Here is a 72089-nt window from a genome sequence, read left to right on the forward strand (position 1 = left end):
CAGTCTACCCAAACCAGGTTAATGAAGGCCATCCACTTCTGCTCTGTTAAGGCCGTCTCAACATTGGCTTCTGGTAAAACTCAACACCAGAACTCCTTCAAAGCTGGGCAGTGGGATGGAAAACACATAATAGCATTCAAACTCTGTTTAGATCCTGCGGTGTTGCTTTGCCACGACATGGCTTTCTCCCTCACGCAGTCTCCTGAACTCTGTGAACCCCAGAAAGGTATGAGTAGAAGGAACAATATGGCATACATTATATATGATTTTTGTTGTTGTTGATGGCTTTTGAATTAAGTTAAATGACTGGATGAATACATCAGTCATAAAGCATGTCCTAAAACACGTCCTAGTGTGATTTAGATTTGGATTATGGTTAAAAAGTTTGGGTCTGTAAGAAATTAAATTAATAAGATAATTTACAATGCTAAAAAAAAAGACTGTAAAGACAATTTAATTTAATTTGTTCAACTGGACATTCTGTTTATCTAAGAATCCTAAAAGAGTTTGGATTCCACAAAAATATCAAAAACAAAGGAATGTTTCTTGAGCATCACATTAGAATGATTTCTGAAAGATCAATGCGACACTATGCGAAATTTCAGCTTTGCCATCACAGAAATAAATGACATTTTAAAATATATTCAATAGAAAACTGCTTTTATAATCTTGAAAAACGAATAAAGAGACTAAGAATACATAAAAAAAAAAAACTTATGATCCCAGTCTTTTACACATTACTTTATGTATTGTATTTTTTTTTCACTCACTTAAATAGCATTTATGGTAACACTTTTTTAAGCACCAATTCTCAAACTTAAGTAGTTGCTTATTAATGTTTATTTGGCTGTTAATTAGTACTTATTTGGCACATATTAATGCCTTATTATGCATTACCATATTTAATATCACTTAACCCTACCTTACCATACCTAAACTCACCAACTACCTTACTAACTATCAATAAGCAGCAAACTTGACGTAGAATAGAAGAATCTAGAAGACCCAGTATCTCAATTCTGCATCTGTTTGCTTGGGGGCAATCATTTTCTTTATTCAGGCTCAAAGAAAGAGGTTTTCACATTTTATGGCAAGTGTGTTACTTCAAAACTATCAACACTACAGTCTGAATCTAACTTTCCGTGAGAGTAACAAAGGGAATCTGCTTTTATTGCAATTCATTACATACTGTATTTACGCCGTTGTTAAAAATATACCAATAGAAAACCAAGTGTATGTTGCTGGTGACAATGTTTCTCAAATATATGAGATGAAAATTTCTAACACATCCATGGCACGGCTTCTGGAGCCAGAAAGGTCATTATTCTTTTTTAGTAAAGGGATTATTGCAAATGCTTCGGACTTCAGCAGGACACTACACCATGCTGCCATTCATTTTGGTCCACTCAAAAATGTCCTGCTCACACACAATGTCCGAATTGATGAGCAGGTAACGATCGCCAACGCAGAAGTGTTTCTGACAGGCAGCGCATTTGAAGCATTCGAGGTGATAGACTTTGTCACGGACACGCATGGTCATTTCAAAGGCCCGGATTCTCTTTTCACAGGAAGCGCAGAGCCCGTCCTGACCAAACAGTCTGCAGAGAAGGAAACATAAATATCAATGCACTTTAAAGAAAAACATGCTTACAATTCATATACTTATTAGACATAAATTAGGATTTGCCGATAATAAACTTGAACCCTATGAAGCTTATTTTACCATATCTGACAAGCACATTTCTAAGACCTCTAAATCATTATCAAAACTTGGTAGAAAAACCAGTTCTACACAATCTAAAGACTACATGACGCCTCTGACTGATTTATCATATCATCCCCAACCCCCAGGTTTTTGTAGGGTACATGTCTCATTTTGCGGTGACATCTTTCCAGGTTTTTAATAAAATAAACATAAGAATAGTGTTATATTGTTTTAATATTTAAGGTTGAAAGCTTACCGGACTAAAGCAACTTAGGTTAAGTTGATTATCCATTCATCATTCTTAAGAGAAATAAATATGATTAATCAGGCTTCTGAGGAATGTTTATTTGTACATCTCTCCATTATTATATTAAATTATATTTGCCCACCAAAATAAAAGCTCTAGAGCTTTGATCATAACACTAATATTATTGAGAGATATAGAGTGACAGCTGATATTTATATGCATGTAAATGTAAGCAGGCTGCTATACTATTACAAAGATCTCGATTTACATGGCAAGCTATAAAGAATTTCATCTTTTTGGACTTAAGAATATTAGCATCTGCACCAAATAGCAGTTTGGGTTTTTTTTTTTTTTTTTTTTTTATAAAAGCCTGATGTACAGGTGCATCTCAATAAATTAGAATGTCATGGAAAAGTCCATTTATTTCAGTAATTCAACTCAAATTGTTAAACTAATGTTTATTTACAATTAAAAGAACCAAAGGCTTTAACTACTTCAGTCTGTGTGTATTGAATTTATTTAATACACAAGTTTCACAATTTGAGTTGAATTACTGAAATGAACTTTTCCACGACATTTTAATGTATTGAGATGCATCTGTATTCAATATGAAGAGAGGGAGAGGGGAAAAAAAAACAAATAAACAAACGCATGCTAACTTTGACTTTGTGTAAAGGCTTAATAGAATTTCTAATAAAATTCTAACTATTAGAACAAATGTTAGGCTTTACAGGGTTAATAAAGAATTAAAAGTTCATTTCAGGCCTGCCACTCGTACCTGAGGTAGTCTCTCCTGCACAGCTTCCTGCCAAGTTTGTAGTAAAGCCTGCGGCCCACCTCGCCTAAGCGGCAGCCGCAGAGGTCACAGCTCAGGCAGTCCTCGTGCCAGTACTGCTCGATGGCCTTGAGGAAGAAGCGGTCCCCGATACTCTGCTGACATCCGCCACAGGTCAGCAGCGACGGCGGCATCTGAAGCACCTCGTCCACGGGTTCCCTGTGGAACACATTCAAATATGCGATGCACCATTATGAACACCAGATGGCGCTAGTATGTATTTTATTGAAACCGCATAAAACTATATCAACAGTTAAACTGACAAACAGATGAGATACTATTTTTTCTAGATGTACCTACATTTTATTTATAAATAAATGTTTGCTTAAGCTGTAACTACTGTCACGTGATCCCAAGGGAGAAAAGTGTTAAGTGCTGTAGGCAAATGAGGCGCTTTGGGTCACTGCACACAGACTTAAATTAGCCCATCTATTCCCACTGGTTAACATTTGTGACCAAATTTTACTTTTGAGTTGGAGATGAATAAAATATTTCCTAACGCATTTTATACAGAATCGTTTTAACTCTAGACTGTTTTGAGGTCATGTAAAAATTCACATTTACATAGTCACATGACCAGAGCTGTTTAATCCCCTCTGAATAATGTCTGTGCCAAAGCTTCGTTGAAGGAAGGGTGTAAAACATATCACAATGCATATATAGCCATATTTGGTTGCTACATATTATATTTGAAGGGTCTATTATGAATGTAGCCTACAGAGCATAAGTCATTAGTCACAATATGTGAATGTTAGTTAACCCATTCTATTAAGACTCATTCATTCACATTATTAAATCTTAGTATTGTTACATTAAATTAAACTACGTAAAGTTTTTCTTGGAATATCATTCGTATACCCCTAATAAAAAATAGTTAACAATAGAAAATTATGTTACTTTATTGCAACTTTGTTTACGATCTTACCAACTGTTCATTTATATGGCCTACTATATATTTTAGGAAATGCAGCGTTTTGGATAATAGAGAATATAAATTAGTTTAACTGGTGAAAACGCGATTAAATGAGTTAAGGAGACTTTAAATAAGTCCAAATGTGATTATTATAAATGTATTATCGTCTGATCACTAATATTGGCAAAATAAAATAATAATAATAATAAAAAAATAAACAAATGGAAACCCAAACGACCCTATACATTAACATCTTACTTACTCGTTCGTTTCCAGTGTTTTCCGTTCAATTGTAGATGCCATATTAAAGACTGTTTAAGAATAATTGACTATTACATTTGAAATGCGCACTTTCTGCCAAATATGTCCCACACTCGCCGTCTGCGGCGCTGAAAGACCATCAACGTCCTGCTAAATGAACTCCCTTCAGAGAAAAAAGCTTCAGAGATCTGGAGCACCTGCTTTGCTGCCTCTCAGTGCACTGAAGATCAACAACCTATAGCACACATTATGTCCCAAGTGCATCAGCGTAGCTTCTTTGCATTAGAGTCTGTCTCCACGCATTCAACCCTCATCCTATCCTATGTTGTTTCGGAAATAGTAGGCTACGCGGTGACAGGCAGATGTCCCCCACCGCGCTGTTTAATTACTCCAGTGCAACGGCGTGATCGAGCTTGGTTTCTCCTCTGTGCTGCAAGTCTCCACAGCACTGTCCCGTAGGGCTGCTCTCTGTGGTCCCGTTATTATAGGGTAGCAGGTATTTTTAAATGGCCCTGCCCCCTCAGTTTCTGCTTTCTTTTCCGACTTCCTGCTCACGACCGCTCGACAATGAGAGGAAATAGCGCTCTTCATGCGCCAGACGGGTGACTACCAGTCAATTATAAACCCGCCGGCTCGTGACTGTAGGGCTCACGAGCTCTAACAGACAGGCTCCCTATCACATACCTGTGATCCAAACATCAAAGAGGTTTAGGAAAAAGATGCAGACACATAGGCTATAATTAACAATGCGTTAATGTTTATGAAAACACGCGGGAAATCCAAGGACACAGTAGTAATATAATATAAGGGGGACCTGGGCACGTTGTTACAAGGGTTGTTGCCCATCATTAGTTACGTAAATCAGATATAAACTAGTATTATACTGCTAGTTTACATCTATTCAAATTTTAATAATAAATTCTTTAATTTATAAAATTTGTATTATTAAAATTGTTGTATAATTGTATGATAATTTGTATAATTTATTTTATTTATTTGATTAACTTTAATTTAGCTGTAAAGCTTATAATCTGTTTTTTTTTTTTTTTTGTCCATGGCAATAATGTAGACATTCAAAAGATGTCTTTAAAAATACCCTAATAAAGGGGTTTCAAACTGGGAACACAAGAGGGGGTCTGTGGAAATGTTTAGCGCAAAACAGTGTTAAAAACATATAATGAAATGAAATAAATAATAAGAACATAGAGAATGCATGAATGAATCGTAAAACGAAATAAAATTACATTAAAACGAAGAAATTAATATATATAACAGTACAATGAGTAGAAAATAATTTGTAATGTAACCTAAATTTTTTTCCAAATAATATTTAACACATTTTCATAATATTTACTTTTTCTAGTATAAATTGGGCCTTCATACATGAAAACGTATAGCTGTCTTTTATATTGTGATTTTTATATTATTATGGAAGTCTTTTGCATGGGGTTACTCATCTATGAGGTCTGCTGTGGCATAGAAGATAGAAAACCTGTGCCCTAATTCACAATGTTCATGTACTGTTAAAGGCTTAATCATATGAAAACACATTATTCTGTAATTGCAATGCAACTAACAGACAAGTAAATGGCTCTTTTGAACCGTTTTCTCCTGATCTATCTCTTCACACTCATCTCTGCTTTATGTCGTTGGGGAAAACTCTTCTTATCTCCTGCCAGAGCAGTTCGGGTAGTGTCAGCAGCATACTGGGCCAGGAGATAAAACACCCCGCACAACACTGTTGGGACAAACATCATCAGTGCTCAGGGGTCTTCAGTGGTTGCATCTCAGCCAAATGTTGGCTGTGCCAATCTGGCCCTAACCCTGTGGGGTCAGTGATTGCCATTCAGCTATAATTTGATTGTTTTATTATATTCTGACTCGAAAAACTACATTTTATTCTAACAAATGTAAAGTTTTGTTGAAAGTGGGCACAATTTTTCTTTGAGTGCCAAAATACTTTCCTTTTTTTCATTCACTTTTATTTAATATACATTTAATTAGCAAAATATAAAATACCATATATTTTGTGAAAACCTTGATATAGTACTATTCAAGTGTTTGTAAAAAATTGCTGAAATAAATGCTCTTCATTGAGCATTCTATTCATTAAACAACCACCCCCCCCCCCACAAAAAAAAAAAAAAACATAACAAAACATAAAAAAATAAATGGAAGCAACAAAAACTGTTGATAATATTAAGAACCATTATTAATAACTGAACACCAATAATAATTGATAACCGAGCACCAAAATAGAAATTAGAATGATTTCTTGAGGATGTGACATTGAAGACTGGAGGATGCTGAAAATTCAGCTTTGCAATCACTGAAATAAATTACATTTTAAATTGTAATAATATTTCACAACATCACAGAAGCAACACACAGTATTTTTGAACAAATAAATGCAGCCTTTGTGAGAAAACATTCAAGAATGTGTGTGTGTTCTTATATGTACAACATTTAGAGAAACAGATTTCTGAATAATGCAGATGATAACATAAGTACAGCGTTTACTTGTTTGCTTCGACAGTTTGTTTTTTAATAGCTGTTAAACTGTGTGCATAAGGCGTCCACCATTTCCTGTGGATTGGACACAGCAAACCCAGAGGATGTACAGGAAATGAGCACAGATGAACCTCGGCAGGGGGTGGTATGAGCTGGCTGACTTCCTACTCGTTTCACTTGATCACCCTGCTGGACTCTGATTGGTTGGATAACTCCAGATGGCCCCCCCTTGCTAGAAGAAGGGCTTTTGAGACAGCGCTTCGGAAACCACTGAATGTCAACTCATCTACTTGGCAGGAAAAGATTTCTTAACTTCTGGGTAGGTTTCCTTCATAAATGGTTAGGGATGTAGTAAACATATCATGGCTTATGATGTCTCTATGTTATTAGCTTTTTTCTAAAAATGCGATGTGTTATACATTTAAAGAAAATCTGAGAGCCACTGTGAAGTCACATGACTTTCAGCCAAGCATGGTGACCCATACTCCAAATTCGTGTTATGCATTTAACCCATCCAAAATGTACACACACAGAAGTGAACACACACCTGGAGCAGTGGGCAGCCATTTATGCTGCAGTTGGTGGTTTGGTGCCTTGCTCAAGGGCACCTCAGTCATGGTGTTGCTGGCAAGGGACTCAAACCCACAACCCTAGGGTTAGGAGTCAAACGCTCTAACCACTAGGCCATGACTTCCCCAAGCAAGACAACATATTGTGCAAAGTGCAAAATATTCTTTGTCTCAGGAATTTCAGGAAAACTGAACTCTTTTGTAGTTTCGTAGGAACAGAAACTGGAATAATCACAGAACAGAAATAAATTTAACACAAGCTTAATTGATGAAACCAAATTCCCAAAACAATTAACATAAAACAATAATTTTAGATTTTAAATTGATTTTATTTTTTACATATCTGTTTTTAGGAATATGTTATGATTTGCTCCAAATTATACAATTTATAGCATAAAATTATATATCAAAATAGCATAAAAGCATAAAATAGCAAATGTGATATGGATTTTTTTTATTTTTTTTTTTTACAGAATATTTAGTTTATTTATTTTATTTTAAAAGAAGGGAATAGCTAATAAAAAAATTGTTTGTTTGTTTGTTTGTTTTACTGTACACCTGTACATGTTTATTCTTGGGTGATTGTTTCAGGGATAAACTGTTATTCCTTTAAAGCTTTTATTAGACATTTTGACCTTTGACCCTTATCCCTAATATTTAACCCATCATTAATGCCGTACAGCTTTACAGAAAAAAATAAAAAATAAATGTTGAGTAAATAAATTACCAGTTGTTGTGACAATATTGAAATAATCTTGAATATAAATGAATGACTGATAATACTTTGCAAAGCTTTAACCACATATTCAGGATTTGGATCTGTATATTAGGTGAAAATTTGCCCCCATGGTGGCCATTCATTGTCTATAGTAATTATACAGTCATGGTATTTTAATATTATTATTATTTTGGTATTTAGCTTTTACATATGTACAAACTTACATTTTCATAGGGAAATGTTGTTTATAGCATATAATATAATGATCTACATTTTTACTAACATTATATATATGATTTATATATATATATATATATATATATATATATATATATATATATATATATATATATATATATATATATATAATTCCATACCTACTGTGACAGTGCTGAAATAATGTAGCAGTTTACAATTAGGCTTAGTGTTATTAATAAATCACTTTTGATATGGATTTTTAATTAGCACGTTAAGGGTTTTTTAGAAATCAGCAGAGGTGGGTAGAGTACCCAAAAACTTTACTCAAGTAAAAGTAAAAGTAATTCTAGAGATATTTACTCAAGTAAAAGTAAAAGTACTAGTCTTGAATAGTTACTTGAGTAAGAGTAAAAGAGTATCGGATAAAAAATCTACTCAAGTAGTTAGTTACTAGTTACTTTGGGTCATATATACGGAGCCTTTTTTTTATTTAGATATATAGATAAAATGTATGTAATGTATGTGTGTGTGTATACATGTATATATTTCATCAGCCTTTACTCCAATTTATTATAAAACCCTGTCTGTTTATGGTTTCATGCCATAACATATTTTTAATACGACTGACTTTATATTAAATGTGAATTTAACATTGAAATTTAATGTGATATAAATATTGCTACTAATCTTTTATTGTTCAGAAAGAGAGCAAATAACATTTAAATTATTAAAGATGATTTTCACTGACAGTGTAGATTTCAATCACTCTCAGAAACTCCCATTAAAATCACTGAAACTGTTAACACTGTGAAATCAATATCTTAATTATAGATTCGTGCACACATCTGCACTTTGTTGTTTCTGACGAGAGAATTCGCCAGAAAGAGGTATTCAGTCAGTGAGCGAGTGAAGGAAGCACCGACATTTCAGCGATGACTCGTCGGAACACCTCTGATTGGGCATTGCATTCAAAAGAATCGTGTGTGATTGGTTATAATGCGCAGCGCTGTAAAAACGCGTCTGTCTCTGGCTCAGCGCCAGCAAGCGATCACAGATCTGAATTTAACAGCTGATGATATGACTTGCTGAACGTACTCACACCGGTGTGATTGTATTAAAATTAATAAAATTTTAATCGGCTATTTTTTGTCTTTTGGAAGCTGCATTCAACTTGACTCCCCTCTGTTATAAGCCACACACGTACAACAAACTAATGTCACAGTGGTATCGTGTACTGTAATCGAATGTAGCCCAAGTTATTAGCCTACCTGTTAAACAGTAGACAGCACACGCGGTGCTCATCTAATAAGGATCTCCATCACAAGCAAACAATAGCCTTTGCAGATTTGCTTTCAATTCAGTGCAGTTCCATATCCACGTTTTCAACGCTGCAGATGATCTTAAACGTTACGACTCTAAGTGAACCGCTTCAGACGCTAAGCGCGTGCAGCATGGAACTGAACGACTCATTCAAACTGATTCATGAACCAATTCACTCGTTTGCCAATTGGTTTGATCAAGCCTTTGAACAGAATTGACTCAAAAGAATGAATCATAAGCGAATGGGCATCGCTCATTGCCCAGAGAAAAGTAGATGGCGCGTTTGGAATAAACTGAAGCATTTATAACATTTATTGCATTAAAATAAAGTAACGAGAGGAGCGTCGCCCACAGTAACGAAGTAAAAGTACAGATTTTTCCCAAAAAATTTACTCAAGTAAGAGTATAAAGTACCCATCTTTAAATATACTCCGAAAAGTATTAGTTACCCAGAAAAATTACTCAAGTAAATGTAACGAAGTAAATGTAACTCGTTACTACCCACCTCTGGAAATCAGCCACTGAAACATAACACCAATTAACCAGAAATCTGAATAGATCTGTTCCTTGAAGTCTAGGTCCTCAGGCTCTGCAAGAGTATGCTATGAATTGAAAGTCCAGCCCTAATAGGAGATGGCATTAGAGTGACTGATCATTTGCCACGGAACATGCCTTGACTCAGTAACAAAAAAATGAAATACATCCTCTTATTGGATATGTCTGATATGTTCTGTTTTAATTAGGACCTATAGGCTGCCTTTAGCATACTGGAGAAGAGATCCATCACAGGCTGAGTAATCACAGTAAGGCGTATTTCCTGTAAGGAGAGAGCCTGGATGTGTTGTTGACTCTCTGATAGCATATACTCTGAAACAGCAATAGCCAGGCTACTGCTTCCTGCCTAATCTCAGTGTAAACTATTGTTGGCTCATTTTGAGAAGCTTGTGCGAACACCTTTATTTGGACTTAAGAAAAACATTGCTGTGATTACAAGTTTGCAGTTTGTTCATTGTAACCATCAGATGATCAATGATCAAAAAAGCCTTTTATTGACACTGATATATATATATATATATTAATGGACTGTTTAAGTTGAGGACTGTTGCTGCTGTTACTAAACAAAACAGAGAGCAGAAGTGAGTCACTAGTTGAAAGAAAGCTTCACTCTCCCAAGAGATCTTCCTCTAATCAGTATTATTCCTGAAAGAAAACACCCTTTCAATAGAACATTGCTATCAAAGAGCAGAGCAACCATGTTAACTGCTTCCTGTATATGCCAAACAAAACCTCATGCAACTGCATTCACATTGTTTTTGAATATATATATCTAGCTATATGAATTATTTTTGCAATATCAATGCTTCTATAAGGAATAAAAATGCTTCATAAGCTTGGAAAGATACACATAGGAGAATATAATTTATTTTGCATTAATAAAAAGCCTTAAAATGCTAAACCTAAAAACCTAAATTTGAAAATGTGAATGATTAAATATTAATTAGTCATTCTTGTAATCATTTATTGCATTTACTTATTCATGTACATATTTTACTTTTCAGGAAATTTCGAGTTGACGGCATTGACTTCAATCTGTTTGGTGCCATCTGCTGGACCACAGTTTGATTTACATAAATAAATAAATAAATAAATAAATAAATAAAACTATATTAAATAATGGTGTAGCGACTTGTTTGGTCGTTTAAAAAAGCCGAAAACTAAAACGATAATAATAAGAAATTGAAGGGGGAAAAAAGGTTATCAACGAAATAAAATAAAACACAGTCCCACAATAAAATACTAAAGCTCACATTTATTATACTCTATTTTCCTCTATCTCCATGTTTATATAAAGTCAGCCAGTTCACATGCATTCAGTGACAAATCTAAATGAGGAAGTCATTGTATGCCTGCTTTGCAACTGAATCAAATATTAGTATCTTCTGCCATCTTCGTGACTCTTTCTTTTGCGTTTCATAAGTTATCTTTGTTTTTAGTTGTATATTAATTGGACAAGAAGTAAACGTAATAATAACCTGCATATAAATGTCAGTAGGACACAGGCAAAATCCTGGTCGACTCTAAACGGGGGCCTTACTCATTAAAAACCTTTTCCTCGCCTTTCAGTCTCTCTCAGTTGTCGGTGAGGCCGGCGGGGTGCATCCCATAATACACTGGAATAGAAAATAAAAGCAACACAATCAGCGCTTCAGCTTATTTACCTCCAGACGATTACATTTCTCCCTTGTGGATATATTACGTATAAAAGTGAGTAAATACATGGATCCAAATCACAGACGTGAACGTTATACAGTAGATCCTGTGATGATTCGGACAGTTTCAGTTTAAAATGCAGAAAAAGGGTTGCTATGACAGTGTTTTGGTAGTTCGCAGTCTACTTCTAGCAGTGGTGATATATGTTTATAATTTTGAGTTATTAAAACGTATATATCTGTGTATCGTACTTCATTGTCATGTTCAGCTGAAAATGTGCTAACGTTACTATCAGACAAAATATCTTCTGTATAATTTCGTTGTATAATGGAGTTATACGATTACTTTATTACTTGAACATGTATGAATAACATCTAGCACTTGGTATCATAACTGAATATTTGGTCGATCTGATTGAAAGAGTAAATAACTATTAAACCTGATCAAAAATGAAACCATCATCGGTCAGCACTTCCATCATGTTCCGCCCCAAATGATGATCACCTCACTGCCATTCAGCCGGATGCTTTCAGCATTTTAGTGTTTTATTCCTTCATTTTATTTTATTTTATTTGTTTATATTCTGCTATTAAAACTTTTCCTTTATCTTTGATCAGATGCCTTCGGCAACAAATGACACCAGGACTGTGAAGTCTGCCAGCCCAGACTTGGGATCAGTGAACCAAATCACAGCCAGCACCCAGCTGACTGGAACTCAATCAGAGGCCATGAAGCAAGTGCTGGTGGTCCTTGAAAAGAAAGTGCGCAATATGGAGAAGAGAAAGGTACTGGTTTCTCTTTGTAACATGTCAACTTCAGCATAATATTAGCACAGAAATGTATTGATAAACTACGTGTATGTTGTCCCACATCCTCAGAGTTCACTCCACTAACATCACTCGTGCCTTCTGTACTCAACAAATTCTGATCGATCAGAGTTGTCATGCATTTCTTATAAATATTTAAGTTAAACATACATCATCCTTGGATTTCAATGGTGTGATCTGTTGATAAATGGGTTTAATGTGTCAGATTTTAATGTCAAAAACGTACCATGAAGTTAGATCGACCATATAGGGAAACCTTCTCTAACGCAGTTAACCAGACCCATTAAATGTTTATGAAGCCATTGCTCTGTTTTTATGCATTTGAGTCATGCTGTATAAACCAACATCTTTTACATAAAGGTAAATCTCTTAAATTCATACAATTGTGCATAGTTTTAGCATATGCTAGCCGGTCAACTTTTGATGTTATTTTATTTCTCTTGACCAATGTATTTAACGTTACATAATTACTTATTTACCTATTTGTTTCTGCATGCACATGGAGATAAAGCTATCATGGCATCCTAAAACAGGTTCAGCATGCTAAAATGGGGAAACTGTGGGTGCAAAAAATGCATTTAAATGAGTTGTTAATGTTTTGGATGGATGCTCTCAGGCTTGTGTTGATGTGGGTTTGTCGAGGTAAATGGGTCAGAGGCAGCGGTGTCCTCGAGACACGCAGTAAGCGCCTTTTGGATTCTGCAAGTTTTTGAGCTTCACAGGAAACACTTTTAACTTGGTGACCGTGCAGCACATTGCTTTTATATTTGTTTATTTATTTGTTTACTGATCGTGTGTGAAAAGGAAGGGAAGGGGGTCTGTCATCGACTTTGCCTTCATGTTTTTCAAAGTAAAAATATTGTGGAACATGAAAGTGGATCTTGAGCACAATCATAGTCAGACAGACAGTCATGATTTTTGATTTCCATAAAGTGATCAGTGACTGTCCTTTTCTATTAAGAGATTTATTTAATGAAAAGTTATGGCATCATATCTTGTATGCCCGGTCTGATTCTGACATTATGCATTTGTGGAAAGTGAACTTGCCATCTCTCACCAACTCTGTGAAATGGAATAATCTCCACATAACTCGGCCACATGCTGGAGCTTTCCGCACCAGAGTCCTTACTCTTAATCCACTCTGAATGGGAAATTGGTTTCATAATTAAAATTATGTACAATATTCTTAAACGTTTTTTGTATAGTTCTGCAAAAAATGCATAAAACGGATCAAAAGTGACCTTGAAAGACGTGGATAATGTAAAAAAAAAATATATATCAAATAAATGCTGCTATTTTAAACTTTCTAGGAACCCTGAAGATTTTATAACAATTTTCTAAAAAAAAAAAAAAAAATGTCCTGATGTATGCTTTATCTCTGTCATATGTTGTTGTGATGACCAATTCAGCTGGATTTTGAGATGGGGAAATGTATACATAACCCTTTGAGATTACTTCCTCCATTTTATTATAAAGCTTGTTTATTTCTCAAACACATTTCTATTTCTTTGTCACCTCTCTTCTGGCAGAGCAAGCTTGATGACTATCAGGCCAGGAACCGCAAAGGGGAACGTCTCAACCAGGATCAGCTGGTGGGTAAACACTCCATATTTTTGTCACGAGTTAATTGTTTTTCAGATTCCTGAAATCTTTCCTTTTTCTAAAATCAATTTAGGAAGCCCTGTCTAAGTACCAGGAAGTAATCCATAACCTTGAGTTTGCGCGGGAGCTGCATAAGAGCTTCTTGGCATTGGGTCAAGAAGTGAGTACATGAAAATTGAATTCGCTCTTTTCCATAGCCTGAGGACCTACAGTTTGTTTTTTGTGAATGTGTATAGATCTACTGCCGAAATTCACTGGAAGGTTTATACGAATCAGTGAAAATGTCTCCCACAATCTGTTGCTTTGGATAGATCCAGAAGTGTGTTAAGAAAGTGGCACGTCGTGAGCAACTCCAGCGTGAAGAGGTGGAACAGAAAAGACTGAAACGAGTTCTGGAGTTGCAGTTCCTTCTTGACCGGCTTGGGGATGAAAGCGTGCGGCAAGAGCTACTGCAAGGAGCCGGCGGACCGTCGCTGCTTACTGAGAGTGACCTTACTTCCCTGGATGAGTTTTACAAGCTTGTGGGGCCTGAACGTGACCAAAACATCAGGTGAAGAAGACTGGCAGTCCTGTCCACACTACTTTACTCCGTTTAGAAATTGCTTGCAAATGAAAACCATGCTGTAAACAGAATAATTGGTGTATTTCCTACTGGAACATGAGTTGTCATTGAATTGACTTTAGGATCTCTCGCAGGGTAAATCTCAGACCGCTTGAGGTCTCCGCATTGGCAGAGCATGTTAAATTTGACAGCATCTTTGTAACTGTACTTTTATTTACTGCTGATTTGCCACTGTGCATCCAGGAAGATTTTAAAGAAGCTTAAAGGGTTACTTCACTCACTCTAATGTTGTTAAACACGAAGAACTTTAGTTTATTTTTGAAACGCAACGATATTTCTGTTCCTCCGTTGAAAGTCAATTTAACCCTATTTTTGATCCTTCATAAAGTTCATATACATTATAAAAGAAATCCATAAGAATAGAGTACATTTTTAAATCTAGTTAATTTAAATTTCATTTAACAAATTTCAAATTTAATTTGCTTCTCTTTTGGATTGTATATTCACAATGGAATGTTTTTATCTTACACAGGTTAACTGACCAGTATCAAGAAGCATCACAGCACTTATGGGAACTTTTGGAGGGGAAGGACAAGCCTGTGGCAGGAACAACATGTAGGTCAAATTGACTTTTTTAACTTCTTTTTAGGGTTTTGATAGGTCATAACATCTATTTATAAGTTTAAAATGGGAAAAAAAAAAGCAAGGCATAGATATGGGCAAAGGTGACATGTACTGCAGCATTCAGCCATGATGAATGTGCTGACTCAGCAGTGGGTGGAGGGCATGATGCATGTCCCCCTGTCTTCTGTATCAGAGTGTGATCCTGCAGCAAACTCTCTAACGACACTGACTGTGAAAGATCACTTAATCAATGAGGGAAATCCATAGGTCATGCTAGTGACATGTTAATGGGCACAGTTAAAAGGCACATTAAAATTCTCACAGGATCGCTTTATTTGACCTAGTGTAAAAAAATAAATAATAATCTATCACTTACAGTAGCCCTGCTTTGGAAAGCTTCCAGCCTCTAGCACTTTTCTTCAGTGGTATTCCGTGGCAGGTCATGTGGCTCATGGCATATAAATACATCCATTTACTATGTGCCACCTGGGATTTTAGTATGCAGTGTAATGGTCCTCTATATTCGTTCAAGCTTTCCAGTATTTTTTTTATTTTTTTTTGTAATAAGTTACTTTTTTATTCTGCGTGGACGCATTCAATTGATCTCAACTGACAATAAAAAAACGCTTGTTACGTAAGATTTATATATTTTAAAAAATATGTTCTTCAGACAATCCGGAAACAATGTATCATGTTTCCAAAGAAAGAAAGAAAAAAGAATCAAGCCACCATTTTTAATTTAACTTGCTGCATTTTTTTTTTATCAAATGAATGCCTTCCTAAACATTTGAACAGGAGTGTAAATGCTTGTTTTCAGATAAAGCACTGAATGAGATGTTGGAGCGGGTTTTGCAGAGCGGCTACTTTGATAGAGTGCAGTCTCATCAGAATGGAGTTTGCGCGGAGGAAGAGGAGCAGACGGCTGCAGTGGAAGTGCCTGAAGCAGAGGAGCACACTCCACACACGGGTAAAACACTCCTTTCATTTCACATTGCTCAATCGAGCTACTGTCATTCTGAAACTGTTGCAATGTCTGTTGTTATGTCTCCTAACAGAGGGTGAAATGACAGAGTATGCAGAACCCGTTGCAACTGAGGTGACAGAGGTGAGACAAGTTGGTTAAATGTAAAATGCAAGCTTAAAGGGGTCACATTTGAGTGACTTTTGACATGGAAGATCCGAGCCGCACAAATGACTGAACAGAATTTTGATATTCTTTACAATTGCTTTTGTCTGACAACTATTCAATCATTTGTTATCAGATGTTTATCGCACCAACTAAATTAAAATGTTTATTGCACCAACATTCGTCTTCGTGTGAGCAGACCCTATTAGGGGTGCTCCGATCACGATCGGCCGATCGTTAATGCGCATCTCATCAGTAAAGCCAGTTCTCTAATCAGCGGTTAATTCCATCAGGTGCGTGATTTCCAGGCTTGGGAGGGTTACTTTAAAAATTTATTCCGTTACAGTTACTAATTACTTCATAAAAAAAGTATTCAGTAACGTAATCCAAGCACCACAATATGAAAGTAATGTAACTGATTACTTTTGGATTACTTCTGGATTACTTCAAGGTCAAATATTATTTTTTAAAAACAACATTTATTAATTAAGAATTTCACAGGACTATACAGACATCTAGTGCATGGTATTGGTATTACAGATTATTTTGTTTTATTTTGAAGAAAATATAATAAGAAATAATTTTAGGGAAATGTTTCTTCAACAGGAAAATAGAGAATACAAATTCATTTTTTTTCCCAAGGAAATATAATAAGAACACAATTTTTTGACAATGGAAAATGTTTCTTCAACAGGAAAATAGAGAATACAAATTCATTTTTTTTTTTTCAATGAAAATATAATACGCACAATTTTTAGACAATGAAAAATGTTTCTTCAAAAGGAAAATAAATAATACAATTTTTTTTTTTTTTATCTCTGCAAATATAAAACTAATTTTTAAAAGTGCAAATGCTTCTTTAGGTTGGATGTCGAATCCTTCGATGAAGAAAGTGTTTTCGTTGCCGGAAGGCACAGTTTGCACTGCACAACGTTGTTTGCATTTTCTTCTTTTTAAACAAAATAGCAGCGGAATTTCCATGAAATCAACGCGTTTTTGCCTGCTGGCAGCATATCGTTTAGCAGCAGTGATTCAATCTGCGTCTGAGGAGATTGCAGACCGCTGTTATTTGCACATGCACCAGCGGGTGGCACACGTGACTCGCGTGAGTCATTAATCAAGCTGCGCTTAATATAGTGTCATTATGCCAAAATACTGATTTATTTAGTTTTAAATGAAATTCAGGATGATTCTAATCCTGAAAGTATTCCCCCTTTTTTTCAAAAAGTAACTATAATCTGATTACTACATTTTTTGACGTAACTGTAACGGATTACAGTTACTGGATTTTTGTATCCTGATTACGTAATGCCGTTACATGTATTCCGTTACTCCCCAACCCTGCTGATTTCACATAGAGCAGCTGTTACTACACAGAGCCGTTGTTAATAGAGAAGATGCGCAAATCCACTTCATTTTCAGCGTTTATTGGCGCATCTTCTCTATTAACAATGGCTCTGTGTAGTAACAGCTGCTCGATGTGAAATCACGCACCTGATGGAATTAACCGCTGATTAGAAAACCGGCTTTACTGACGAGATGCGCATTAACGATCGGCCGATCGTGATCGGAGCACCCCTAGACCCTATGCATGTCCCAGGTAATGTGGCCTGCCACATACCTGCTGTGAAATAAGTTCATTTTACCAAATTATTACTTGGGGGATTATTACTTAGGATGGTTGTGAAAAGTAAAGTACAGCTGTTTTTGGTGCGAAACATTTCACATAAGTTGATTTCAGGGACATATAATTTTCTTAACCTTTTGTCATTTTTCTCTCCAGTTTGTAAATAGGCAGTTTGTTTTGGAGAGCACAAGCAGCACTGGCGATAAGGAACAAAGCGAGGAATGGGGTGTGGAGACGGAGGTAAGCTGCTCTAGAAATTGTTTAAAATAGTTTTATTCCTCCAACAGAGAACTGAATTGCTCCATGGGTCCTTCCATGAATGGGAAGCTCAGTAGGCTCTAATATGTGTTTTTCATTCAATATTTGCTCATTCTAAGATGTGTTTCTTGTATATGTATACATGTACAAACGTATGTACTTTTTTTTGTATTTTAGATTACTTTGTTACAGTTTATTACACATACATTCTGTAGTAGCTTATATTACATATTAACTTTTTTATTATTTAACTTATATAACAACAAAAAAGTTTTTTGTATACCCCATTATTTGTACTGTATATTTAATGTATTGAGCCTCTGTGAGAAGAATGAAACCTGTATTTGTGTTTTTTTTGTCACGTTGCATATAGTTTTAATAACCATAATAACCTGTTTTTGCAGTCAGGACTTTGGAGATTCCAAAAAGCCACTAAATTACCACTTTGCCTCCCTTTTTGTTTAATAAAAGTATTTTTCAAAGGAAAATGCTGGATGAATTATTTTTTTTCGATATTTGCTAAATTTGCTTCCATCTAGTGGAATCAAATAAATCTCACAATAGGTAGTTAAGGCACCCAAGGACCGAGTTATACACTTTCAGTAACAGGATTCAAAGAAAAGAACACGGGCACCTATTTTTGGTGTTTATTTTGAACACGTACACTAATATTTATTACATTTTACTTTTGGTTTCATTTTCTAGAAGAATGATCACCGATATTTTGCATTTATTTCACTCTATGTGGGTAAGGGCAGCTATCAGATTTAGATATGTCAATTTTAGGTGGAAATCCACAAAAAAAAAAAAAAAAACAGAGTTAAAGGGGTTAAAATCCGTTGCCCTCCTTTCATAATTGTATTTCTTTATTATTATTAATTGTGTTGGATTGAATGTATTCAATAGATCATACATTAACTACAATTATAACATAATTTAAAAATTATTGATAAGTCATAGGAACTCCATCATTTTGACTGGAAAATACAACAAAGTATAACGTTTACATCTAGCAAGTAAATTCTGCATGTATGTAAGGCTCACCAAAGTGACAACGAGTGGTGTGCCTTTACAGTAGAGTTTAGCGTATGTCAAACACGGGTACGCTCTGCATTCTTTGAGATGAACTGAGAAATATTACAGATCATTTGACAGAGAGAGAAACTATGAAGCGCTCAGTCAGAGAGTATTTGGCAAGTGAACATGTATCGGAGCTAAACTTATACTTGGCCTCACATACTGGCGAGTAAAATCTGAGAATTTATTAGCCATTGCCTAATATAAGACATCATTTAGTCACCCAGAGTTTTTTTTATTATTTATTTCTTTGTGGCTGATACCAATATTAGGGAGTAAAAAAAAAAGTCTGCTATCAATTATATCGGCCGATATTCTTTGTGTATATTATAGTACAGTACCAGTCAAAAGTTTGGACACTTTCCCATTTGTGTGTCCGAACATTTGACTTGTACTATATATCGAATATGGTGTACAATGTATATACATAAACAATATATATATACATAAGCACATGTTTGCAATGATCACTCGTATGTGGTGATCAAACACATATGATGTGACTGAGATATGTAATGAAGGCAGGGTATTTAACAAACTTTTATCCAAAGTGAGTCTGACATCAGTGCACTGAACAGTAGAGTTGAAGTTTATTAAACTTTGTTTCAATTCAGTTCCATTCAACTTTATTCAGTTAAAATTTTTCACCTCAGAACACAAATTCACAGATTTTTGCTACTGTCTTCACACACAGTCGAAACTTACAAGAGAAGTGTGAAGTGACATATATACCTCTTGTCAATAAATACAATATAAATTTCCATCTGGCACACTTTAATGCCTTATGCCCTGTGAATGTAACGTAACATTCCCTTGGAACTGGAATCATGGCGGAATTTCATGTGAAGTTCACTTTCGCAGGGCACTTGCGGTTAAATAAGACAATATCTTGCGAACGCGGCAGCTGATCTCCTCCAAATTCAGGGGACCCCTTCAGCTTGAGGAGACCTCTCGAATGCCACCCTCCCCGCACCGGTAGCCCCCCGGATCGCTAGATTCCTGGGGGCTATCAACGTGTGGGATGGTCTCATATGAAAGGGGGCCTCTAGACGTACACTCATTCGAGAGTTCGGTGTTCGGGGGGGTTCCTCGAGCTGAAGGGATTTCCCCAAATTTGGTGTGGATCCGCTGTACCATTACAGAGATATGGCTGTTCAAAGTTTCAATGGTTTTCCATAGACTTGAGCTTTTAAAGCGTTTTATCCAGGTCGCCAGTAGCAAACAATGGCGTGCGCCTCACTCCACAAACTAAATAATTACTGCATTTTATGTTTTGTAAAAAAAATAAAAACATTAAGCATATTCGCTGATACGGACATATCGGCAACAGGCTCATATCGGCCGATAAAATATCGGTCGGGCTCTAGTGTCTACCACTGATTTAGTGTGTAATTCTAAAACCTATTGGATCTGTTACAGGTGGTTAACTCGATGCAGCCGGTTCAGACCAGCCCCACCCCTGGTGTCCCAGAGCTCCATCCTCTGACCACAGTAACTCCAACACCCCCTTCAGACCCTGTGGTTAGGCAGCAGGTGGTTCAGGATCTCATGGCACAGATTCAGGGACCATACAACTTTATGCAGGTGTGTTTTTTTTATTTATTATTATTTGGCATATGTTTGTATGCATACTAAATGCTTTCTTCATTCCCAGGACTCCATGCTTGATTTTGATGGACAGTCTCTTGATCCGGCAATTGTATCGGCACAACCTATGAAACCAGTCCCTAGTATGGAAATGCCACCGATGGTGTATCAACCAGGTATGTTTATATTTCCACCACATGATCACTCTGTTAGCTTTATGGGTTAAGCAGTTCAAATCACCCTAACACTGCTGGGCTGTTGATTTCTCAACCTACAGCTCACCCTGAGTCTCGTCTTGCCCTGTCTCCTGCTGTTGGCGTTCAGCCTGAACACACACAAGTGAGTGTAGCCAAGTTCTTCTGGATGAAAATGAAATTTCTGAAACATTTGGAAAAGAAAGATGAGTGTGAATTTGCTTTATCTGCAGATCCCCATGGTTCCTCCCTCCCCAGAAACCTTCTCCACACCACCTCCGATATACCAGTCTCCTCACGCAGCTGATCCACGACCACAGACAGACTCCACCGATCCTATTCAGGTAAGTTGTCAAGCACCCAATCAGATGTCTCCAACTTATTTCTGTGAAGCTAGAATACAAACTTTCTAATGTAACCAAAAATGTACTGCACGAAATGTGCATCACATAATTTTCAGCAATCAAAAAATTGCTTGTCTTCTGTAGGCCTCCATGTCCCTGACAGAGCAGCCACCATCTACGGGGCTCACTCCATCTACGGGGATCCAGCCCGGATCCAAACCCTTGCACAGCAGTGGCATCAATGTCAACGCAGCCCCATTCCAGTCCATGCAAACGGTAAGGTGCCTGAATGAAATTAATAGCATTTAGGAACACTTAAAAAAAATCAGGAACTCATCTGTGTTCATCTGAAGAAATAGTAATGTATCTGGGATGGCATGATGGTGTGTCCAGGAGGAGATTTTTCATATAGGAGTGAAATATTCCTTTTACAACACAAACTTTGTATGTTGGATATAATCTAATATTGAATGTTCACTTATACTCAATCTGTTCCTCCTTACAGGTGTTCAACCTTAATGCGCCTGTCCCACCAGCTAATGGTACGGACTCAATGACGCAGGCCAGCCAATACCAGAATACCTACAGCCAGGGTTTTAATAACCAGACGCAGCACCCTGTGGAGGACACAGACATGCCGCCAGAGCAGCTCCAATCCGGTGAGGAAAATTTTCAGAATCCCTCTGATCATATTTTAATACTCACAATATAATCGTGTACCGTATTTTCCGGACTATAAGTCACACTTTTTTTCATAATTTGGCTGGTCCTGCGACTTATAGTCAGGTGCGACTTATTTATCAAAATTAATTTGACATGAACCGAGAGACGTGAACCAAGAGAAACATTACCGTCTCCAGCCGCGAGAGGGCGCTCTATGCTGCTCTGTGCTCCTGTAGTCTACACTGAAAACATAGAGCGCCCTCTCGCGGCTGAAGGACTGGAGACGGTAATGTTTTCTCTTGGTTCTTGGTTCTAAATAAATGCGACTTATAGTCCAGTGCGACTTATGTTTTTTTCCTCATCATTACGTATTTTTGGACTGATGCGACTTATACTCAGGTGCGACTTATAGTCCGAAAAATACGGTATATAGTCAGAACCTCTCAATGTGGGGCTCATGGGAGCAAGCAGGCATGCAGCTAACAAAAACGTGTGATTTCCTATGGCCTGCATTATGCTATTTGTTTAATTAATGTTTAATTAATCTGTTTTATTCTGGTGTTAACCTAGTTGGCGCCTTCCATTCTCTAGACCAGACACTCCCTAACTCTGCTGGCCCTCAGCCCATGTCCCAGCCGTCAGGTGGCCACGGCAATGGGTTCAGCCACCAGACTCAGTCCTTCTACAACAGCAGAGGGATTTCTCGTGGAGGTCCTCGTAACACACGTGGTATGATCAATGGCTACAGAGGAACATCCAGTAGTTTCAGAGGTACAGAACGACAATGTTTTTCGAGCAGTTGTAGATAGAGATTTTCATTAGATGATCAGTTAAAGCCATTAATGGATGAATCATTCAAGTATTTGCATTTATTTCAGGAGGATATGACGGTTATCGCCCAGCCTTCTCCAACTCTGCAAACTCTGGATACGGACAAACCCAATACAGTACGCCGCGGGACTATTCCAACAACTATCAGCGGGTAAGTTCAACTTTTGATGCTAGAGTGGTAATAGTGAGCTTCTCTATCGTTTGAGCATTGGTCTCAGCACATCCTCAAAATACTGTTGAGACATTGACATTTGTAAGTTGTTTTCTCTTTAATCTTTTTATTTGTCTCTCCACAGGATGGTTACCAACAGAATTATAAACGTGGTGCTGGCCAAGGGGCTCGAGGGGTCTCTCGAGGAAATGCTCCAGCCATGCGCTCTTAAGCCTTGTGGACTGAGTTTACATCTGGACCACAGTGAACATTCAGATACTGACGTGCATTTGTTCGGGCTTTTTCACCCCCCTTCTCTCACCTTCCAGGAATTGATTGGACAACGTCGACCTGGTTTTGTTAAAATGGAGACAATGGTTTAATGATTCAGAAAGCAAGCTGAAAAAAAAATTCAAGATTTTAAAACTACAGTTTCTAACAGATACCTATGAACTTGAAAGACTTAATTTATTTTTTTGAAGGAAATAAAACTCATCTGCCACAGCTGGTCCAAGATTGGGAGTTCTCTTTCTGCCCCACTGTTCTGTTCACACTAATTCGTATTTGGTTCTAAAATGTTTCTTTTTGGTACATTTAAGATGCTTCCAGACTCAGTTTATAAGTGATATTGCTTCAGGAGTTTCAATAAAGATGTGTTGCGTTAAATGCTTTAGGGCTGTTTGAGGTTTTTATTTATTTTATTTTTATTTTATTTTTTTCTTCTCTTGGGTCATGATTACAATATCAAGCCCAGACATCTTTGGTTTTATTGGATGTCAATATATTTGGCATCCTTACAATGCCTATCAATGTAAAAGACGTTAGAACCACTGCCATTTTGGTTGCATTCTTTAGAAGACACAAACCCGCACAATATGCTAATCAGGTCAGTTCTTTATTTATTCTTTATCTTTGTTGCATTTACATAGTTCTACATTGGAAGTAGTCTTAAATAACAAACACCGGATTCTCTGCACTATTATTGGTGCTTCCTTTTATTTACTGCTTCTATATGAGTCATATCACTGCTAATGTACAGTAGGGACCGTTTGTGACCACTGGTGATTTAAAGGATAAAAGTCAGACTGTAAAGACTAAAAAGTAAAAGAATAAGACTTCTAGGAAACATGAATTTTAATTAATCTTGCACAACCACATTTTGAATAACAGTTACAATCAAAAGTACATCACAAACTGAATGAAGCACAACACACTGAGGACAACCTGCACAAATCTATAGAAAAATACAGAAACCGTAAATTTAAAAGTTTGAGTTTGTTTCATAGAGCAGGGGTTCCCAAAGTAGGGGTCGAGACCCCATAAGGAGAGTTCGATGGCTTCCAGAAATACATTTTTGAAAATATTTTAACCATAAATAAAATGTTGAATTAAAAAGAAAACTCTGTGGAATTTTTTATTCCAGAATGTTGCCCACCTAACGAATTAGGCAAGATTAATGTTGAAATGTAAATAATGACTAAGTTTTAATAATGTTGTTATTAGACTGTTGTGTTTTTTTCTGTTGTCATATGCTTTAACTGCATGTTTGTAAAGCTTAGTTTAACCACCTCAGAGGAAAGTGGGGGTCCCGAGCTACTGGCACTGTTACGGTTCTACAGAAAGACTACAACTCCCACAATGATACAAGTCTATCGCCTTGACGAATCTGAAAACATATATATATATATATATATATATATATATATATATATATATATATATATATATATATATATATATATATATATATAAACACGCAGTTTTAGTCTGATGTGTGCTAAATTAATTTATTAAACAAAAATAATACGCGCGTTATTCGGTCATTCTAAACAGGCGTTATCATTGACTTCTATAAGTCTGTTTTGGGGTCCATCATGCCGGGGTCCTTCGCCGATGGTTTCCCACGTGAATGTTGGAGCATGATAGTCTGCTGTAAACGAGGCGAAGTTTTATTGCCCTAAAAATTGTTTATAAGAATTGAACAGCGTATTTTGTTTTATCGTTGGAATATTTGAGGTATGTCTTGCGATATGAATAAACATGTTAATAATACGCCTAGGTTTGTCTGAACGCTATGTAAAATGTGTTTAAAGTATGTTACCACGCACTACAGTGTTAACTTAATTTCACTTAATACATTTTATATGTAAAGCTGATTTTGTCATGTTCGTGGTGACAGGGTGCATTTGGGAAGCAATGGCAACTTTTCGGAAGAAGGTGGACAATCGCATTCGAGTCCAGATAGAAAACGGCGTCGCACAGCACCATCGATCAATGTTCGTGATAGTTGGTGATCGTGGCAGAGATCAGGTAAAGCATAATTGGGTTTAAAAATATTTTAATACTGTAACGACGTTGGCTAAACCTCACGCATATGTGCAATTTGCATCCAGGTTGTCGTTCTGCACCACATGCTATCTAAAGCAACAGTCAGAGCCCGGCCATCAGTGTTATGGTGTTACAAAAAAGAGCTTAGCTTCAGCAGGTATGACTATTTTATTGTAGGTCCACCATCAATATTAATTGTTCACAAACTACTTTTCTTTCAGATTGTGAATTGCATGTAAAATTGTAGGAACCTTCATAGAAATTAATCTGTTTTTTTTTTTTATAGTAATCGAAAGAAGAGGATGCGACAGCTGCAGAAGAAGATCAAAACAGGCACACTGAACCTAAACAAGGATGATCCTTTTGAGCTCTTCGTTGCTGCTACCAACATCCGATACTGCTACTACAACGAAACACACAAGATCCTGGGAAACACCTATGGCATGTGTGTTCTGCAGGTAATAACAATGACGAGCTTCTCAGACATCTGTAAAGCCTTACTTCTAAAATCCATGTATTCATAAAAGTCTGCATAGATTTCTTAGCTTAAAAGACACATGTAACACAACCTGAAGGGGGTGGTTTTAGAATTTAGAAAAATACTTGTAAAAATGTGTGTGTAGTACAATGGGGTTTGCAGCAGTTTAGGGTGAAGTTCTTGTCTCTTTTTCTATTACAGGACTTTGAAGCTCTCACTCCCAACCTCTTGGCTCGGACCATTGAGACTGTGGAGGGTGGAGGCATTGTTGTCATTCTTCTGAGGTCTATGAACTCACTGAAGCAGCTGTACACAATGACAATGGTGAATGGCCTCTGAAGTGGTTGTATACCAATATCAAGATGGCAATTTTTGCTTGAATATAATTATTAAAATTCATGTTTTCTTTCAGGATGTTCATTCTCGATACAGGACAGAAGCTCACCAGGATGTTGTTGGAAGGTTCAACGAAAGGTCAGTCTTTTGGCATTTAATTACGAAACCCCTGATTATAATATTTATATATCTGTTATCTATTTATTTGTGATTGTGTTTTAAAATGATTACTTTTTTTAATGCTCAGGGTTTGCGGTCGTTTTTGTATGTGTGTGACTGCACAGTTTGGCCAAATATTTTGTGATTTAAGATGTCAAAATAATAATAATTCATATTAATGAATTATTATTTATGAATAAATTCATTTTATAATTTTATTTTGATGATCATTATAAATAAATGAACATTAATCAAAAATAGTACTATTGTAATACTATTTCACAGTCCAAAAAGTATTTAAGAAAAAGTCTTAATTTCTGTTATATCCCAAACTATTATTTTCATGGACAACCACAGGGAGCCTTTAAAGCTTCTTTGTTAATGACATGTTGCGTTCTCAAATGCAAGTTACAAGTGACCCAAACTCCGAACAGATACAAATGATCCACATGATTTAGATTTTATTTACTTCCTTCAGCCCTAATCTGAGGTGCACATCCTGGCCTGTAAGAAAAAAGAAATGCATGCAATAATGATCTAATCTTATTTCCCCCAGATTCATCCTGTCTCTCTCCTCCTGTAAGACATGTGTTGTGATTGATGACCAACTCAACATCCTGCCAGTCTCCACTCACATTACTAACATCAAACCCGTCCCTCCAAAGACGCAGGTAACTCTTGTTCTTTATTAGACAGTGCCTCATTTGATTATTAGCTCATATGAAGTCCATAATCTTTGTATTTGCCAACAGGATGATGGACTGTCTCCAAGGGAACAAGAGCTAAAGGACCTAAAGGAGTCTTTACAGGACACACAGCCAGTTGGTGTTCTAGTGGACAGCTGTAAAACTATGGACCAGGTATGATTAAAATAACTCGATGTTAATATCTCGATGTTGAGTTGTTTCATGTGGAACCAACTTAATATTTTATTTTGCCTGTGTTTATTGTCTTTAGGCCAAAGCAGTGCTTAAGTTCATCGAGGCTATTTCAGAGAAGACCTTGCGGAGCACTGTAGCTCTTACTGCTGCCCGTGGTCGAGGCAAATCTGCTGCACTGGGATTGGCTATAGCTGGAGCTGTTGCATTTGGGTATGTACAGTAGTAGGGTATTATGAATAAGATTTTTTTTCTTGTTGCATTTGCCTCCTGACTGCAATTTATGCTAATAAATAACTTCTTGTGTTTGTGTTGTACTTCTCTTCTCAGCTATTCAAATATTTTTGTCACATCACCCAGCCCAGACAATCTGCACACGCTGTTTGAGTTCGTATTTAAGGGTTTTGATGCTCTCCAGTATCAGGTAATCATCACTGAAGATAAGGGTAGATATGATGTGTTACTTTAAATAAAACATGGAGTTGAACCCAGTGTTATTTTTGTATGAATGATATACTATTGCATCTTTTATTATAATTTTGAATTCGTCTTCCCGTGCATACTTTTAAGGAACCTTCTTTCAACTAGATTTTTTTGTTGTTGTTGTAAATTCTAGGAACATCTGGACTATGAAATAATCCAGTCTTTGAACCCAGAGTTTAACAAAGCCGTGATTCGTGTTAACATCTTCAAGGAACATCGCCAGACCATTCAGGTATACTGACCTCCATCTCTGGATTTATTTTCCATCATTTTCATTTTTTTCTTCCAAATGTTTGTTGATTCGTGGAATCTCAGATATTTTCATGCTTGGAGCTGGTTTATTCCACTTTAGTACATATACAATATGTGGGAGTGCAGAAACCACAGGTTCATGTGGTGCATTTTGCATCATTGATAACTTGCTGATGTGTTTTGATCTGCAGTACATTCACCCTGCTGATGCGGTGAAGTTAGGCCAGGCTGAGCTGCTAGTCATCGACGAGGCTGCTGCGATCCCGCTGCCTTTAGTGAAGAAACTGCTGGGACCTTACCTTGTGTTTATGGCATCTACGATCAATGGGTCTGTATTTGAAGAACTTGTTAGATCTTTTTGCAGTGTTTTTATAATCACAATGCAGTAATCCTAATGGTAACGTGCAGGTATGAGGGCACTGGTCGCTCTCTGTCTCTTAAGCTGATTCAGCAGTTAAGGCAGCAGAGTGCAGACAGTCAGCTGAACCTCTCGGCTGAGAACAGAAACACCAGCACAGTCAAACTGGCAGCAGGTAAAATATAATACTTGCCGCAAGAGAACCAGATTTAGTAATATGAAAAAAAGATTTTTTTTTTTTCTCACTGCTGATATGTGTATAATGTGTAAACCACACCTTACCTGCTCTGCAGCACGAACTCTTCATGAGGTGACCCTGCACGAGTCTATCCGCTACGGCCAGGGGGACGCTGTGGAGAAATGGCTGAATGATCTGCTTTGCTTGGATTGCCTGAGTGTACCACGCATCATCTCAGGCTGCCCTTTACCCCAGACATGTGATCTGTATCCTCTAAAAGTCAAACGATACCTCTATATTCAGCATTGCTTTTTTATGATCATTCTAACATCACACTGATTCAGCGTAATTAATTTTTTGCCACCTAAAAAAAATAATTCATGCTTTGGTAAATCATTTGCAGAATTTCAACATTTTATTTCTTGATGATTTATCAGAATTATCACTTTATCGTAATTATGACTTACCAAGGCATGGTGTCAGAAATGTGTTTTCATATTCTAGCTCAGGGGTGTCCAAACTCAGTCCTGGAGGGCCGGCGTCCCGCAGAATTTAGCATTTACTTGCCTCAACACACCAGCCTGGAAGTTTCTAGCATGCCTAATAAGACCTTGATTAAGCCCCTTTCCCACTACACGAAGGACCCAGCAAATTGCCGGAACATTGCCGGGTCGCCTTCTATGTGAAAGCAACCATGTCCCGGGACTGATTCCAGCATTGAACCCGAGTCGGGGACCTAGTAACATTGCTGGGTTCAATCCCGGAACGAGCGCTGTGTGAACAAAAGCCAGATCTAATGTCGTGTCGTAGTGATGACGCACGTTATCGCACAACTTGTTTACCGGCTGTTTTGAAGGAAGATCAACGTTCGCAACAAAAAAAAAAATTGCAAACTGTAATGAAGCAGAGATCAAATCTAGCGACCCATTGCTGGAACACTTTACCCGTGTATTTGTCGGAATCGCAGTGTGAAGGTTGCTTCAGATGTGTTTAATTGGGGTTGGAACTAAACTCTGCAGAACAGGATTGGACACCCCGGTTATATAAACCCATGCCTAATATCTCAAAATAACACAAAACACTGTCACTCATCTACCTTCTTGACATAAGATTTCTTTAATCCTTTATTCCAGTTATTATGTGAATCGAGACACATTGTTTTGTTATCACAAAGCTTCTGAGACTTTCCTCCAGCGTCTTATGGCTCTTTATGTAGCATCGCATTACAAGGTAAATAAATATCTTGAGTATTAGATTAATGGTTCTCATCCTCATCCTCTCTTTGTGTAGCAGAATATTTAAAACACCCCCCATAAAAAGTCTTCATTTTGATAAAACTCAGGGTTTTTTTTGTTGTTGACTTTTTAAAACTTTTTAATATTAACTGGGAGAACTGACTCCAAATATTATTTATTAGTATTTCAGTTTACATTTAGATTTTTTGTGTTTAAGCATTTTTATTTAGATTGTCTCAAAATATTAATAATGTATTAATTCAAATATGTTTAGTCATCTTGTGACCCCCTTGAAAGGGGGCCTGGAGCCCTGTTTGAGAAGCACTGCGTTAGAGGGTTTCGTTATGTCACAAACAATAAACGCCAAACTCCTCTCCTTCCTCAGAATTCACCTAATGACCTTCAGATGCTCTCGGATGCTCCTGCTCACCATCTCTTTTGCCTGCTGCCCCCTGTCCCACCCACACAGAACTCACTCCCAGAGGTCTTAGCAGTCGTCCAGGTGTGCCCAAAGCTACCGCTGAATCTGATTCGAAGTGATTGTAATGAAACGACGGCATAGTGAAGCCTGTGTTTTCTCTTCCAGGTGTGTCTGGAAGGAGAGATCTCCCGCCAATCCGTCCTCAACAGCTTGTCCAGAGGGAAGAAAGCTTCGGGTGACCTCATTCCGTGGACCATTTCGGAACAGGTAAAAATCCATGTTTAAATTGAAACTACACTACAGGTTAAACTACAGTTTGGATTCAGTGTTTATTTATTTTTTTAAAGAAATAATTTTCTTCACCAAGTATGCATTAAATTGATCTAAACTGACAGTATACACAATTATAATTTTCCTAAAGATTTACATTTCTAATAAATACTGTTATTTTGAACTTTCTGTTCATCATAGAATCCTTTTGAACAGTAGTGTATGTAGATAATTTATGCCATACTATTACATAAATGTTTCAAAGAGTGAAGCTGAAATGATTCTGATGCTCTTGTTTTGCATTTAGTTTCAAGACCCTGAGTTTGGAAGCCTCTCTGGGGGCCGGATTGTCCGTATTGCGGTGAATCCTGATTATCAGGGGGTAAATGACTGGTGCTTTTCCTCCGATTATTTACAACCTCAGTCATGATCAGTGAAAAGCTTACATGAGCATTATTGTCTTGTTTGACCAGTTGTATCATTGCCCATGTGTGATTTATTGTGCCTCTCTTTAGATGGGTTACGGCAGCCGTACGTTGCAACTGCTACAGCAGTATTATGAGGGTCAGTTTCCTCTTCTGGACGAGCAAGAACAGACAACGACCAGCAAAATCACATCTGTGAGCAGTGAGGTAATGGTCTGTTAGTGTCATCACTCAAAAATGTTCATGAAAGTCTGTGTGCCATTTTTCATATATTAAAATGCTTTAGTATTTCTGTAGGTAGTATATTCTATTACTTATGTAGGTAAACAAAGCTTTGTTGAATTGTTATATTAGTTGATAGAAGTAAAAAAAAAAAAAAAGAGAGAAAAGTATAGAAAACATTGTTTGTACTGTATTTTACTTCTTACACTAAACATTTGAACACTACTGGTGTCAGTAAGTTATTTTATTTTTGTTTGAAAGAAGTCTCTTATGTCCACATAAGACAGAAATACAGCAGTTTCACAATATTACGGTTTTATTGCATTTTAATGTATTGAAATTTATGTAATTTAAAATGTATTTCTGTGATGGCAAAGCTGATCACAGGAATAAATGACTGAAGCCATAACAACAGTTTTTGGAGTCACATAATACTTAGAAGTCATTCTAATATGTTGATTTGGTGCTCAAAAAAACAGCCATGTTGAAAACAGTTGTGCTACTTTTTGTACAAACTGTTGTAAGTAACTTTTGAATTGTGTACCATCGCTGAGTGATGGTTTCTGTTTGTTATAACTTGATTAAAATCGATACACTACCATTAGTTATACCTTTTTGTAGAAAACCAGAACAAAGTGAACCCTCTGTGGCAGAAATGTGCACACGGAGTTTAAAGAAAAATCCTTCATGCATTTTAGTGGTTCTAAAAGGCACCTGATAAAGTAGCATAATTTCTGCACCAAAAGTATTAATAAATAATGGACATTTAAGTATGTATTCTGAACATTAGTATTTTGCTCGTGTCTTTTTCATTCCTGTACAGGCTGTCAGTCTCCTGGAGGAGGTGGTGTCTCCCAGGAAAGACCTCCCACCGCTGCTGTTGAAGCTGAATGAGAGGACCGCTGAGAGGCTGGACTACCTCGGGGTCTCTTACGGTCTCACTCCTCAACTACTCAAGTGAGTTGCTTCATGCAAGCAGGTTTTACAGTGATATTTATACTGCAGTACTGCCACAAAACATGTTGCTGACTCCTAAATATCTCTTGGTTGCTTTCCCGTGCAGATTCTGGAAAAAGGCTGGATTTGTTCCTGCTTATTTAAGACAGACTCCGGTAAGCATGCAGCATTTTTTTTTTTTAAGCATCGTCAAATTTTGTAACTTTGTAATAAAGCGTGTATTCTTGTATTGTGACCTGGAGAATGACCTGACGGGAGAGCACTCCTGCATTATGCTGAAGGAGCTCAATGCTGAGGAGTCTACAGACCAAAACCAGTGGCTCTCAGCTTTTTGGAAGGGTAAATATTCCCAATCTCTCGTAATATAGTTTGAATGCTGCAACTGACCAATCAGAATCCAGTATTTCAGAGAGCTGTGAGATGATAAATATAATACATAGATATAATATATAGATCGATAGATTTATAATGCTCACTCAGCCATCTCTTTCTGATTACAAAGACTAACTTTTCTTGTGTTGGACAGATTTCCGGCGGAGGTTCCTCTCCCTGCTATCCTTCCAGTTTAACAAATTTAGCCCGACCCTGGCCCTCAACATACTGCAGAACAAGAACGCTAAGGACGACAGCCCAGCAGGTACAGGCCCACATCTGCTTCCTCAACGTAAATATTGTATGCGTGTTGGTTTTAAGATGACTTTACATATGTCTGTGTCTCTTCAGCACTTACCAGTGCAGAGTTAGCGGCCACATTCACTCCATACGACCTGAAGCGCTTGGAGATGTACTCAAGAAACATGGTGGACTATCACCTCATCATGGACATGATCCCTGTTATCGCACGCATGTTTTTCCTCAAACAATTGGGAGACATCACACTTTCTGTTGCCCAGTGTGTAAGTTCACTATGTGTGTTTGTCCAAGTATTTAGCCACAAAAAACCTGCAAATGTTTTTCACCCACATTTGGCAGATGTTGATTTCATACCATGTGTGCGTTTGTGTGTGTAAAATTATACATTTTTAATTTGTTTTGAGTTCTAGCTTTGAGACTGAATTTGCATCTCTGGTGTGTGTTCAGGCATGTATGTAAAACATAATTCTTTTTCAGGCTTTGTTGTTGGGAATTGGGCTTCAACACAAGACTATAGATGAGCTGGAGAAGGAGATTGAGCTGCCTGGTTCTCAGCTTATGGGCTTGTTCAACCGTGTCATCCGTAAAGTGGTGCAGGTGAGACCAAGCCCTCTGTCTTTGTATCTCAGACACACACTGATTAAAGCAAAGTACAAGGATTAGCTCTGAACCACCTCATCAGACCACTTCCACTTGAAGGAGTGAGAAGGACACTTCTTGGATCTACTCCTCTACCTCTTCTAGTCTGTGTTGCTGTTTCATTGTGTAGTTATTTTTTGTTTTAATCTCTTCTGCAGTTCTTCAACACTCTTCAGGAAAAAGCAGTTGAAGCAGAGATGGTGGCTACCAAAGAAATAAGCATGGAACCAACTGTGCAGACACTTAATGAAGATCTGGTACGAGTGCCTGCGATGCTGATTTGGGGCTCAAACATGTCTAATTTATTATCGATGTTAAAAACGGTGCTGCTATTTTGTGGAAACTTTTTTTTTTTTTTATATTACTCCTTAGGATCCCTTGAACAAAGTTCAAAAGAACAGGATTTATTTGAAGCAGCACATTTTTGTGACAAGGTATTATATTAAAACTATGTTTTGTTCCTTAGAATGAGGCAGCCAAAGAGTTCCAAGACAAACACAAAAATGACATGGAGAAGATTAAAGACATGAATCTTTCAGAGTGAGTATTCCCAAAGAAAATAATCCAAACTGCATTCATTTAAAGGGTTAGTTCACCCTAAAAATGACCTCATAATTTACTCACTCACAAGCCATAAGACTTTCTTCTTCGATTCATCCAATCGGAGTTATATTAAAACATATTTATAATGGCAGTGAGAGGGTGTTTCTTTTAAATAGTTCATTAAAGCGCATCCATCGATAATAAAAAGTGTACCACGCAGCTCTGGGGGTGTGAATCAAGGCCGTTTACTGTTTGCTGCACAGTGCAGTGTTGACCACTCTTATCCATTCTGAATTTTTTATTAAGGTATATGATTCGAGGAGATGACGAGGAATGGGACCAAGTGTTGAAGAAAGCAGGACATACAGCTATTGTTAGCATAAAAAGGTAAATGGAGTTCTAAGCAGCTTGGGAAGGTGATGTTTTGTCTGGAATCATGAACTGCTATGAACCACGATCTTTCTGTTTTACCCCTCAGTGACAAGAAAAGAAAACTGGAAGCCACGATCCAGAAAGAACAATGGCAAGGCAAGAAGATTAAGAAAAATAAGGACAAAAAGGGCAAATTTGGAAAGAAACCATAAAGAAATTAACTTTAAAATGAAATTTTGAAATGTCTTTGTCTTGTTTCTATGATCAGTAGATTTATTTAACTGTCCAAATGGAAATATCATTATCAGTAAGAATTTTAAAGACCAAATGGTTTAAAAAAAAATTGGCAAGACTCCATGTATTTTCAGTGAACAAACAAAATTAAGTTGTACATTGTTGTTTTTCTTTCTTTTAACCACATTTCAGAGATTGATATTTCCATGGTGTAGACCTCTTGTTTTTTCTGTGAAAGCTCATTACAGAAGCCATCTGTAAAATAAATTATAATCTTACGGTGCATTACTTGTGTACAAAATATACTTATTCACATTTGACTCTTTGCTAAGCTTAGTAAAAAAGAATGATTGAGAGATTGGTTCACTACAGTGGAGAAGCTAATTTCAACTGAGGCCCACCCAGTGAGAAGCTGGTAATTTTCCAGATGAATCTTATTCATCTAAATATGATAATTATAAATGTATAGTTTCACTATAATTTCAAATATGTGCTTTAAAATATATTTAACGTGATTTTTCAAGGTCAATTACAGTCAGTTTATTAACTTTCCCAATTCCAGAGTATATTACCGGAGTGGAGCGGTGTGATTTCTACTGCAGGGAGGAGCGGATTTTTTAAAAGTTAAAGCATCGTGGTTTTTACTCGCTCCACCACGTTAAACATTTAACTATAGCTTGATACAGATGGATCTCTAAAATCAAAAGGCTATCATGATGGCAGCAGCCAAGCGGGAAGTTACAGGCTAGTTCTCGAGAAGTTTGTCTGTTCCTTTTACTGAGTATTTCAGGGTTAAAGCATGATTTAAAGTGTTACAGCACATTCACACGCAATAGCTTTCGCAATAATGCATTCAAACAAATGTAATAGTGCTACATCTGTATCGGATTTATTGATCTGTAGATTAAATAACGGAGAAAAATGTACTATTTTCATCACAAACCAAACTTGCACGCAGAAAAGTAGCAATACCTTTTAATGCTGATAACACAAATACCCTAAGTCACTTTGAAACTTCTGTTATTATTATTTTATTTGCATATAGGCTACGTTATGAACATGAACATTTAAAACATACTGAAATACTATAGTCATGGAGCGAAAGCAGAGCGCACTCCGGAGCGTACACTTGTTAAAATAATGATTGGTCAGTTTCTCTTAGCTCCACCCACAATTATGTAAACGACTGGAGGACGCATATTTTTGAAAATAGTGTTACGCTTGAAAGTTGAATTTAAAAAAATAAAATTTTTTTTTTTTTTTAACACACAATGCGCAGACAAATGTACTTAAGTTAAGATTGCCATGCGTATGCAACTAATGTTTCAATACCACTGCAAATACTTTTTTTTGATTGCTTTCAGAAAGCATACTAAAATCTTTTACCCATTGGAAATAACTTACTGTCCATATTACAAAGTTTAGACCGTATACTGCCAAATAGTAGGATTAGAATGGGGACACTGAAAAGGCTGAAGTCCAGTGATGTGCTCCTCGTGGTTTGCTCTTTCATTGGTTGACCTTTATGACTATTGCTCAACAACTGCACTGTTAAAAGAGGCGAAGATCCTTGACGTATTTTCTTCAGGATTTCCAAAAGGATTTTAAAATAACTCTGTCGTGTTGTTGTCTCGAAGAGTAATAACTCACTATGGAGATACCTGTCATAGATTTCAGCGTTTACGAACTGGAAAATACAAATTTATCAGTTGATAACTTGAAGAAGTTAAGTGACGAACTAAGAAGCGCCTTTACCGAGGTGGGATTTGTTTATCTGAAAAACACGGGCATCAGTCAGGACGAGGTTTGTCCTTTTGTTTACACGTTTGTTACGAGAAATGTTCTCGTAGTTCGTAGATGGCTGGCTATTATTATTCTGTCCTTCGTTTTAGGTGGACAAAGTTATGGTTGTTTCAAAGAAGTTCTTCTGCTTGCCAGAGAGCATGAAGAGAACTTTCAGCCGGGGCAGTTTCTCGTGTAATGGAAACCACGGCTGGGTCTCGGTAGAAACGGAGAGGCATGTCAGACTCTTCCAGCTTCAGAAGCATTACAGCAAAAAATTCACGAATGATGGAGAATTAATGGTTGTATATTCTGCGATTTTACAGTTTGAATCCTCGACGTCCCGGGGATCTGAAGGAGGCGTTTAATACAGCATCTTTGCGCTCGGATATTGTAAATACGTTTCTTGTCTTCTCCCCTTTCCTCAAGTGGTAGGCCTACTCACTGCAGAGTCAAATTATACTTTTATAAGAGTTATAATTTTTTGAGTGGAAATATTTCCTGAGAAATGACTTTGTATGTTGGTTTTATACTAAAAGGGCCACGATAATGGTAAAAAAGTTACTATATATATATATATATATATATATATATATATATATATATATATATACACACACACACACACACACACACACACACACCCATATATATATATATATATATATATATATATATATATGAGTATTTTTTATATGCACAATTGTTTTTTATAACATTAAGATATTTTAAGGAAGTCTTACTTTATAACACTCCACTCAATGTGTTCAGAGTTGGCCTTCAGAAGGAGTTGATGACTTTCGAGATGTGCAAGTATCATTTTTCCTGCGCTGCAAGGAGCTTTCTCTCAGAGTGCTCCGACTGATGGCTCTTGGTTTGGGCCTGGAATCAGAGGCCTTTCTCAGCGCACATAAACACATTGGAAGTAAGTAAAATTGAAATGCACTACTTCTTCATCCAAATGCAGTGAGTCAATGGCTGGGAGGACTGCAAGACCTTTACAGCGTGGGTTGTTTTAAGGTGATGTGAATGGAACAACATTACGGGCTCTGTACTACCCTCCGGTGAACAGCAGATGTGTGAAGGGAGATCAGCTGCGCTGTGGTGAACACTCCGATTATGGGAGTATCACTTTGGTCTTCCAAAGTCCAGAGGGTGGACTGCAGGTGAATACAAATATAGGACAAGAGGAGAAAAGATTCATGTTCAGTGTGGTAATTTTGTCTCTGCATGTCTCTCTGGGTTGTTCTCCTCCAGGTCCTGAACCGGGCTGGTGAGTACATTTCAGCCCCCAGCATTCCTGGAACAGTTCTGATTAACATAGCAGACCTGATGCAAAGGTGGACTAGCGATGTCTATGTGTCTGCCGTGAGTCTCTTCACTAATATTACATTTTATTTAATTGTGCAGTGCAGGCAAAGCTTATTTCTTCTCTATTATTCTGACCCTCAGGTTCATAGGGTTTTGCTGCCCCCTGCAGGTGACTCTGGCACACGTCAGTCTTTGGCCTTCTTTGTACAACCAGATGACGAGGCCATCATTTCATGCTGTGATGGATCAGATAAATATCCTCCTGTGAAGTCAATTGACTACCTTTTATCAAGGTTCAAGGATTCGTACAGCAAAAAATAGATCCTAGTTAAAGTGGAATGATATGATTTTGTATGTTTGGAAAAAACTAAATTAAGTGATAATCAATAGAGAACACAGTTGAAGCTTAGATAATTTAATACATTGTAGAGAATCGTAAAGCACAGTCACTTAATCCGAAATTACAAAGGATGCTCAAACAATAATAATAAAAAAAATCCATACCTATTTTATGCTTAATAAAATTTCTGTATATTTTATAAATTTATACATTGTTTACAGTAGAACACTGGTTGAAAACCATGATACCATAATCAATTAAAATAAAACAGCTTGAAAAAAAAAATCACGACGGTGCAGTAGTAATTCATCAACATTTTCAGAAACTCTATTAAAAGAGCCTTGTCAATCAATCTAGGATTGACTTTCAAGTGAAACTAAAGCAAAAAAATATTATATTCTATCCAATATTACTTTCATTGGAAGTGACGTGCAATAGTAATGCTGAATTATGGGACATTTAACTTAACATGAATCAATCAAATAATATAAAATGTCTAAAAATAAAGAGAAAAGTTTCCTACGAGGTTTAGCAAACATGGCATTTACAAGAACAATACATTTATTTTAGCTAAATTCAAGTTTCAAGTACAATCACTGTCATCACAAACTATCTGCACTTTTGATGAGAGAATGTGGACTGAAGTGTGATTGTCAACAGAGAATTCTGTTAACCATTTACATACATCAGCGACCCGTTTTGGGATACCTTAATTTAATATATTTTTTGAGTGTTTGAGAATACCACCACAATGATTTGTTTGATGACTTCAAGGAAAGCCAAGGTCTTTGCTAAGTGACAGTAAAAGGTCCATTTGAATGTGAGGATGGAAATATGACACTACATACAACAAACACATTACAGACAACGAGAAGAGCTTGAGCTGCTAAGAATGTGCAGGGAGGTCTTGTTGATGACCTTGCGACAAAGGCTGACTGTCCCCAGGTAGTATTTCCACAGCAGAAGGCACTGCATTTGCCAAAAACAGAGAAATAATGATAGAAAATTAACATTTTGTTCCAGTTTACAGAGCAAAATGCCTTTGACCACAAAATATAAACACACTGACCTTTGGCCTGCCCTGGAGGCTCTATTTTCTGCGTTTTCAACCGCCCCATGTGCTCTACCGCCTAAAAGAAAAGATCAGAATGGTAGAAAGTGTTGAGGTCAGAAAATACTAGCTTATTTTAGTGGCATAAAATAAAATCAGTGCAACAAAACTTCATATCATAAACACTCATTTAAAAGGGTGTCATTTTTGTAAAGGTTTTTAAAAGAAGATTCTTATGCCATACATCATGGAAAACCGTAACACATTTCCCCCAATAATTTTTTGATGAATGTAAGTTTAAAAGAATGGAATTTATTTGAAATATAAATCATTTCGCAACAATATAAATGCTTTACGGTCATTTTGAGCAATGTAATATATATTTTCTTCAAAAAAATGTATATAATAGCTTTCCCATTACAGTAAAGTTTATAGAATTCCTTTCCCCATTACAGTAATGATAATGAGATTTATTTTAATAATGGTAATGTGAATGGGGGAAGGTGCTTAATAAATATGAAAATATTGCCACAAAAAATCATTATGTCACTAGAAATAAGCTTCATCTACTTTAAGCATAACATTTCTTTTTATTTTGGGGGTAAAATACAATATGGACATGTTCTTGACAGGCTTTATAAGGTTCACACATGAACTCCTGTCAGATAACAGCAACATTTCTTATTGGTTCTTATATTTTCAGACAGATTAATTTTCATGATTTTTCCAGTCATTTTTGATGACCTGGTGGACTTAAAGTCCTCAGGACAAAAAAATTATACATATATTGAACAAAGAAATATCCATGACATTTCAAGGACCTTATTAATCTCCATGACTTTTCCAGGTCTGGAAATCACACTTTGTAAATTTGCTTGTATTTGGATGTTTTCCAGGACTGTGTGAACTCACTCAGTATCTGGCTCCAAAATGAGTCCTATCTACTTTTGTGAAATGTATTAGTTTCTCTTAAATCTCTCTCTCTCTCCTACCTGTTGTAGCTCCATTTTCTGGGCGTTAAGCTGTTCCTGTTGTCTCTCCAGCTCCTCTCGCTGTTTCAGCAGCTCACTTGATCTCAGGTTCAGCTCTTGCTCCTCTCGAGCCAGATGCTGCTCGAACTCTCTCAGCTCTTCTTCAGTGTACATCGGATTCTGTTCCAGAGTCTCAAGAGGAAGCAGACAAAGGACATTTTACATCAAGAAAACAATTTGATGAAATGCACACTATTTTTGTAACGTTTTTGAAAGAAATCCCTTATGCTCACCCTATTTACTTTGCAATCATTTTGTCAAAACTACAATTAAAACAGTAATATTGTTAAATATCATTACAATTTAAAATAACAATTAATTAATAACAGAATTTGTTCCGGTGATGGTAAAGCGGAGTTTTCAACAGCCATTACTCCAGTTTTCAGTCTCACATGACCCTTCAGAAATCTTTCTAATAAGATTTGCTGCTCAAGAAACATTTCTTCTTATTATCCATGTTGAAATCAGTCGTGCCGCCTAATATTTTTGTGAAAAACATGATACATTTTCTGGATTCTTTGAGGAATAGAATAGCATTTATTTGAAACCGAAATATTTTGCAACATTATAAACGTCTTTATCGTCACTCAGTGAATTTAATATGTCCTTGCTAAATAAAAGTATTCATTTCTTTCAAAGGAAAGAAAAAAATGTACATACTTTTCAACAGCAGTGAACCTTTAGTCTCAATGAAAAGCAGTTGACAGATAGGGAAGATTTTGTTTCATGTTGACCTCAAAAGTAAAAAATAAATAATAATAATAATTACCTCCCATCCATCTGGCTCTAGAAATTCTTTCCTGTTTGTGGCAATAATAAATTCATCAAGTGAAACGAGCCTGTCTCTGTTAGTGTCAACCTATAGACAGTCCAAAAAAAAAAAAAGGATTATCAGTGAACCATCTTTGAAATAATATTGGTAGCACAATGAAAGATCCAGTCCCCTGCTATGATGCCCCCACCTCATTCATCACATGCTCTCTCATGCGAAGTCTCTCCTCCTCCATTTCCATCATGTCATCCTCTTCATGTGTGGGATCATAGACTTTCTCTAGCTGAACCGGGTGGACACAAGCATCAGATTTAGCACCCCATGAAGCCATGCCATCCTCAAAGTACTCTATAATGCTAGTTCTAAAGGGAAATTAAGGATTATTAAGGGGAACCTCTTTGGTAAACAGTGCCTCCAGTTCTTGCTCATCAAAGTAGCCATCTCCATTAGTGTCTGTGAAATCAAACAGTTGTCACAGTTGTTGCAATGATATAATCGAAGTGTTCAGAACAGAGAGGCTCGGTAATCTCACCGTGTAGCTTGAAGAATGTCTTTGGGTCAAATTCGCTGGGATCCAAACCGTCAGCTTCCTCCCAGACCTTTTTCAACTGGTCTTGACTGCCCTGTTTACACACATACAGACCAAACCTATACATTGGATGTTGATTGGATGGAGACACTGATTGAAGATGAGCTTGCAGTCGATTGTAAGAAAGGGGCGGGGTTTACATGGAAGAAATGATTAGAGAATTTCAGCAAGTCAATAATAATACAAAATAATAATTAAGTGTTCAATATCACAAATTAGCTTGTTTGATTATTATATTAATTCCAGGAATGTGTCTTTAGCTTACAGGATGATTTATTTTGGGATGGTCTGCGTGTTTCTTCTTCATCTCTTCATAGTGCTCCTCCTCTTTTTTGCGCTCTTCCTCATCCAGTGTTTTAAGATGTTCCCTGCGTTCATGTTCTTTCGTCATTTCATACCTCTTGAAGTCTTCATGTCGTTCCTTGTCGAAGTTTTCCAGGTCATTAGTGGCCTCGATTTGACAAAATAAAAAAACAAGCAGAAAGGAAAATGTAATGTGTGGAGACCAATAAGATCATTAAATACAGTAGATCTCCATTCAGTAAGGATGTACCGATTCACTCAACTCACAATTCATTTCGATTCACAATTTTGATTTCCTGATTCTATTCAATTCACTATTTTTATTTTATTTTTAAATTAGTGGTAGGCAAACAAATGCATTTTAATCATGATCCAAACAAAGATGCTACATACATACAACGTGAGCAGTTTTTAATCTAAATAAGACTCTATAATTTCGAAATATGAAGCAAAAAAGGAAAGATTTGATCACATAAAAAATATCTGCATGAAACAGAAACGGCAGACGAGCTGAACAAGACACAGATTCACTCTCTGCCAGCATGTGGCGCTTAAAGTGTTTCCTTGGTTTTTGCTGTAAACAAAGAAGCGCTGCACTCATGAGCTTTGATATGCATGCATTATACAGAGGCAAGATGAAAAGAAAAAAATGACTCTACATTTTTTTTCTAAATTCAGTAAGTTCCCTTCAGACATGCATTCATATAAACTCCCATCACATACTTGAATTGATTTTCAACCGGCTTGCTATTAATCGTTACATTTAAAACCATTCTGATGGTACACTGATTTCTAATAAGCTGAATGGCTTCTGTTTCTTTCCCTCACTCCACCCAAACATTTGTTCTGGGGTTATGCAAGTTTGTCAAACGGATACAAAATTTCACAAAAAAGGGCAGACAGTTTATGGCAGAAACAACTGCACTTGTGTAGCACTTGTTGTATTGTGACATGTGGCATTATATATACATATAATACATATTAGCAATTCCTTCATTCCCTAGGAATGGAACCCATGACACTGGCGTTGCTAGCACCATGCGCTACACTTTGAGCTACAGTGATAAAATTATAAGGTTTTTATGACATGTGCATATACACAGAGACAAAATGATCTGCATTTTGATCAGAAATATGCTAGGAGAAGCAGCTAAATCAAATTTACATCATCACAGGGCAAAAAAAAAAAAAAAACTATTTAAACAAAAATATTTATGGGTAGTACATTTTCTTATTTCACCTGCCAAAAAGGTCATTTTGGCCCCTGAATGAAAATGTGTGACAATTGTGAGTGTTGGATTAAACCTACCGATTTAATGAGACGATCCAAGTCTTCCACTTCGAATGTATATGGATTCATGTGATTCAGATGTTCAAACTGTTTCAGAAGTGCTTGGTGGTCCACTGTCATACCTTAAGGGAAAAAAATGAAGAGCATCTCATTTTTCTTGACGTTTCTTGTCTTTGCAGCAGGCCAGAGTTCCAGGTTTATAAAGTAAACTGTGATATGTAGAGTTTGATGAATGACACTCTCAGACACAACATTCTATATCCTTGAAACATCTTCGCTCTGTGAGCCTGGCGATGGTAAATGAAACAAAGAAACAAGATGGTGGAGGACATTTCACAATAGGCTCTAGTGCAAATGTGAGCCACAAAACGATATCAGAAACAGATTAGCTTGTAAAGTGCTGCCTTTGATACCCTTTTCTCCGTTCATGTCTTGTTTGACTTTGATTAGGGTGCGCAGTCTATTCACTTCTTGTCTCTTTAGTTCATCAAGTTTAGTTCGCACGTGATGGCTGACAAAGTCCAACTCTTTAGCCAGTTTCCCTTGCTGTTTTCACCAAACAGAGAATGAGAGGAAAGCAATGGGGTGTTAAGATAATCCGATTAAGCCTCTGCAAAGTAGAACTGGGAAGTAAAGCAGTGCAATACCTTGATGTCGTCCATGTCTGTGTTATGAAGTTTCTCTCTGAAATGTGGGTCCTTTTCCAGGAAATCAATAACCTCTCTGAGATAACGATCATAGTGCAATCCAGTGTCCTAAATTATTTCAAATCAGACGTACAGAATGACACAAGGAAAAAACACTAGGGAGACTTAAATCTTTTTAAACTTATATGTTAAGGAACATCTGCAAAAGGACAAGCGATCAGAGTTAGTCTATGTATGTTGAGCTTTTATGGCACAGCTTATTATAATGTTATTATTATGTGTTCTTGTGGCTTAGTGATAGAGCATCGTGTTAGCAGCACAAAAAGTTGTGGGTTCAATTCCCAGGGAACACATGTTAGCTAAAAAATGTTAGCCTAAATGCACTGTAAGTCACTTTGGTTAAACCGTCTGCTAAATGCATTCATTTAATTTAACTTATAAGCATCACGTTTTATGTGATGCTTGCTTACCAAACCTGTCAGAAGTTTTCACACTGCATATTAGAGAGAGAAGCATCACACCCATTTTAACCCTATAAAGACATGTTTTCATAAGTTGTTTAAGAGAAAAACATTATTAAATCATATTACTACTTACTACACTTTCAGGGTGCTCCAGATCCTCTACTGGAGGGCTCACTTTGGTCTTATCCACAGCAACTGGCAGTGCATCCAAACAAGCCCACAGACACAGTGTCAAGCAGAAGTGTGATGGTCCCCACATCTGTGGAAGGACAAGACCACCACCACTGTCATTTGTGATATAGATCTAGATGGAATTACTGCATGTGTGTAAATGATCTATTAAGTATTATTATTAATTATTTACATATTACTCTATGATAGAATTATATATTGAAATATCTATAGTTATCTTTAACAAATATGTAATTTATTATATTTATATTAATAATATATATATATATATATATATATATATATATATATATATATATATATATATATAGGCCTTTATATATACTAAATAGCGATAACTATATAGTTTAGATAACGTTTCATATAAACTAAATTACACAAGTACAAATGATGTCTATTTGTTTTTAAGGGAAACTTCCTACAACCCAAGAGTGACGTCACCGGCACGTGTAAAATAAATCTTGTCAATCCCTGTCACAAGGAACACATCATTTTCAGTAACTACGAAATAAATAATTCTACGATCAGACTGAAATCATATCGGCAGTGTACGACACATTAGGCACTAAATGATGTTATTTTCTGAATTTCTTTTTCTTTGAACACAAAACTATATTACTCCACCATAAGGCTTTAAGCATCATCTGTTGTAAAACAGAGCACAGCAGCAGCTGACATTATAAGGAGCAACAGGTGAACACCTACCCTAAGAGATCCCCTGAGAGTAGTATTTATAAACTCGATGCTGCTGTTTTCGCCTCGATCACGCGTCACAGATATAATCCACCTGACAGTTCATTTGCAACTTGTCTCACCTCATGTGTCCTAAACACAGTTCCCTAATGTGAACCCCACCTGCTGAGCTGTGTAGCCACGCCCCTCGCCTGCTGATTGGAGAAGCCATCGCGCTTCCGCCTTTGAATTGTTTTCTTGTTGCTCTGTCATTGAGCGGGCGATCTGTCTGTCAAAGGTTCCCATGGTAACTTGGCAAGTACGCTTGTCAGAAGAGGTACGTGGCGTTCACGAGTCCACCGTTACACAGCTCCAAAATCAAAGAGCTGAGTGTCAGTGTCACTCACCCTCCCTTCTTCTGTGCTCCACAACAAGCCAAAACGACACAGCAATCACAACAGCTGTTATCACTCAACTGTTATCTTGACAGTGTTGTCTGTAAGGTGGGTCATGACGCTACATTCCAGAATTTTAAAACTGGAACAAATAATATAACGTTATCTCGATGTTTGGTTTACCATCTATAAAAATTTTACTTTTAGATAAAAATGGTGCATTGGTGCCATTCACCGCCATTTTTATTTTGATTATATTCACTAAGTGTCTCTCCTCTATTAGTCTATTAAATGTATGTGTATCCCTCAGAAACAATTTAGGATTAAAAGAGCATAATGCACCTGTTGAATGTTTTGAAATGTAAACATTTGAAGTATGTTGCCCACCAAGGGTTTCCTTGTGTATTTGTATGTGATGTTCATAGAAAGCTAGATTAGACAGTAGACTACATGTGTGTTAAAAAAAAAACTGAAACACAGCTCAATATTACGCTCAATTCTAGACCAAATCAACATAAGTTAAATGTGGCTTTTACAATGATTGCATTGTAGTTTGCTGCTGTATCCTTGTAGTAGATACAATTATGGGAAGGTTTGCTATGAATTATATCCTTATGATTTGCAATGTATAGGCTACATCTATCCATTAGATGGCACTTAAAGTCTACCAATGAAATACTGCAGCCCCTTTCTAAACATGAGCGGATGTCAAGTGCTTGTCAATGTTTGTTACTAAACGCATATTTACATATGCAAGTTTCTTTTTTAATGCATATGTTAATCAGTTATCTTTTATTACTTTATATCTGTAAACAATCACTGCAAAATAGCATTGTCTATTTAGAAGTGACAACTTTAACTAGGATTTCTCTAAGGCTGTAGGTTGTGTTTGCTTTGCTTCAGTCTAATGTTGTGTTGCATTGGTTGCCCTTTACGCCTCTGCTTTGTTTGAGCTTGCTGATTTGTTGGCATTTGCTCTTATTTGTTTTGTCTTAACTCCGTTTGACTTATTTTGTGTTTGCAGTTTTTAACAAATAGATCTGTTCATATTTTCATAGATCTGTTCATATTTTCTGAATGACTTTTTTTTTGTACTTTTTGTGTTATTTTATAGTATTTAAGGTAATATTATGTTTATCTTTTTATTATATTTTTTTTGTCATTTAATTAATTTATTATACATGATTTACTTCCAAGGCAGTAAACTGTACTCAGGAAAATCGGCTTTATTAAGTGCAGACCACTCAGTTTAGTTATATCTGCATTTTAAAAAGTCATAAAGATTATTTCAGGTACTGCTTCTGTAATATCCTTGTTTGCCTCCTTATTTGTTCCCACCTTGACTAACTCTGAGCATATGTTGTTCTCATAACCTCCTGAAAACAGCTGCTGTTTAAAGAATCTGCTCTACAGATAAAGTCAATAGAGCCATCTGGTGGTTTTTCGTAGATTTAATCTACAAAACAACAAAGACATTTGAGCAATATAATTAAACTGGCTGTTCCTGTGACTGGAAATATATTAATGAAATGAATACAAGTATATTAAGTCCTCTAGTTAAAATTCTGTTTGTATATTTTTAATTTAATATATTGCAAAAAATGTGTGTGTGTGTGTGTGTGTGTGTATATATATATATATATATATATATATATATATATATATATATATATATATATATATATATATATATATATATATATATATTTCAGAAGTTTGGGACTGAGGTCAATTTGAATAAATCCATTAATAGTTGCTGTTAAAATTAATAAATTTGTTTGGCAAGGATACAGTAAAGACTTAGATTGGTACAAAAAAGCTGTAAAAATTAATGCTGTTCTTTCTATTCATCAAAAATATTGGAAATATGTATCATGGTTTCCAACGAACATTAAGCAGCACAACCTTTTTTTTTTATCATTGACAATAAATAGAAATGTTTTGTGAGCAGCCAATCAGCATATTCCACTGAAGACTGGAGTAATGAATGCTGAAAATAAAGCTTTGCCATCACATCTATAAATTACATTTTAAAATATATAAAAAATAGAAAGCAATCATTTTAAATTGTAATAATGTTCACAAGATTACTGTTTCTATTGTTTAGATAAATGTATCAATAAAAAATGTCAGCAAATAAATGCATCCTTAGTGAGCATGAGATATTTCCAAAACATTTTATAAATCTTACTGACTACATATTTTCGGAATGTATACATAATACTTTTCAGTATAATAATTTTAGTGAAAAGCTCAATGCAGAATGTGACATATTTTTCCTATCATAACAAATTTGTAAAACCCTTTAAAACCGATTATGATTTTACTAGTTTTTATGTGGTCTCATATTTTTGAACCCTATTGTATTTATGGTTCAGTAGTAACATGATCATCATGCATTTCAGCAATTAAGAAACATATAGCATTATAAATGAACAGAATAAGGGCTGAAAAACATTTTGAACCAAAGAGCAAAAATAGTGGGAGTTTAGTGGGAAGTTCTAAGTTTCTGCACTGACACACTTTACTAATACACCGAAGATCAAAAAGTGTGGTGTATCCCTGCAGTACTGCTCCACTGCTTCAAGGTGCAGGAATCAACCCATATTTCCATCACTAGAAGGCCTCTGTGATGTTGCATGGCTGTAGCAATTTACTGCTAAACACCCCACACAGATGCTAAAGGTGCTGTCTGTGCAGGCGGAAAAATAAGGCATAAGCCTTTGTGACTGGAATGAATATATACACGTAGGTCTGAGGAGTCGCAGAAGTACCTCCGTGTGAAGTGCTGACAAGGCTGTGAGGCCTAACGGCCGGCAAGAGCTCCACAACGCAGATGGATAGAGGAGGAGTTCTGCTTCAGCTCGGCTGTGATTTATAGGCTCTGAGAGGAGACTGTGCATCTCTATGTCTGTGTGTGTGCTTGTGTGGATCCTGTGTTGTTGTGAGTGAGATTTATGAATTCTGACTTTATTCCCATGTAGTGTTGATGTGACAAATGTTGTTTTCCCCTCCAGGCTTCTCTAAGAGATATGGAAGGGGTGTCTAAATGGGTGTTAATATACGCTACTGTCCAAAGGTTTGGAATAATTAAAATGAACAATACAGTAAAAACAATAATAATGTAAATCTTTATTACAATTTTAAATAACGATTGCCCATATTTATAGCGTAATGTATTCTTGTGATAAAGCTGAATTTTCTCCAGTATGCTGATTTGGTGCTTGGCTTTTATTCTCAATTATTATTGGTGCTCACTTATTAATAATGGTTCATATTATAAGTGTTGAAAACAAGGTGATGGATTTTACGAGGTGATGGATTCACGGGCCTGTGATTGATATTATGACGTGCTTATTTTTTATTTTACACAACCAGTTATATTTTATTTACTTACAAATGCAACCAAAATGTAGCATGAACATTTATCTGAACAAATCCTGTATCCCAACTGAAACATCCACAACAAAAAAATAAAACTTAGTTTAATAAATAAATAAATAAAGTCACAAATAAGATCTCCAATCATCTGATTGTCTTCACAAAAGTCAAGAAAGTCTTTCGGTCTTCTGTGCATTCTAAAATGTTTAAATCTGGCATCTCCTAACAACACAATGCAGGGCCCTGCGTTCTTAAGCAGTGGAGAAAATGGACGAAAAATAAAGAGGGAGAAGAGAGAGAGTGTTGCACACAATGCATGACTGTGAGTTAAAAAGATCCTACACCTTACATCGTGCAGGGATCATGTTTGTGACCGATCTAATTGGAGACCTCTCCGACAACGCGCGGAAATGCGACAAATGGAAGCTAATCATTACATTAACTACATTAACAGATTTGGCAAATGGAAAAATACAACTATGAAGCAGTGATGATTTGGGTCTGTCACAACCTTCTATAAGCACAATGATCACCCAAACAATTACAGCACATTCAGAACCTTAAGGTTCTACATAATTATTATGTAGCTGTTAATTTCCTATAAAGTACGTTCAGTATTCAGTATGTTAAATATATATATATATATTTATATATTTTAGGGGGGTGAATTTTATTATAACTCATCTGTATAAATTAAGCCTTAAAGTTCTGCATAATTAAGGGCTAAGCCACTTGAGTGACAGGTGGATTACCACTGCTATCACTGCCATCAAGCAAGGTAGGCGTGGTTTCAGCAACCATGTCCCGCCTTTTTCCCATTTTCCATTATCCATGAGTGACACTCGGTGACGCACTGCCAAGATGGTGACGGCCACTTCCGCCCACTTTTTGCTTCAAAAACGCTCTTTGGAAACCAACGAGTGACATCACGGACACTACGTCCATGTTTTTATACAGTCTATGATAAAGCTGCTGTTTCAAAGCATTTCAGGGTACCTTTAGTATGCACTAAACCTGTGCGGTTTAAACAATCTAGGAGCTCACATCTGCCCATTGAACACAAAGCTCTCCAGATATATGGCTGAATGGGAAAGTTATCAATGTGTGTGTCCAGTAACTAATGATGAACACACAGTTTGCACTGAATAACATGCAGAATAACATAAGTGGACTTTGAACGATTAATTGCTGCTTTGAACGATTACATAATTGTGGCATCCGTAATTGTAAATGTGATTATAAATTCTAATAATTGTTCAGCCATACCTAATATGTATTTATATTTATGTTTCTTAAAGAAAGCTTTCATTTTTCAGTACTGTTTCATTTGTGAATGCTGGCCTGTATAGTGCTGTGTTATGCTTGTGTTATATTAGTGCAGGCATCAGAAGTCTATTAATGTCTGCTGCATGTTCACAGAATTAACGATGTTAATTTTCAGCATCTAGATTTTCCAGCACTGCAGAGCTCTTTCTGCTAAATGGCGTCTTTGTCTTTAATGGACTTCTTTTGTGTGCCAAAGGTCTGTTTTCCCATCATGCATTTGCCATTCTGTTTGGTGTTCCTTTAAAGTACACCACTTCTGCTTTCCCAAGCAATACCTCAAACAAGTCAAACTCAATATACAAAGAGCCAAAGTAGATGCTGCTGCTTCAGTTTGTGCCAACCCATGATTGACTATTTGAGGTAATTGATTGTAGGCTACTGTGTATCCTCTCTCATCCGGACTACTTGATCAGCACACGGTGGAAGAATCTGGCAATAAATAGTAAACATACCATTTAAAATGGGTAAACTGAAATGCTTTGCTAGCAAATTAATTAGCTCAGCCAGATGCATCTTATATGAGATTAATCAGGTATATACACAACACAAAAGTAATATTATTACTAATTGCATCTGTGTGAAAAGACAAAAACAGACAACTGAACAGTATGGGAAAGTCAAAAAGTGTAAGTCCTGTTGGAAATGTGCTCTTTACGTAACAAAACACTAAAACGTACAATGACGAGCTAAAGCTTAAGACATCACAAACTGTTGTTAAATGTTGTTAAAAGTTTGGGGTAATTTGTTTTTATACTTTAATGCAATTTATCACAAGTGAACATTATTGGACATTTGAAATGTTTTAAATATTTATATATCAAATGTTGTTCTTTTAAACTTTATATTTCTCAAACTGAATTCTGAACAAACTTTCTGCTTTGTTAACACAGGAATAAATTATTTTTTTAATATATTCAAATAGAAAATGGTTGTTTTGATTTGGAATAACATTTTGCAATAAAACTCTTTTTGACTTATTTTTGATCCAATTAATGCAGCCTTGCTAAGCATAAGAGACTTTACAACATTTAATGAATCTTACCGAGTCTGACCCCAAACTTTTGAACTGTAGTTGTGTAAATGAAATGTTTTAAAATTTGGTTTAATTAAGCATTTTGTTGACTAAAGTTACACACCATTTTAGTCAGAGTAAAACAAAGACTTTGACTAAATCTAAGAAATAACCACAATTACTTCTATGCATTTGACAGAGCTTGTATCCAAATTAACTTAAAGGGGACATTGGATGCCCACTTTCCACAAGTTGGTGTGATTCTTTGAAATGTCTGCAACATACTTTGGTTAAAATTCTTCAATGGTCATGTAAAACAACACCTTTTTTCCTGGTCAAAATCAGCTGTTCACACTGACTCATTTCGGTGCATGTCTCTTTAAATGATAATGAGCTATTGCTCAAGCAATCCCTCTCTTCTGTTTCTTGTGTAATCGGTAGTGCATTACCTTCGAAAAAACAAAACTAATCATCAGTGGTTCTGATGTCGGGCGAAAATTAAGACTCTTATGTTCACTTTTACATGCTACTACAAAAAACCTGCCCTGCAACAAGACGTTGTTATCGCTACAGCTGCAGGAGCATGGGGAAAATGGTGGTCAGTTTACAACTGGCTGAGGGTGGAAATGTGCTAATACGGGACAGTTTGTTAGCAGCCATGGGCGTATGACAGCATACTGCTCAGAAAATCTAAACAGTTGATAATCAAGATTGTTTAGGTTTTTTGGGGTTATAAAAAATTTGAGTCAGTGGAATTTCTATTATTGCAGGGACTTAGTGTTCAGACACTACTGAGACACATTAATATGGAAACACCATGTGAAAGTAAATTTTGCATCTGATGTTCCACTTAAATTGCATTAAGGTGTATTATTGACCAGTTAATTCCTTCACTGGGAATTGAAGCCACAACCTTGTGTTTTGATAAGAGATCTTATTATGTTGGATGAACTGGACGAACTTCAACAACTAAAAAACCTACATTAAGATGTACTTGATTTCTTTTAACCTTCTAAATTAATCTTTACTCTTCATGACTTGACATAATTGGATGAAGGAAATGAACTCATGTCGCACTCACATGTCATTGCATTCAAGTTACCTTAGAATTCACCATCTGGAGCCAAGAGAGGTGTCTGTACAGCTTCAATGAGAATATCAAAGACTCTCCCAAAAGATCTGGTTTCTTACAATAAAACACAGAAGCTTCTGAAGTGTCACTGTTCAAATATGGCACTTGGCTTTCAAATAAAATTCAAGTGACTTGGAATGCTGCTCTCTAGGAAACGACTGCAGTGCATTTCAAATATATGCCTTGACACTCTGCTGAAGAGTGATTTCACTTGGAAATTGGCAGGACAATTGTTGGACCCCTTTAACAAATGGCAGTTCGCTTTGTCAGATGAGAGAAAAGAGTAAGTTGGCCTTTTCTGCTCATGGTGCAACATTATATTGTGTTTGTGTGGGTATTTCTGCACCATTTAACACTAATAAAGAAATAGCTTGTGTTTCTGATGAGAAATCTCATAGCATTGTCAAATTGTCCAGTGTTTTATGTTTTCGATCACCCCTCATCTTGATGCGTGGCTCTCTGTTAACTTAATGGGCTGGTGCTCTTCTGCCCTAGAGCACTGACTGTAACGTTTGACTCATGGTACATTAGACCTGCAGTGTTAGCAGTTGGAGGAGAAAGAGCGAGACGGAGAGAGCATGTGCATTGTTAAGTCCTCTCGAAATGGGTCAGACCTCTTAAACACTCTGGCTGTGCTTTATTCTGCGTTAGTTATTTGTTAGCCGCTAGAAATAGATTTCAGACCTGCGGCGTCATAGTTTGAATCCTCATTATTCCAGAAAATAAAACAATTTCAAACCATTTGCCTGACATGGCCACATACATACAGTACATGAACACACACCTGTGTACTATTCATTATTGTTCCTCACATGCAGGATCAGCAGTGGCGGTCACAGCTCCGCACATTATTACTCCATACAAAAACAACACTTACATCACACCATTCCCTTAATACATAGCTAGATAGCTTGCAAAGTTGGATCAGGCTTTGTAAATGGAAGGCCATGTTCTTGAGTCTCCCCTGCACTGCTGGTGTTGCCCCAGTGCAATTTGCCTGTGCACTTTTTCTGGCTTTCCAACTGACCGTTTACACAGGCTTTGAGTTGCAACATTTAATAAAACATCAGAGTGATTCTAGCATGTGGGGAATGTAGCTTGGCAGGCACTGTAATTAATTAAGTTTCCTTTTTAATCTTCATGTAATTTTATGATGCCCTATCAGAGAACTTTGCGGAGAATGACACGGTTGGCAGAACTTTAGAGGAACTTATAAAAGAGTGATTGTAGAAAGCAAATTTGTATGAGGCCCTTTGGCTCCATTACAGAATGTTCTTAAAAAAAAAAAAAGAAGATATTCACGGCTCATATTTGTGACTCTTGATCTTCATTTCACCTTAGTCAGTTATTCACTTAATCATATGGTAAGTTAATGTCATTTTTCACCCTGGGAAGGTTCCGTTCTCAATTAAGATAAATGACTTCCATGATGAGTCAGTTTGCATGACTGTATCAATATCTGTCTCTCACCATCTGTTTTGAAAGGCACAGGGAATGGCTGCGCTCTCCTGCATGTAGGGTGACGAAATGGAGAATAGTATAGCAATGACAGTGGGGCAACAGTTTATTGTTGAGGAGGTTTGCTTTGGGTAGCTTAATGATGTGTAAAAAATTACATTGTGTCTTTCTGGAACTCTCAAGGGATGTAGTCTTTCATAGTCAGGGTGCAGATGCCTCGCAAGTTTGATCTAGAAAATTTGTGACACCGACAACTCCATGTAGTTTTCTTCATGAAGTCAGCAGTGCACTTAAGCATAGCGTGCATGTTGTTTAAAATTTAAATGGAGATATAATTTAAATATATATTAAATAGCATTAGTTATTTAATATAAGTGTAAGCAGGGTTTTAATACATCTTTATATGTAATTTAATAAGTACTTCTAATGTGTTTAAAATATAGTTTTAGTGTACTGCTGAATATACTGACCAATGTGTATGGTTATCTAAATGATACTTTAATGTCTTTTCTATTGAAACTTGTGTATTTGTATTTAAGTATTTTTATATTTACTGTACACACTTTTAATAATGAAGTCGCAATTTAGAGCATATAAAATATTAACTTTAAATGTAATATCAATCAAGTACTTTATAAACCTGATTCCAAAAAAGTTGGGACACTGTACAAATTGTGAGTAAAAAAGGAATGGAATAATTTACAAATCTCATAAATTTATATTTTATCCACAATAGAAAATAGATAACACATCAAATGTTGACAGTGAGACATTTGAAATGTCATGCCAAATATTGGCTTATTTTGGATTTCATGAGAGCTACATATTCCAAAAAAGTTGGGACAGGTAGCAATAAGAAGCTGGAAAAGTTAAATGTACATATAAGGAACAGCTGGAGGACCAATTTGCAACTTATTAGGTCAATTGGCAATAGACTGGGTATAAACATAGCCTCTCAGAGTGGCAGTGTCTCTCAGAAGTCAAGATGGGCAGAGGATAACCAATTCCCCCAATGCTGCGGCGAAAAATAGTGGAGCAATATCAGAAAGGAGTTTCTTAGAGAAAAATTGTAAAGAGTTTCATCATCATCTATAATGCACAATATCATCCAAAAAATTAGAGAATCTGTAACAATCTCTGTGCATAACGGTCAAGGCCAGAAAACCATACTGGAAGCCCATGATCTTCCGCCCCTTAGACAGTACTGCATCACATACAGCAATGCTACTGTAATGGAAATCACAACATGGGCTCAGGAATACTTCCAGAAAACATAGTCGGTGAACACACTCCACCATGCAATCCGCCATTGCCGGCTAAAACTCTATAGGTCAAAAAAGAAGCCATATCTAAACATGATCCAGAAGCACAGGTGTTTTCTCTTGGCCAAGGCTCATTTAAAATGGACTGTGGCAAAGTGGAAAACTGTTCTGTGGTCAGACGAATCAAAATATGAAGTTATTTTTGGAAAACTGGGACACCATGTTATCAGGACTAAAGAGGACAAGGACAACCCAAGTTGTTATTAGAGCTCAGTTCAGAACCCTGCATCTCTGATGGTATGGGCAGCTTACACATCTGGAAAGGCACCATCAATGCTGAAGGTATATCCAAGTTCTAGAACAACATATGCTCCCATCCAGACATCGTCTCTTTCAGGGAAGACCTTGCATTTTCCAACATGACAATGCCAGACCACAAACTGCATCAATTACAACATCATGGCTGCGTAGAAGAAGGATCTGGCTACTGAAATGGCCAGCCTGCAGTCCAGATCTTTCACCCATAGAAAACATTTGGCGCATCATAACTAGGAAGTTGCGACAAAGAAGACCCAAGACAGTTGAGCAACTAGAAGCCTGTATTAGACAAGAATGGGACAAAATTCCTATTCCTAAACTTGAGCAACTTGTCTCCTCAGTCCCCAGACATTTGCAGACTGTTATAAAAAGAAGAGGGGATGCCACACAGCTGTAAACATGGACTTGTCCAAACTTTTTTGAGATGTGTTGATGCCATGAAATTTAAAATCAACTTATTTTTCAAATAAAATTAAACATTTTTTTCAGTTTAAACATTTGATATGTCATCTATATGTTGTATTCTGAATAAAATATTGAAATTTGAAACGTCCACATCGTTGCATTCTGTTTTTATTCACAATTTGAACAAAGTCCCAACTTTTTGGAATTGGGTTTGTACATACTATTATCAAATTTGTTTGTGTTCAATACATCACAATAAGTGTATTGCTTTATAAACATGTCAAAAGATTATTAAAACAATGTTTTACAATATACTTTGATGTAAAACTTTTAATTTGACATTATTACAAAGTGCACTTTTTAAAGTGTATTTTTTGTGTATAAAGTATGCTACGAAACAGTCATGGAATTGTACTGTCTTTAAGTGTACTTAAGTGGCATTTTTCATTAATATTATACTATCTTCAAGTAAGATTTCTATTTCTATTATATTTTTATATTTTAAAATGTCAAAAAAAAAAAAAAAAATATATATATATATATATATATATATATATATATATAAATAAAAAAAATATAAATTTTTGGGGAAGATATATATATTTATAAATATATAAATATATATATCTTCCCCAAACTATCTTCTTTTGTGTTCCAGAGAATAAAGATATGCGTAAGGAAACATTTATATTTTTTGGTTAACTGTTCCTTTAAGTGTCTTTAAAGCAGTGGTTCTCATTATATTATTGTTATAATATTGGCTTATAGGATGCTGATATATTGTCCACCCCTAGAGAGTTCTTTAACTCTTATTGATTGTTGAAAGCATAATAACAATTGTCTAAAAATATGCCATAAACAAACATTCAGTGTGAATGTGGGTGATGTGTAAAAAATTATGAATGCTTGGATTTCTGCTGAAGGTCTCTGTGTGGGCCCAATCAGTTACATTTTTCATCATCTCCAACAGGCTCTCATTACAGCGCTGATACAGAAAAGTGGTGAAAAACACAGACGTTGTCTTTTCACGAGAGATCTAGAAAAACAGAACACAATCTCATAGGTCATTTATTACAGGCTCTTTGACAAATATGTCAAATGTGATGACGCCTGTGCAGGTTGTCAGCTCTTTTGTGCTAATTAGAGAATGAAATATTAATTGACAGCGATGCTGTTAATTCAAATACCTAAATGTGCACTGAAGTGTACAACTCCTGCCAAGGTTTGCTGCTATGTGTTGGCTGATGAGGTGCAGTTGGTAGCCAGTGATCTTTTTTGAAGAACAGAGCCACGGCCTCTTGCTTTGATATGATTTCATATATAGGTATCACAAGCTCTCTGGCTCTCAGACTATTTGATTAGCACTTGCAAGATGTTCTTTTAGATCCTCTGACTTCACATAAACAAAAGTTCTTTAACTACTGTGGGGGAGGAGGCCGACTCTGTGGGAAGATATACTACAGATGAATAAAGTGAGGGTGCTGCAAGGACACGGTAACAGCACCATTCAGATCTAGATGTAAACCTAACACGATTTTCCAATTGACCCAAGCCGAATTAATGCTGCTAGTCCCAGTGCTACAGAAGTGACTCAGACGTCTTTGAAATATGTCTCGCTTTAGCAGTCGTAGCTGCTGCTCTGTGACATCAAACCCTCGGAGAATGATGATTGAAGCACGTCAGCTCTTGCTAGAAGATTTTGATGGGATGAATATGTTTGCACTGACATTTTGGGATAAAATATCAAGTCTAATGTTTGTATAGTGTGTCCCGCTGTGATTTGAAAAAGAAACTTAACTGTGCTAGTGCAGGATGTTAGTCATCCATGGGTCTCTCACACAATTTTTTTCTCAGAACTCGCACAATAAAAAAACTGGAGACAAGTATATCTTACTATCTTGCTCAGAAGAATCCGGCAGATTGGCAAAATAAGCCTGAGCTTTTGCTGCTTTGTTCTGAGTTGAATGCTAATGATCTTTCACTTCGAGTAAAACAGGAAGAATGGGACGCAGGAACTGACCCGCTGTTCCTCACTGTATTGGAGGTACTGTGAGTGTTCCTCTGGGATATAATTAAACTTCCTCTTCAAAGCTGACATGGCACAAACAATCCTGCACAGCTATTTGTAATCAACCATATAGCGGGATCTGTGTTATTTTACTGGGCAAGTAAATTTAAGCACTAACCTCTGGTACAGTGACCAAGCCTCAGCCCAAACACAAATATAAGTCACTGTTATGGTGACCATGCATCAAGGCCGGGAATCCTAAATTGCTCAAATGTCTTTGTTTTCTTACTGATGTGCTCTCAGCAGCCCTCATACACACAGTGTTGGTAAGGTTACTTTGGAAATGTAATAGCTTACAGATTACAAGTTCTGCCTGGACGCTTTTGTCCAAACAGTTTTTCAGTCATTCCCTTTTCAAGTATTAAGGATATAAAGTGATGCACAGAAAAATGTGTTTTAATGACTCTACAAGATCAAAATATATCGGGGGAAAAGAAAACACTGACTTAGTATTTTAACTGAAAAATGTATTTGCAAAAACAAAGCAAACCCATATAATAATAAAATGGGTTTTAGTTAAGAATGCATAGAAAACAAAACGCCTGTAGAAATCAAAACTTACACTGAATACAATAATATAATAAGTTATTCATATTTTGTTGGTTCCCCCATTTTATTACAGCAGTCATCGTCCGTGCAGGGCAATACTCTATAATTCTGGCTAATGCATTATGCATAATTTCAATTTGTCATGTTACTTTACGCTGTTCCAAATGAAACAGTTGAGGGTGTACATTAGTTTTACACTCCAAGCATAACCATGCAGTATGCTTACAAAATCCTTCATAATAAAATGCTTGAATAAAGGGTAATGGTTTCGATTTTCTCATCACTTTTGCCCACTACTGTCATAATCACCCTAATCAATGTTATTATAGAAATTGCCAGGAAATTTCATGCAATGCATTAATAAGGGTCACATATTTTATAAATAGAGTGTAAAATGTGAAAATAGTTGAATAATTGATCAAACTCGATTCATAAATGAATCAGTTTAAATGATCTTTGTATGATTGCTCAGTCAGCAAGCTGTTTGGAAACACAGCACATATTGTGCTGGCATGCAATTTCTGTGCAGAACATTCCGACATGTTAAGAATTTATCCTCGTTGTATTCATGGGATGTCAGAAGTGTCCCATTCTCCTGCGGCAAACAAATCTCAGTCTGACATTGATTTATTGACTGAACCTGATGGAAACTTTCAGAGGCTCAAATAGTGGTCAGATGGTGCATTGTAAGTTTACAGTGAAATTATGGTATTGGTTACTCAGTGTTTTTTGAGACACAGTTACATTATTTTGAGATCTATTTGATATTTCATTTTTCGTTCAAATGATTCATTTGATAAATTATGCATAATATATTATTGAATTAATTTTCTTTTTTCTCTCTTTTTTGTAGCAAAATCTTTTAATTACTGACTTTGATTTTTTTGTTTCTTAATTATTTATTATATTTTTAGTTATATTACCAAAATCATTACGATTTATCGTGGCTGTTTATTTTGTCATAGACAAAATAAAATGGCTCCTATAATATTTCACTTGACCTCTAGAATATGATATTTTCTGAAAAGCACGGATCATTTGCTGCAAAAGAACAAATAAACTTTATTTATATATATATATATATATATATATATATATATTTATATATATATATATATATATATATATATATATATATATATATATATATATATATATATATATATATATATATATATATATATATATATATATTTACTAGTTTCAGGCCCTTTCACTGTATCCTGTTTACAAGTAAGGTTTTACAACACAGTAAAAGTGTTGCTACTGGTTACCATCTCCACTGGATAATGGGATTTCAGTGAAGTTGTTTGGACAGAGCTCTTCCTGTGATCTACTTTATCCCCGTCTCTATCTTCCTCTGGGTTTTCAGTTGAATAGCCCTGACTGTTATGGCCTTCTATCGTGTGTATGTCTGACTCCAATACAATCTGTATTTCATGCATTTCAGAGCTTTTAAATCAATGAAAGATAGCATAACTGAGGTTTACATTGGGCCAATGAATCCCCAGATTCTTGGTGATTTTTCATGCACCCTCAGGTACATGAGCATGTTTAGTGTGAAGGATGATCGTTCCCTATAAATGTGAAGGTAACTTTTACATTTCACAAATGCTAAAATAACTATTTTTTTCACTTTAAGAAAATGTTTTACTCTCAGATTCAGAGTTGTAAAATCCAAAGAGGATCAGCAGCCCATGAACAAACATACATAAATACAATTGTATTTATTATTAACGGGTAATATAAAGTAACATTAATATAAAAAAAATACTGAAATGGAACTCATGAGACATTCATAATCCATAACCGAAAAATACAGAAAATTTTAATATTTTTCACAACATCAATGAAAAATGGCTTGTTATTTTGGGGGCATAACCTTATTTGGCCAACAAACCCCGCTGTCCTATATACTTCAGCACAGATAACACCATCTATTGATGTCGGCCACATGAATCCTGCCTTCAGCCAATTTCATCCACAAAGATTTCATTTATGGCTTTGATCAGTAAATGAACACTGAACGCAAGAGGGAAAAATGCATCTGACTTCCTCTTTACAGACTGTTTCACAACAAATTACTGAGAATCTGAGTCATTTATTCAATTAAAATTCTCACCCATTAGTTAATTGCTAGCAATGTATTGTACATAATGGCACACTATTCGTCTTTGTTTCAATCAGTCATGCAAAAGAAGTAATATTTATTCAAAACGCCAACAATCAACACTGCCAAATGGCTTGTGCGCACAGCTGGAATATTCTGTATATTAATATTCTGCCCTTCTCTATCAGTTCTGCTCGTGAAAACCTCACAAAATAATTGCTATTTTCAGTAAATTAATTATTCAGGATGTCATGTTCTCTTACTGCACTTTGCATTGTTGGTTGAGTTTGAGAGACGGGGAACTCAGACAGGAACAGTGGAAAAGGCGTTTAATTCATGGCTTTACTCTAGCGGAGCACTCTCTGGGGCAGCATGCAATGCTGATTGCATTTCCTGCACCTGTCAGGGAAGAGCTGTGCAACGATGGCTTTAGATTAAAGCGTCTCTCTAGAGGAAGTAAGGAGAGGACTTCATTAAATCATTGACGCACCTCCTCTCTCTACTGCATGTCATTAGATTCAGACATGCCAGCCTTCCTCTCCAACTCTCCAAAGCACTAACCATCTGTTTCTTCTGCCCAGTCTGCCTGCCTTTTTTACTGCCACCATTTAGGGACTTATCTCCCTCCTACGTAAACAGCTCAGTATTTATAAACCAATCTGGTCAAATGATGGTAATTAGTTACAAGTTGAAACATAACATAATAATAATAATAATAATAATTATATTATGCTGTGTTCTAGGCAGGTTTTTGAGCCCGTAAGTCACGATTTCAAACCACGACTAATGACTATGTACCATTCCAGGCAAGTCACGCCAAACTTCCTGAGCGCAAGGAATTGCAACTAGATTATTAATTTTATGGCAACGTTACATTGTCCTAAAATCTATTTTTCAACGTGTACCACTTGCATAAACACTGCATCCGTAGGCAGTATTATTCGTAGGGGCTGCCATCGTTGTTTTGTGTGCTGTGTGACGTCAGAACTCGGAGTACATCGATCTAGTACGAGTTTACGGGTGGGAAGTCATGGGTTTGACTGCCGTTCCAGTGCACTTTCACGGGTTAAGGTTGGAAAGACATGGGTTACGGGTTGCCTGGAACGTGGCATTAGGATGTGTCTTGGCCTGAGGAAAAAAAAACCCTGTAATTTTACTATATACTCTTTGTTTTGGTCTTTCTTTTTAAAGTGTAATGAGATCATTTATACTTTCTTCTGTGGATCACTAACCGAACATATGCTAAAATTTGTGTGTGAAATCTGCGTACAAATGTTTCCAATTCAAGAAAACGTGCATGTGTTCTTTTGCCCTTTAAGAAAGTTTTTTTCAATAGCTTCTGTGAAGAGGCTGTGACGTCTGTTATTCAAAAAGTGGAACACGTGATTCCTTGTGTTTTCTGTCAGATAACAAACTTGCCTGTGTTCCGGATAATTCAGTAAAAGTAAAAGCTATTTAACAAGTCTTTAAAATGGCAACAAAAAAAGAGAAGATGTTGTTTTAGTAAAGGCTGGGCTAGGACATATACCTGGTGAATGTCTGTGGTTGGCAACATTGCTCAGCGCTACAAAAACATGTTGTAAATACAATCTTTTGACACTTTCCTGAGAGCAAACACAAATGTGCACTGGAGCATTTAAATCTGTTTAGCCAATATACTAATATAACAATTTCAACTGAGGGTGCTTTTCAGAAAAGCATGAGAGGGTGAGAAAAGTGTCAATTTTGTAAGTCTCACACTAAATGTGTGAGAGTTGGCAGTTCTGATGTAAATCAGTATTTACATAGCATAACAGTAGTAAATGTACCCGTCTCAAACACGTCCCGCATTGTCCCTTAAAATCACATCTACTGTCCCGCAACAGATTCATTGCCAGGTGGTCATCCTATGTTGCTGAACCATCCTTATTCTGCGCCAGTCTAGCCCATTGTGGGGCTGGTAACGGAACTCTTAGTGAAAAGGCATCAGTTGATGACGTGACATGTAGCCAAGTACAGTATCCCATACACTGAATTTGTGCTCTGTATTTATCCGATCTAAGGGTGCACAAACAGAAGTGAGAAGAGAACAAACACACAGACAGACAGACACACACACACACACACAGAGCATTTTTGCTGTGGCGCCTGAGGAGCAATTGGGTTTGGTGACTTGCTCAAGTGTCTCACCTCAGTCATGGTATTGAGGGTAGTAGAGAGAGCACTGTTCATACACTCCCTCCACCTACAATCCCTGCCGGTACTGAGATTCGAACCCTCAACCTTTGGGTTAAAAGTACAACTCTTACCATTGGGCCATGATTGCCTCATGTCAGTAATGACCACAATATCAGATGTAAATAGTGAGCAGATTATGGCGGATGATCGGATATTTCTGTTTATTTTGCTTAAATAGTGCTCTTAGCCAGTTACAGTAAGAAACTAATAGTCAAACAACAAACAAGTGACCAATCCCAAATAGGGACATCACCACACACATTCTGGGACATTTCTGGGCTGAGAATGGTTCTTCATTGTGGCGTGCCAAACCGAGCTCAAGTGAAAACATGAATGGAACCGTTCCTTACAGTTCTTAGAAATGTTTGACCCAGTGGTGGAAAAGCAGCTATATTTTTCTTTTTCTTTGTATTTTATGTCGGCAGCGAAGCAAAATATTCCTATTCAAAACACACACACGTGCACGGAGAGAGAGAGAGAGAGAGAGAGAGAGAGAGAGAGAGAGAGAGAGAGAGAGAGAGAGAGAGAGAGAGAGAGACATTATTGCTAAGGGTGATAAAAGGTTGCAAAGGAAATGTTGCGTGGAAAGCCCTTATATGGAGGTGGTTTGGAGTGTTTAATGCAAATTCAGTGATCCAAATTCATTAACACTATATTGAGGTTAAGAACATATTCATGTGTATATACAAGAGTTGGGAATTAGGTGATTTTTTTTTTCCTCACAAGAAGTTCTCCTGTGCATATAAATATGAATAATCCACACAATTATCATAGAAGTTAATGAGACCCATTGACGTTCACTGTGGACATAAAAACACTGTGCCATTTTCAAAATGTCTTTTGAGTTACACATACATTCAGGTTTGTAGCGATATGGACTTTCCTGTTTATTTATTTATTTATTTTTTTGGTGCAATGTCCCTTTAAGCATATAAAGTGCACTGTTATCCAAACTAATTTGTTTCATTACCAGTGCAGTAGGCCTACAATTCACCTACATAAACAAAAAACAGACAACATACTGTAGCTATCCGGGCAGAATGCCACTCAACAGAAGTACAGCTCTACACCGGCCTATTTACACAGATTGTTGAGGGATCCAGGGTTAATAGCAGTGTCAAGTGCAATTTTAATGGAATGCTACATAGCCAGTGATCAATATGTGATTACCCTCAACTTAACAAGGCATAACATAGACCCCCAAACACTCAAGAACCCCTGGATGAAAAATAGTTTAGTGTTTTTAAATTACTCATACATACCAAGTGTTTAAAATCAATAATAGAACTGGAAGTAGCAATGTACACAGGAAAACAAAGTATATACCTAACAATATTTTATGAGTCAACAATCTATTATGTTATTAAGTCAAACAACTGAAGAGTCAGAAAGGTTTCGTTGTGTGTTGTGAGATACTACATTATGCTTTAGAAAGAAGAATGCATTTATTTGAGATAAAACGTCAGTATAAGGTTTTTAAAAAAATCTTTGCAAATCGCCTTTCCTGATAATGTGCTAATTAGCATGTTTCATTATGATTGCCGCTAAAGTAAACAGTCCATCAGAGAGTGGCTAGGAAGAGAGGGACTGGTTTTCCAAAACAAGACTGAACCACATTGACTTTTTATAAAAAAAATTATTATATCTTCTTCTGTGTGTATGTGTTTTCCTGGGTAAATCCCTATATCATTACTCAGTCATTTGACTCTGCTTTCTTCCATTTAACAGGATTTAATGGACATTACCATTCTGTACAGAATTTCCAGTAGATTTCCAAATAGACATCAAAATAATGTTCAGGACCTCTACAATAATCTTAACCAAACAGAGTGGTCCTGACTGAAATAACTGTAAAATAAATACATTCAAAATTACACACCTACTAAAATAATATAACATGCTTTGTGACCATTAACCAACAATGCAGAACTGTGTACATGAAGATATTTTATTAAATGATTGAAAATCTTTCTTCATTACTTCTGGGCTCCGTGTTGTGAGCTTCATATTGCAAGTTATGGGTCTTTGTATGTTGCCGTGGATACAAGTGATTTCTGAATGGCAGCCCTGCCATGAATGTCAGTCTTGTGAAGCTCAATGTACAGTTTTTGTTGTGATTATGAAACACGGAGAACCTTATTCATTTCTGTGGTCATTTCTGAGGCTGTGCTTTTGTGGCACTTAGCAACCAGGCTGTGAAGTGACAGTCTGTACTGATGAGCTTTGGATAGCTACCGCTGATGCCTTTCACCACTGCTGTTTCTCCATGTTTGGCTCTCTCAGTGGAGGCATTAAAGGATGATTTTCTCTAAAGCTGCTTTGAAACAATATGTATTACGAAAGGCTCTGTACAAATAAAATTGATTTGGCTGGAATATGATGTCATTATTCAGGAAAATCCTCTATTTGTCACAAAAATAACTGGCTTTACAAGCACCAGCTTGTTTGTCCTCTTTGGAAGTTTTTTTTTTTTAGTTGTCTCACGAGGATTTGAAAACTTGCATATCAAAATGCTAAATGTCACTAATTGTTGAAATAGCTGCCACATTCTGTTAATTTACAAATGAACCTGAAGTAAAAAATGTGACTCATCTCTGCAGCTGCATTTGTAATCGTGATATAATTATTTCAAAGTAAACCTGTTGTGTTTCTGTTATTCTGTGCACCATCTGAAAGTACTTTATTTTATACACAATGTTTTCTTAGTTGCCAACTGACCACTAAATTGTCATATATTAGATAGAAAACTTAGAAAATATATACTAGCATATAGGTTTATTTTTGTATTTCTATGTTGTTTGCTGTTGGATTTGCTTTATATGATCATTATTAACGCTTGTTATTGTTAACTTACTGTAAGCTACATTTGACTGAGTCTACCCTCATCTTCAGAAGCTTACAGCAGGTCATCTTTATGTGTTTTCTTGCAGAAATTCAGCACTGTTATTATGTTACTACCATGACACCGTGATTGTACTGTATTAGAAGGTAATACCATGATACTTTGATACACATACTACAATTACAATGTTTGGGAAGAGTAAAATTAAAAAAATAAAACAAATGCTTTTTCTTAGGCTCACGAGCATGCATTTATTTGATCAAAAATAGTAAAAACATTGATCTTGCTAAATAGTATTACAATTTAAAATAACTGTTCTATTTTAACATATTTTAAAATGTAAAAAAAAATTAAATTCAGTGTGACATGATCCTTTATTTCTTATAATTATCAATGTTAAAAACAGTTGTTGCATTAAAATATTTGTGGAATACGTGATATTTTTTTCTCTCTCCAAGATTTCTCGAAGGTCAAAGAACAGCATTTATTTTAAATTTTTAACATTGTAATGTTTTTTTTTTTCATTAAAAACTTACTGCCCCTGACGTTTTGAACAATAATTTGCAAAAGAGGCATGTTCAATCGAAAAAAGTAAAAATTCTGTGAGTTAATTAATGAGATTTATTTGAATAGGCTTACGCTTATTAACTCTTTTGTTTAAAACTTATGAATTTTGTTTGAAAAAATTCTGATTTTTACTTCATTTTAATTAGTTATTATTATATATGTTAAATGCTCCACATTTATTCTGAATTCAAAATGTGTTCAAAATTTAAAGATCACACACTCAACTTAATAGAATTAATTAATGAAGCTTTAATTGCATTTTAGTGTTCATGGTCCAATGCTATTTCAGTCCATTTAGCACTCGGTTAAACAGGATTGCATGTGGTTAGTGAATAATGTTGTATTGGCATTGAAATCTTGTGCAACTGTTTAGTGAATTTGCCTCTTGAGATATTTACCCAAAATTTAATTGGATATTTAGAAGGAATTGCTTTCCTTTTTTAATATCTCAAAATTCCTTCAGCACTTACTGCCTTCATAACAAAACCTTGTAATTGTTCATTCTTCATTCTGCAACACCAGCTGTCTGTCTCCCTCTCAGGGACGTTCGTCACTTCCTCCTCTGCATGCCCTCATGCAACACTTAACATTCTTCTGTCTATGCTGTCCCTGCATCCCTGACACTCTCATGCTGTTTAGAAGAAGAAAGATTTCTGCAAGGTTATACATTTGCGTAATGATTCATTAGTCATCATTGCAGTTATCACAGTATTTGGGACATCACATGCTTGCAGATAAACCATTGAAGCACATTTGGAATAAAAAACAAACAAAAAAAGAAAATGGAAAGGTAATTTTGCACTTACTCTTTTTATTGTATTATTCTTCGGCAGTAACAGGCTTTTATAATAAAGACACACTGGCAATGTGCTCTGTACTCAGTGCAGGACCTCTCTCACTTCCTGCTTTCTTCTTAGCGCAACCTTTACTGCTCAGCTTGAACTCTTCTTTTCCCACTGATCAAAAGAATGCCATGTTGAAAAATGCATCTCTATTAGTTGTGCTCAAAGGTTCTATGCCTGACCGAAAACTGGTATTGTGCTTCAGAAAATCCAAGGAAGAATCACTTCATAGAGATTAAAGACTATTGTGGAGCTCATAAACGTTTATGGTTTATTCAATTATGGTTTATACTAATCACAATTATTCATTGTGAATACGATTGTGAATAGCTTTATGCAGTGGATTCCTACTGTCCAATAAGATTTTGAATATTAAACCATGTAGCTCCAAACACATACCACTGTATATTTACCGCTTTCACTATAGTCTTGATCTTGCTCATATGTCTTGTGTCAGATAGTTTTTGGAGACTGTTTAACTGTTGTCTTCGAGAAGGCGGGTTATAATCATCATCTTGCATCCCGTGTGCTAAACCAGCTGAAAGGTGTTGTTGAACTGTTGTGCATTTGCTTTTTGTTTAGACCAACATATATTTGTTTTTCTCTTGGTGTGAACAGACCATTCGGCAGCGATTTGTTTCACATTTCAGTCTTGCATTTGGTGTGAAAGGTTCTTTATGCATAAATCAGGATATTTTTGCTATTTGAGAGCCTGCACTACTGTGTAATTTGTTTATGCAGACGTCTGCCTGCTTGTCACAGCTGATTATAGTCCTCAGCAGTTCGCTTTATTTAGATTCCTATATATATTTCACATCCAGCCGCTACTGGACATTTTATGACATTTCGGTTTCAAAGTGAAAACACATCTCTGGTAAATTAGACCTGTTTTTAAAAGCACCATTAACTCATTTGATCCCCTTTCCAGCTCAATATCCTAGACCTCATTTTCATTCACCACTACCAGTCATAAACATTCAGTTTCCTTCAACCTTTATTATGTGATAACTTGCAGCAACTGGAAATTGAGTTTTTCTATTTGTTTAATACTGGATTTCCATCCACATAAAAACAGTCAATCAAATGTCACTCACGGAAGGGTTTCTCTAACAATGAAATGAAGTCGTCATGTTTGAATAACTTCCTGCTGTCTGTGATTAAATGTCTTTTACCGTCTGCTTTGCTGCTAGGAAACGAGCATTCTCTGTGTTGTTAATATAGTGATAGGCAGTTACAGCCTTCCTCTGCCCATAAAAGGTGTTTGCGATATGGTTAGGTTTGCACGCGGGCTTATTGCGATCATCCGCCAGCCCTCTCAAAGGCTTTTATGCGCTGGGTTGGGAACACAAAATTGCCGCCCCCCTCTTTCCTGATTTTTCAACTTGCAATTAGCTGTAATTTGTCTGTTCTTTTTCTCTGCGGCTGTATCATGACTGACTGACGGCCACATCCTGATATTTGTCTGTTGTCTTACACGAAAGGCCTGCAGCGTGATGGAACAAACATTTCATATTTTGTTCTGACACGGATGACATCTCCTTTGTCGGCTTTGTGTGCTGCAGTAGATGTTGATGGAATGGATTAGTTTCATTTGTATGGCTGCCTGGTTGTGTTGATGTGTCTGTTAGAGCGAAATCTGTCGCATACTTCAGTATCAGGCTGCGGCAGATGGCTCCAGAAAAAGAAAGCCTACAACAAGGCAGCGCTGTCTTGTTTAGTACACAGACAGTAGAGTTCATCGCTCTCAGACAGTGCAGAACTGCCTTAAATAAACCCCCTTTTGTCTTAATAAACTGTTTTGATAGGAGTGGGTAACACTTTCTATGAAGCCTGTATTTATAATACATTATAAGGGTATTCTTAAGGCATTGTAATGAATGCATAATGCATTATATATAAAAAAAAAACTTATGTTGTTTCGTCCCATGAATATTCATAAGAACAGTTTTAATATATTTTTTATTTCTCATAGTTATAATGCATTCATGTAAGTCTCATATCTTGCTATTTTTCTAATGCTACTTTACTTAAAGCGGTCAAAAACAACTTATAAGTAATAATACTTATAAATTCTTATTAATTAATTTGCATTCTTTTCCCCTCAAACAGCCGTAAGATCAGATATCAGATCAGATGAATGTGTAATATGACATTTGCTATGAAGTATTTTTATTGTAATATCAGTTTGATTATTTTGATGGTACCCTTTAGACAAGTAACTCTGCAACTACATCAACTAGCGGTTATTAGAGTATTAGTATGTCTGCTACTGTAAATATATGCGAACACTTTATTTTAATGGTCAACCGACAGATAAACTGACTGTAAGTGTCTTTGCAAGTACATCAACTTATTATACCGTACTAGAGTCGATCATTCTTGAGCACACTGATACTCTAATGAGAGTTAGTTGGCATGTAGTTGCAAAGTTGCTTATAGTCGATTGATTAAGGGGGCCATCAAAATAAAATGTAACCATGTAAAACAATGCATTTTTTCAGTTGGAGTATTAAGCTCACATCAATTAATCAACATTAGCTCCACAGGAAACACTCAAATAACACTCAACATCTAACCACTCACAAGCTGTAGTGAGATACTGTGCAGATCTTAAATAAACAATGTCAAGATATGATACAGTCCATTGTACTGTAAATGAAGTAGATTTAATATGGTGTTCATTGTGTGTTATAAATACTCATACTCTTAAACTTATAACCACAAATATGTAAGTATTATGGTGTATCATAATTGTTAAGATTATTCATTAGTTGATGTAACATACGTTTTTTTTTTTTATTAAGTCATTTTGCATTTATTATAATGCCTTAAGAATACCCTTATAATGTATTATAAATAGAAAGTGTTACCCGACATATGTAATAGATTTTAAATGTTTGTCACTACATTATATTTAGTAGAATTCCTTAAAGGGGTCATGACATATTTTCAACACTCATTCTGGCCATCTTTCTGAAATTAACGGGTTAAGGAGAGTAAAACAGGGCCTGTTGTGATAGGCTAATAAAGTTATGGTAACGTATCAACGTCCCTATGTGTTTTAAAAACAACATATACATATAAAACCGCAAAGTGTTATAAAAATTGTTTACGCTTTGAAATGTAGCTGCTGTCAGATCTAACACAGCTGGCTGCCTAATCTTTCAACAAAAGTTCTTTCTGAACTCTCCATTACACTACTGTGCCTCATTCACTAAGCAATCTTCATTCAAATTCTTCAAACAAACATATAATCCTCCAACATTATCTGGGAAATTTTAAAAGCTGTTTTAACTGGACACATCAAAGCCAATCTTCCTTCACTCTTCCATTTGTCCTGTTGTCAGGAGAAACTCAAGTGCATCATGGGGTAAATCAGAAATGTAATTATTTGCTTCTGTGGCGAGATGATGTTGATGATCCGTGTAGAGAGTGTTCGCTGTCAAGTAGGCGTGGCCAATGGTGGTCATATGCAAATTTATTTGCCAGTGAGATCCACAATATCCAAATGAGCCGTAATTGGAACTTGGTTAAATAAATCATCTTCTTTTTTTGCACTGAGGAGGACATTTAAGCTTATAAAGGTCAAGATCAAGAAAAAAAATATTTCTTGTGTGAAGAAATCATGACTCCTTTAACCATATTTCAAAGATAATAGAAATAATAATGAAATTTCATGTAAAGATGTACTCAGGTGGGTCAAATTTAAGCATACATTTAAACCAGAATACATTTTCATGTAATAAATTGCATGCAATTAAGCGTCAAAAAAGATAGATATAGTTAAATAATAGATAAAAGATATATTATTTCCATAATAAGTACTTTCTTAGTATGCTAGAGTAAAAAACCCCCACAAAATTCCACATGCCTCAAAAACAAAAAAAAAAACAAAAAAAAAAAAAACACCTGACCCTTATAAAACATTCCCAGGGAAAGTGAGATAGAGTGGAACAGCTCAGGCCCATATTTTGGATGAAGTGAGAGTGTATGAAGTCACAGAGAGACCTCCTCAGGGCACAGATGGCCGAGGCAGTCAGGGACTTTTATGCCACAAGCATTTGCCTCATGAGTCAAGGTCACAATTCTCAGGGCAAAAACACAGGTTAATGCATTGCTCTGTGGGGCTTTTACCACTGGCTTGCAGTTTGGGAGAGAGAAATGGAAGGTCAAAAGGTTTTAGTGTGAAAAGAGGATTATTGAGCTGTTTTGCTTGCTGCATCCCAAGATGCTCTTTTCACTGACATTAAATCCATTATTAATTTGCATTATTTTTTTTATTTTTTATGTGCCATTCATTGTGCAACCTAATATCTTGGTTGTTTTAATTGCACACAAGTTCAGAATCTCACAAAGAACATTTGAGTTTTTTTTTTCTGTCTGTTCTTGTCATGTAGTTGCAGAAAGCTAAGTAAAAGGGCAAAGGAATAAACTGCGACCATGACTTTTCTTTTAAATTACAACTTACTCAAGCATTAGAAGGTGGCCTATTCCTTTTTTCTAGAACACCTACTGAGAGACAGACCCACTTACATTTGACAGAGATCCAGCGAAACCTTGCTTCCCTGACATCTTCTTCACAGAAGTTTTGTTTGTTTTATTCTGAGAACATTCTTTCATTTGTCAGCTATGGGATGACACGTTACCCTGTTCAGAGCTGTTTAATTCTCCTGCAAGGATTAGAGTTCTTTTCATCTGATGTCATTTTGGTTGCACAGATTTCTATAAATGCTAGATAACCTCTTTGATTGGACTGTGTCTGATAATGCCAGATTTAACACAATCAACCCATCATCTTTTCATAATCACTGTATTTTATGCCCATCTTAAACCTCTTACACCCAGAAGGAGTGGGTGAGCAGAGCTTCTGAGCATGGCGGAGATCCACAGCAAAAGTTTTCTGCAGGTAGAATGGATGACTTCTGTCTTCTGCATCTCTGAGGGTTGTGAGGGAAATATGAGTAATTGCAGTTGGAAGAGGCTGACCCATGTTGGGCACACTTCCCGAAAGAATGAGGTGCTATTGGCTCTGCTTGCAACCCTGCAGCTTATTACAGGTTCTTGCAATCTATAGATAGTTAAACCGCAAGTGGCTGTGTATATCAGGGCCAGTGACATGATGCTCTATTATTTCATTCAAAAATACATTTAAAATGCAATAATATTATGATCAAAAATGTAATGATTTTATTAAATTATAAATTCATCATACTGAACATGTAACATGTTCTATATATAAAATGTGTGTGTGTAATGAAGCAGAGATCAGTTAGTTCCTCACTTTCCGTGCCGACGCCGAGATCGTCTGCCAGCTTCAGTGAAAGTATAATGTGCCTAGCGTCTCGTACATTATGCGTCACGCCCTGATGTCACGTGTCATTACGGGACCTTTACGGGT

The 72089-nt window shown here is 36.3% G+C and overlaps 5 protein-coding genes across 6 annotated transcripts; 3 read left to right on the forward strand and 2 right to left on the reverse strand.

Moving 5' to 3' along the window:
* Window positions 1–822: 822 nt before the first annotated feature.
* LOC113061654 (rhombotin-2-like) lies at window positions 823–4556 on the reverse strand. The gene is made up of 3 exons (XM_026230964.1): window positions 3963–4556; window positions 2731–2946; window positions 823–1598 (listed from the first exon to the last, which is right to left on the reverse strand). The coding sequence occupies exons 1-3, from the start codon at window positions 4001–4003 to the stop codon at window positions 1376–1378; spliced, it is 480 nt and encodes a 159-aa protein (XP_026086749.1). The 5' UTR covers window positions 4004–4556; the 3' UTR covers window positions 823–1375.
* A 6830-nt stretch (window positions 4557–11386) lies between these two features.
* Window positions 11387–23632, forward strand: LOC113061655 (caprin-1). Of its 2 annotated transcripts, none has more exons than XM_026230965.1 (18): window positions 11387–11542; window positions 12106–12273; window positions 13845–13907; window positions 13991–14077; window positions 14229–14467; window positions 15012–15094; window positions 15921–16070; window positions 16159–16208; window positions 18013–18096; window positions 20611–20775; window positions 20846–20954; window positions 21056–21117; window positions 21206–21316; window positions 21461–21592; window positions 21822–21975; window positions 22550–22750; window positions 22858–22961; window positions 23107–23632. In XM_026230965.1, the coding sequence occupies exons 2-18, from the start codon at window positions 12106–12108 to the stop codon at window positions 23191–23193; spliced, it is 2049 nt and encodes a 682-aa protein (XP_026086750.1). In that variant the 5' UTR covers window positions 11387–11542; the 3' UTR covers window positions 23194–23632. The 2 variants fall into 2 exon arrangements, with proteins under 2 accessions (XP_026086750.1, XP_026086751.1); XM_026230966.1 differs by having other exon boundaries at window positions 22571–22750.
* Window positions 23633–24816: 1184 nt separating this feature from the next.
* Window positions 24817–34647, forward strand: LOC113061656 (RNA cytidine acetyltransferase). The gene is made up of 29 exons (XM_026230967.1): window positions 24817–24977; window positions 25141–25271; window positions 25355–25446; window positions 25576–25747; window positions 25969–26091; window positions 26180–26241; window positions 26819–26933; window positions 27015–27122; window positions 27220–27353; window positions 27471–27564; window positions 27757–27855; window positions 28067–28203; window positions 28284–28408; window positions 28527–28677; window positions 29545–29641; window positions 30032–30148; window positions 30233–30334; window positions 30645–30719; window positions 30853–30969; window positions 31808–31941; window positions 32048–32096; window positions 32184–32280; window positions 32468–32578; window positions 32665–32837; window positions 33052–33171; window positions 33372–33470; window positions 33680–33753; window positions 34063–34143; window positions 34235–34647. The coding sequence occupies exons 2-29, from the start codon at window positions 25158–25160 to the stop codon at window positions 34338–34340; spliced, it is 3078 nt and encodes a 1025-aa protein (XP_026086752.1). The 5' UTR covers window positions 24817–24977; window positions 25141–25157; the 3' UTR covers window positions 34341–34647.
* Window positions 34648–35886: 1239 nt separating this feature from the next.
* si:dkey-10o6.2 (isopenicillin N synthase family oxygenase) lies at window positions 35887–37962 on the forward strand. The gene is made up of 7 exons (XM_026230969.1): window positions 35887–36166; window positions 36255–36379; window positions 36471–36537; window positions 36916–37069; window positions 37165–37310; window positions 37402–37512; window positions 37597–37962. The coding sequence occupies exons 1-7, from the start codon at window positions 36014–36016 to the stop codon at window positions 37774–37776; spliced, it is 936 nt and encodes a 311-aa protein (XP_026086754.1). The 5' UTR covers window positions 35887–36013; the 3' UTR covers window positions 37777–37962.
* Window positions 37963–38089: 127 nt separating this feature from the next.
* On the reverse strand, window positions 38090–44997 carry nucb2b (nucleobindin 2b). The gene is made up of 13 exons (XM_026230968.1): window positions 44841–44997; window positions 44077–44202; window positions 43480–43587; window positions 43246–43378; window positions 42851–42954; window positions 41504–41689; window positions 41182–41272; window positions 41044–41102; window positions 40840–40932; window positions 40647–40736; window positions 39839–40009; window positions 38865–38925; window positions 38090–38764 (listed from the first exon to the last, which is right to left on the reverse strand). The coding sequence occupies exons 2-13, from the start codon at window positions 44200–44202 to the stop codon at window positions 38682–38684; spliced, it is 1305 nt and encodes a 434-aa protein (XP_026086753.1). The 5' UTR covers window positions 44841–44997; the 3' UTR covers window positions 38090–38681.
* Window positions 44998–72089: the final 27092 nt, after the last annotated feature.

Source organism: Carassius auratus, chromosome 43 (genome assembly GCF_003368295.1).
Source record: "Carassius auratus strain Wakin chromosome 43, ASM336829v1, whole genome shotgun sequence".
NCBI lineage: Eukaryota > Metazoa > Chordata > Actinopteri > Cypriniformes > Cyprinidae > Carassius > Carassius auratus.

Coding starts and splice junctions, on each gene's coding strand:
- si:dkey-10o6.2 (XM_026230969.1), top strand. CDS start 36,014: ATGGAGATACCTGTCATAGATTTCAGCGTTTACGAACTGGAAAATACA. Junction 36,167..36,254: donor CGGGCATCAGTCAGGACGAG/GTTTGTCCTTTT, acceptor CCTTCGTTTTAG/GTGGACAAAGTTATGGTTGT. Junction 37,513..37,596: donor GCGATGTCTATGTGTCTGCC/GTGAGTCTCTTC, acceptor TCTGACCCTCAG/GTTCATAGGGTTTTGCTGCC.
- LOC113061656 (XM_026230967.1), top strand. CDS start 25,158: ATGGCAACTTTTCGGAAGAAGGTGGACAATCGCATTCGAGTCCAGATA. Junction 30,970..31,807: donor TCACATCTGTGAGCAGTGAG/GTAATGGTCTGT, acceptor ATTCCTGTACAG/GCTGTCAGTCTCCTGGAGGA. Junction 32,579..32,664: donor TAAGGACGACAGCCCAGCAG/GTACAGGCCCAC, acceptor GTGTCTCTTCAG/CACTTACCAGTGCAGAGTTA.
- nucb2b (XM_026230968.1), bottom strand. CDS start 44,202: ATGTGGGGACCATCACACTTCTGCTTGACACTGTGTCTGTGGGCTTGT. Junction 43,588..44,076: donor TGGAGCACCCTGAAAGTGTA/GTAAGTAGTAAT, acceptor GAAATAATTTAG/GACACTGGATTGCACTATGA. Junction 40,737..40,839: donor GAGAGCATGTGATGAATGAG/GTGGGGGCATCA, acceptor GACTGTCTATAG/GTTGACACTAACAGAGACAG.
- LOC113061655 (XM_026230965.1), top strand. CDS start 12,106: ATGCCTTCGGCAACAAATGACACCAGGACTGTGAAGTCTGCCAGCCCA. Junction 12,274..13,844: donor GCAATATGGAGAAGAGAAAG/GTACTGGTTTCT, acceptor CTCTTCTGGCAG/AGCAAGCTTGATGACTATCA. Junction 21,317..21,460: donor ACTCCACCGATCCTATTCAG/GTAAGTTGTCAA, acceptor TGTCTTCTGTAG/GCCTCCATGTCCCTGACAGA.
- LOC113061654 (XM_026230964.1), bottom strand. CDS start 4,003: ATGGCATCTACAATTGAACGGAAAACACTGGAAACGAACGA. Junction 2,947..3,962: donor AAAACACTGGAAACGAACGA/GTAAGTAAGATG, acceptor TGTGTTCCACAG/GGAACCCGTGGACGAGGTGC. Junction 1,599..2,730: donor TGCAGGAGAGACTACCTCAG/GTACGAGTGGCA, acceptor CCTTCTCTGCAG/ACTGTTTGGTCAGGACGGGC.